Source organism: Cetorhinus maximus, unplaced genomic scaffold (assembly GCF_964194155.1).
Source record: "Cetorhinus maximus unplaced genomic scaffold, sCetMax3.hap1.1 HAP1_SCAFFOLD_696, whole genome shotgun sequence".
NCBI classification, from domain to species: Eukaryota; Metazoa; Chordata; class Chondrichthyes; order Lamniformes; family Cetorhinidae; genus Cetorhinus; species Cetorhinus maximus.
This window is the reverse complement of record NW_027596638.1, coordinates 112,046-184,134: the sequence shown is the minus strand read 5'-3', so window position 1 is coordinate 184,134 and position 72,089 is coordinate 112,046. Positions and strand designations below refer to the sequence as shown.

The window sequence follows — 72,089 nt, the reverse complement described above, 5'->3', positions numbered from 1 at the left end:
AATATTCCTGATATTAATCACCCCACCACTGGTGGCCGCTCTTTCAGTTGCCAAGACCACAAGGGTTTTAAATTCCTCCTTAAACCTCTCCGTCTCCCTATCTCAGTTTCCTCCTTTAAGGTGCTCCTTAAAACCTACCTCTGAACAAACTTTTGGTCACCTGAACTCATGTCTGCTCATGAGGCTGTGTCAAATTTTGCTGTGTAACATTTCTGTGAAATGTCTTGGAATATTTTATGACATTAATTTGTATTTATATCTCACTTTTGTCATTGACTTGGACATATATCACCATTCCTTCATCATCACTGGTGAATAACCTGTAACTCCTTACCTAAGAGCACTGTGGGAGCACCTTCACCACACGGACTGCAGCGATTCAAGAAGGTCAAACATCATCATCTCCACAGGTTACTGGGGATTGGTAATATCTGCTGGAATGTATGAAGAGAGAAACAATGTTTACATTTCAGGTTGTGCAAAATAAATTACATGGAATTACGATGATGCAGAATTTGATGGTTAATATAAGTTCTGAAACATGAGAGAAATGTACAATCGCACCGGAAAAACAATTCCTGACTGTAAGATGCTGCAGGAAGATAAAACTGGTAAGTCGGCAGCACAAGGTCGAGGGATGAACAATAGTGGAAACCTCATTTAGACACGGTTGCAGAAGTAACAGTAAAATACTAAACACAGCTCAAACACACCCAGAGACAGAGGAAGTTAGACGACAGCAAAGAGGTGATCAGGGAGGGCAGAGGTGAAACAGGGCAGTGGAAGGACATGGATTAGATCCACCAGTCCAAGAGCCATGGAAACCCTTACAGACAACACAGCATAGCATTAAAAGCTCTAAATTCTAGATGAATGGTTGACTAAGCCGACAAGTGAAACAATTTCGGTTTTCAATTTTAAAATCTCCTGCTGGAGCCTGCAGGTGGAAATATATCAGAAGCACTGGAGTCAGAAAAAAATCTCCCAGTTGAGGAAATACTCAGGGAGCGGGGTGATGTCACTGAGCAATTGTCGGTGTGTGATGTCATAGACACGAACACAGAACATCTGGGTCTGTGCAAACCAGTGATCATTACACATTATGAAGGATGTGAGGGTCCTGGAGAGGGTGCAGAGGAGATTTACTAGGATGGTTCCAGGGATGAGGAATTTTAGTTGCAAGGTTAGGTTGGAGAAACTGGGGTTGTTCTCCTTGGAGCAAACGAGATTGAGGGGAGATTTATAGAGAGGTACAAGTTTATGACAGGTTTACATGAGGTAGATAAAGTGAGTTGAGATGAGTGCTTCAATCCAGTCCCACAGTAGGAGCACCTGAACGGCCTCTCACCAGTGTGAATTCGCTGGTGTGCGGTTAGTTCAGACAATCGAATGAACCCAGTCCCGCAGTGAGAGCATCTGAATGGTCTCTCATCAGTGTGAACACGTTGATGGGACATCAGTTCCCCAGAGCTTTTATAGCACTTCTCACAGTCTGGACATTTAAAAGGTCTCTCCCCAGTATGAACTCTCTCATGTCTCAGCACGAGACAATTGAGTGAATCCCCTCCCACACACATAGCAGGTGAACAGTCTCTCACCGCTGAATTCGCTGATGTACAGTGAGTTGAAACGATCCCCTGAACCCAGTCCCATAGTGAGAGCACCTGAACGGTCTCTCATCTGTGTGAACACATTGATGGTACATCAGGTCCCCAGAACCTCTGTAGTATTTTCGACAGTCTGGACATTTGAAAAGTCTCTCCCCAGTGTGAATTCGCTGGTGTGTCAGCAGGTCGGATAGCCGAGTGAATCCCTTTCCACATTCGAAGCAGGTGAACGGCCTCTCCCCAGTGCGAATGCGTCGATGAGCTTCCAGCTCAGACAGGTAACTAAACCTCTCCTCACGTTCCCCACATTTCCACCGTTTCTCCCCACTGTAAACGGTGCTTTTTCCTTCCATGTTCAAAATCTGATGACATTCAGGTTACGATAAATTGAGCGACTCCATCAGATCCTGATGTGATATTTGCTTTGAGTTTCCCAACTGCAAATCCTCCCCCACTAATACTCTGCGAAGTTGATTTAAAACAGAAAAAAAGGGAGTGAGAGAGAACCCACAAAAACACAAAGGCAAGCTCTGAAATTGAGATGAATGAATCTGGTAATTTGTGGAGCTGACACTAGCAAAAGTGACCATGAAAGCTGCTGGAACCCAACTGGTTCACTAATGTCCTTCAGGGAAGGAAACCTGCCACCGAGACAAAGGGGAGGCAGAGAGCGAAAGAGAGGGATTTTATATATCTACAGCTCGACTAGAACTTTGACAGAATCTCCCAAATCCTCAACCTCCACTAACTAAAAGGATGAGGGGAGCAGGTGTATGTGAACACCATCACCTCCAAGCTTCCCTCCATGGACTGCAGCGGTTCAAGAAGGTGGCTCACTCCCACTTTCTCAAGGGCGATTAGGGATGGGCAATAAATGCTGGCCCAGCCTGCAACTTCCATAAATGAATTTTAAAAAGTCCAAGTCACACACCGTGCAGATTTGTCTGACATCCAGCACTGGATGAGCAGAAATCTCCTCCATTTAAATATTCCTTCCCTGCCACTGGGTCAAAATCCTGGAACTCCCTTCCTAACAGCACTGTGGGTGTACCTACACCACATGGACTGCAGTGGTTCAAGAAGGCAGCTCACCACCACCTTCTCAAGGGCAATTAGGGATGGGCAATAAATGCTGGCTGAGCCACCAACGCTCACATTATTACCTTCAGTGCATACTACAAATTCCACTCCCTAACCACTGACTCTCTCCCTCTCCTTGGCAACTGCTTGAGGCTGAATCACACTGTTCACAATCGCGAGATGAGCTTACAGCCACATACCCGCATCAACACCAAGACCGCCTATTTCTGCCTCAGTAACATCACCCGACTCCGCCCTAGTCTCAGTTTATCTGCTGTTGAAAGCGTCATCCATTCATTTGTTACCTGTAGTCTAAATTATCCTAATGCATACCCAACCGGCCTCCAACATTCAACTCCATCCTCCCACCCCCAGAATCTTGAGGTCATCCAAAACTCTGCTATCCATGTGCTTACTCACACTCAGTCTTGTTCACACATCACCCCTGTGCTCACTGACCGACAAAGGCTCTCATTTAAAAAGCACCAAAACTTTAAAATTCTCATGCTTTCCTCCATGGTTGTGATGATCCCGATCTCTGTATTCTCCTCCAGCCACAGCCCTCACCGCCCCCTCGCCAGGATCTCTACACTGATCTAATTCCAGCCACTTGAGCATTCCCGATTTTAATCGCTCCACCATCAGTGACTGTTCCTTCAGTTACCTAGGCCACAGCTTTACGCCCCACTCTTCTTCTTTAAAATACTCCTTAAAACCTACCTCTTTGACAAAGCTTTTGGTCTCCTGCCCTAACATGGCTCATGTGGCTCAGTGTCAAACGTTACTTTGTAATATTTCTGTGAAATGCCTTGGAAAATTTTATTATGCTAAAAGCATAATTATTGTCACTGCCTTGGACGTATATCGTTGATTTGCCTCATCAATTACACATTGTAACTCAAAGTGTGAAGCAGCATGATGGACAATTGTCCTCAGTTTGTCCTTGGGAACCTTTCAAAAAATGCCCACAACAAAGATGGCGGCCGCGCACGCGCCCTGCTGCGCATTGCCCACAATAAAGATGGCGGCCGTTACCTCGGGGCTGCAATCGGAACAAAACTGCCGTCCTGGCTCCGTGCAAAAGTGGGAACGCTAAGGTCTTTTTCGGGGTTTTGCGGATTACGCAACATGCTTACGAAACCTTTCCGCCTACCCACCGGATCCATCGCTGCCTCCGTCCCCCTACCTTTCCCCTTATCGATCCAGATCTGGCAAATAACCGTCTCTCCATCGCCATTACTCGCTATGCGCATGCTCCAATGTTTTTCACCACTGCGCCAGCGTACTGCTTTCCTGTGATGTGGACAGGGGATATTCCCCACCGCGGGGGATGATGGGTGAAGGCCTCGCCATTGAAAGTACAAATTATTGTATCGCGATTTGTTTTCCTGGTGTGGTACGGAGACTGGGGCCGGAGGATCAAATAATAAACTTAGGAAACAAATTATATCGTTATATTGAAACTATTGGAGAAAATTCTGAAGGAGAGAATCTTTCGCCACTTGGAGAGGCAAGGTTTGATCAGGGATAGTCAGCATAGCTTTGTCAGAGGGAGGTCATACCTAACAAATTTGATTGAATTTTTTGAAGAGGTGACCAGGTGTGCAGATGAGGGTAGTGCAGTTTATGTAGTTTATATGGATTTCAGCAAAGCCTTTGACAAGGTTTTGGCTTGAAGGAGGCAGAGGGTGCTTTATTGACTGGAAGCCAGTGTCCAGTGGCGTACCACAGGGATCTGTGCTTGGTCCCCTATTATTCGTCATTTATATAAATGACATAGATGACTATGTAGGGGATGGGATTAGTAAGTTTGCGGATGACACAAAGATTGGCCGGGTGGTTAACAGTGAGGTTGAATGTCTTGGGCTACAGGTAGAAATAGACGGGATGGTCAAATGGGCAGATAAGTGGCAGATGAAATTTAACCCTGAAAAGTGTGAGGTGATACACTTTGGAACACCACTAGTCACAGCTCTCCATTCAGAAAAGCACCCTTCCACTGCTACCCTTGAGTGTGTGCGCGCACACACTCACACACACCATTTGTGTTGAGCTGGTTTCAGTTGTGCCTGTTAACCAGTTGATAGATTTTTAATTAGATACCATTAGGATCCTGCAGCAGTCCATTCGACTGAGGACACAGTTCTAGATTCTGTCTGACACCATCAGTGGGTCAGGTGGAAGCTAAATAGAAAATCCTGCAGGAAAAATAATCCTTAACATTAAAAATCAATCTGAGCAATTGACTCAATACTACACCAGTGTGAATTAGTAAACTTTAACACAACAGGGTTTGTCACTAAGTAGTGTAAAGTACAGTGCACTAATGCTTACCTTTAGTCTTGCCCCTCTATCCCAATCTCTGGGAGATTGTTACTAGATTCACCCCATCCTTTCGACACAAATATTACCCACATAACACTGGAGTCATTAGAAATTGATGTGTGCTTCCCACATCCCATCAAAGAATAAAACAAAATATATTTTGCATGTGAAGATTTAATCATTTCAAGCATAAATTTAATCTCATTGACAGCTATCAGCAGCTATTAACCCTGTTATGTTTTTGATCATTAAAGGCTGGTAGGAGTGAAGTATATTTAAAAGGACAGTGTGTGGGAAGCACACATCAATAAAACTGGGAATTCTTGGACATACGCTGCAGGTTGTTCTTTTTCTGGGAATCAAACTGTTGTATTATTGTCCCAGCAGTTAACAGCCTCCTGTGAACTCATCCAGCTTCTAGTTTAATGCAGATTTTAACCCAATAAATTTCAGCATATTTCGATTCAGTGACTCGGGACTGACACACAAACACGTTAAACCTTTTTAGACTTATTAAGAACCATTTTCCGTCTGGAAACTTAAACCTGCTGTTTCACTTTCAGTCAGGAACAGATCACAATTTTATACCAACCTTTGATTTGGCAGCACGTTTCCAGCATTCACCATTGTTCTTCCTGACTCTAAAACCAGTTGTAAAAGTGCCTTCTGTTCTGTGTCTAGGAGCTCTGAACCATGGAAGAGAGCAGCTGAGGCACATTTCTTACACACCTCAGGATTCACCCACATGGGGATTGTGCCATCAGTGAAGAAAGATGAGAAAGACCAAAGTGTTGTTTGGGGGTCCCTCAGTGTGACCCTGATGGACTGTGTCCAGGCTGAAGTTCTGTTCCTACCGTAAGATCCTCCCCCAGATTGTCCTTTCTGACTCCAGCCAGGTGATGTTAAACACTCAGGTGAGGAAAAACAAAAATATACAAACAAAGCTGATTTATTTCACATTTATTCAGAATATTGAACCTCATCAACAGGTCAGGACAGTCAGAATGAACATGGTTCAGTCCTGGTATGATTAACAGCATCAACAGGAGTAGAATCCAAACTTTGCAATCGCTTGTGAACCCACTGGTGTGTTCGTAGGTGTGATGACTGAGTGAATGCCTTTCCGCAGGCATTACAGGTGAACGGCCTCTCCCCACTGTGAACTTGCTGGTGTTTCAGCAGATAGGATGAATGAGAAAATCTCTTCCCACACACAGAGCAGGTAAATGGCCTCTCTCCAGTGTGTACTTGCTGGTGATTCAATAGGTTGGATGACCGAGTGAATCCCTTCCCACACACGGAGCAAGTGAATGGTCTTTCCTCAGTGTGAACCTGTTGGTGTGTCAGAAGGTTAGATGAACGGGTGAATCCCTTCCTACAGTCAGAGCAGGTGAACGGTCTATGCCCCGTGTGAAGTTGTTGGTGTATCAGAAGGTTGGTTGAATTAATGAATCCCTTCCCACAGTCAGAGCAGGTGAACGGCCTCTCCCCAGTGTGAATTCGCTGGTGATTCAGTAGGGCAGACGGACTGCTGAATCCCTTCCCACAGTTGGTACAGGTGAACGGCCTCTCTCCAGTGTGAGTATATTGATGTGTTAGCAGATTCTTTTTGCTTTTAAAGCTCTTGTCACAGTCAGAACAATTAAAAAATTTATCAGAGCTAACAAGTTGATGTGTCAGAAGGTGGGATGACTGAATGAATCCCTTTCCACACACGGAGCAGGTGAACGGCCTCTCCCCAGTGTCAATACGTTGATGTATCAGCAGATCTTTTCTGCATTTAAAACTCTTCTCACAGTTAGAACATGTAAACGGTCTCTTATCAGTGTAAACAAGTTGGTGTGTCACAATGTGGGATGACCGAGTGAAGTCCTTCCCACACACAGGGCAGGTGAATGGCCTCTCCTCAGTGTGAACTCGCTGGTGTGTCCGAAGGTTGTACAAATGGGTGAATCCCTTCCCACAGATGGAGCAGGTGAACGGTCTCTCCCCAGTATGACTGCACCGATGAACTTCTAGTTGGGATGGGAAATTGAATCCCTTCCCACAGTCCATACATTTCCATGGTTTCTCCATGGTGTGGGGGTCCTTGTCTCTCTCCAGGTTGGACGATTAGTTGAAGCCTTGTCCACACACAACACATGTACAGTTTCTCCCCACTGTGAATGGTGTGATATTTTTGCAGACTGTGTAACTGCTTAGTTTTTTCCAAAGTCAGTTCACTGGAACACTCTCAATCGGGTGTGTGTGTGTGTTGAGGCTTTTCCAGTCACAGCGATGTTTGAAATCCTTTCCCAAAGACAGAATAGACAAATATTTCTCCTTCCACATTCAAAAGTTGATGATATTCAGGTCCTGATGAATTCAGTGCCTTTGACAGATCTTGATGTGATGTTCGCTTTGCGTTTTCTGTCTGCCAGTCATCCCCGTTTAATACCCTGTAAAACGAGTTTACAAAAGTCATCACTTCAAATCCAGGACAGAAATTCTGAACAGACAACTCTAGTTTCAATGGAACATCTTTTTTTCTCTTGTTCCCCCAAAGCTGTAAATCCCCGTCCCACACACTCTCCCTCCTCTCTGGGCTGAAATCCAAACCCATCTCACCATCTCTTTCCTCCACTCCCAATTTTCTCCCTCCCTCTCCTCTGCCTGGGTTCAGTTCTCCAGCTCCTGTGTCTCTGATTCAGGGTCTCAGGCGGGACCCCAGCTGCCGTCGGGCGGGACACAGGAGGGGGGACCCTCCCGTGTGGGTCTTACCCGGACCCTGAGTCCGTCCCCCCAGTTTCTGAGCCCCCGGGCGGCCCGCGGTCTCCCCGCAGTTTCTGAATCTCCCACTCCAGAGCCTCTTCCCCTGAACCCGGCTCTGTCACCGGGAAGAAGCCCCGGGGCTGGAAACACGGGACATGGAGGCTATGATCCGGGATTGCCGCCTACACCGGGTGTTTCTGAAGCCTCTTCCCCGACCCGCCGCCTCCAGTCAGTTTCTGTCTCCCTGTGGCTCCGACACCAGCCCGGCCGACCTGACCCAACACCCGCACTGCGCATGCTCCAGTCAGAGCGGCACTGCGCCTGCGGAACAATCGCCTGTTGTACAGATAGGGCACATTCTGCCTCTCGGTGAATGCTGGGTAACCACCACCGCCATCGACAACCTGTTTCATCGAATACAACATCATCTTTCGTGGTCCGATTACGATTTGAACCCTGGATATAAAATGGTTAAGTCAGTTGACACAGCATCCATAGTTCTATCCTGGATTTGATTAACAGCAGGAAAAAACCCTCAATGTCAAATGTGAACTCACTGGATTATTAGCAGGCGGTGTGAACAAGTGTGTCTTTTCTCGCAAACAGAACATTTAAACAGCTCCTCATCACCAACTGATTGTATATCAATTGCTTTGAACTTTTAAGGCTGAAGTGTTAACTAGTGGAAATACTGAATAGATCCCTCTGCGCATATAAAGTATCTGAATGGTCTCCCTCTGACGTGACTGTGTTCTTGTGTCAGTAAATGGGATGACCAAGTGAATCTCTGTCTACATACAGCTGGTGGACGGTGTATTTGTGGTGTGGTTGTACCCATGAGTTCCCAGCTCTGACATGCTTCGCAAACTCTTAATATAACGATTTCCATATTCTCACATTCCCCGGGTCAAAGAAAAGCAAAAATACTGTGGATGCTGAAAATATGCAATAAAATTAGAAAATGATGGAAATATTCTGATATTGAGCAACTTCCAGATCAGAATTGACTTGATATGATGTGTTGCAACCGTAGCATTTGGAAGTTGGTGGGCACCAAAGTGATCCACAGCAACCACAGCTGCAGTAAGTGCAGTTCATGGAACTTCAGTTCAGAGTTGTTGAGCTGGAGCCTGAACTTTGGACAATGGGGAGAAAGTTGTCTGGACAATTTGATTCAGCAAGCAGCCACTCGTCTTCAGTCACATAATATCAGATTTAGTCTATGGTCAGGAATGGGATGGTGTGACTACTGGTGATAAAGGTATGGGTATCAAGAAGGTAGCACTGGAGGCGCATTAGCCTTTGCACTTGTCCAATAAATTCAACGTTCTTGGAGCCATGAGGAAAGCTGCTTGATGTATGAGCAAAGTGACCATGGTACCGAGTTACAGGGGACCATTCAAGTTGGGGGTGGGGGGTGGCGGAGAGAACAAAATGTAGGAATAGTCGGGGACAGTAGCCAAGGGTGTGAGTCCTGAATGCTGTGCAGCCTGCACAGTAATGGATTTACGGACATCACCTCGGGCTGGAGAATAACGTGGAGAGGGAGGGAGAGGGCCCAGTTATCGTGGTTCATGTAGGTACCAGCTACATAGGTATTATCGTGTAAGAGGTTCTGCTCAGGGAGCATGAGCAGCTAGGGCCTAAATTAAAAAGCAAAAACAAAAGTAATAACCTCTAGATTACTATCTCATACATCAGTAAATTGGAATAGAGTAGACAAGATCAAAATGTTGAATGTGTGGTTCAACAACTGGTGTCACAAGGGTCATTTGGAAGAACTCCTTCAGAATTTTATAAAACGGGATTGCCTGGGCGGTTATGTTATTAGGCTAGCAATCCAGAGGCCTGGATGTGTGTTTGGATCCTAACCTGGCAGGAGGGAATTTAAATTCAGTTCATTAAATAAATCTGGAATTAAAAGCTAGTCTCAGTGACGGTGACCATGAAACTATCTGATTGTTTTAAAAGCACATCTGGGTCACTAATGTCCTTTAGGGAAGGAAATCTGCCAACCTTACCTGGTCTGGCCCACGTGTGACTCCAGGCCCCAACAATATGGTTGACTCCTAACTGCCCTCTGAAATGGCCTAGCAAGCCTCTCAGTTATACTCAAGGCAGCAACTCGCCACCACTTTCTCAAGGAGCAATTTAGGGGACGGCATTAAATCCTGACTTTGCCAGCGGTGCCCATGTCCCGTGAATGAGAATAAAAGCTTGGAAGCGATCACTCTCTTATCAGATATTTAACTAGGGAAGACTGCATTATACTACTGAAACTGGGGCAGGTCTTGGGGAATAGCAGAAATATATATATTCTGCTACTATCCGGCACTATATCAGTCTCAGGAGTATCGGAATAGTTTCACAATACAATCTCTAAATTTGCCTCTGACGCCAAATTGGCAGGGGGGTGCTGGGGGAAAGAGTCAGTACTGAGGAGGGCTGCAACAAATTACAAGAGGACAGCAACAAACTTGCAGGATGAGAAAATAATTGGCAAATAAAGTTCAGCACAGATAAATTCTAGGTAGTTTATTTCGGTCGGAAGAACAGAAAGGTCATGAATTACTTGGAAGATGGCAGTCTAGGTGGAGTAGAGGAACAAAGGGGTCTCGGTTACAAATATGTCAATCATTGAAAACCGTGCCACAGGTTAGCGAGGCCATAAAAATAAGCAAGCAAACACCAGGCTTTATCTCTAGAGGGCTAGAATTGAAAAGTAGGGAAGTTCTGCTGAACCAGCACCAAACCGAGATTAGACCAGACTTACGGTACTGTGTGCAGAACTGTTCACCATATTATAAAAAGGATACAGGGGCACTGGAGAGGGCGCAGGGAAGATTTACAAGGGTGATCCCAGAAATGCGTGGGTATATATATCAGGCAAGGGTTGGCAGGCTGGGTCTCTTTTGGAAAAAATGGAAGGCTGAGGGGTGACCTAGAAGAAGTCTTTAAAATGATGAAAGGTTTCGATAAGAGTGAATACAGAGAGAACGTTTCTTCTTTTGGGGAATAGCATAATCAGAGGCTGTCAATATAAGACAGTCACCAAGAAATCTAATGGGGAATTTAGGAGAAACTCCTTTACCCGGAGAGTGGGAGAGAGTGTGGAACTCGCTTCCACAGGGAATGGTTGAGGTGAATAGTGTAGATGTATTTAAGGAGGAAGCTGGATGAACACATGAGGGAGAAAGGAATAGAGGGCTTACAATGATAGATTGGGATGAGGAATATAGGAGGAGGTTCGAGTAGAGCATAAACAGCAACATGGGCTGGTTGGGCCGACTGGTCTGTTTCTGTGCTGTATGATCCTGTGCAGTTTCCGACCAGTGTCTCAGTTCCTTATGCTAACACCCTTCATGCCAAAAACCAACACATTTGTAAGAGTAGGCAGAGCTTTAAACAGTAGTGAATAAAAATGGGGCTCATGAAATAATTCAGAAGCCACATGCGAGCTTTCCTCATCACCGTCACATACACGGGTGGGCAGTTTAAACCCACAACACTACACCAGCACTCTACTCGCGGTCTCAAATTTCTAGAACACAGCCAGGACAGTTTTTCTAGAACAGTATATTTTCAAACTGGCTCGGGAACAGGCCAGGCGAGAGATAGAGAGGAGGGACAACCGGAGGGATTTGTTAATCATCCAACAGTCAATGACTGCCTTGCAAAGGGTGACCACAATACCACTGAATTTGAGCTCCGGTTTGGGAGGGAGAGTCAGTGGGTGTATTTTGGTTGAGAGAATGATGAAAGTCAATATAAGTTACAATGGTACGATTTTTAAACGGGGGTTTCCCTTCCTATTTACTTCCTAAATAATGAATTATTTCGTGAGCCCCGTTTTTATTCACTATTGTTTAAAGGTCTGCCTGCAATTACAAATCTGTTGGTTTTTCGCATGAGGGGTGTTAGCAGAAGGAACTAGGGCACTTGTCGGAAACCATTCAGGATATAGGGCACAGAAACAGGCCATTCGGCAGCACAGGGAGAGGCCATTCAGCTCCTCGGGCCTGCTCCCCTTCCCCCATTCAATAGGATGGCGGCTGATCTTCTGCCTCGACTCCACCTTCCCGCCCTATCCCTTCGCGCCCAAAATGCTATTAGTCTCAGACTTGAATAGACTTAGCGACGGAGCATCCACAGCTCTCGGTGAGGAGGGGGGGTGGGGGGGGGGGGGGGTTAGAATTCCAAAGATTCACAACCCTCCGAGTGAAGGAATTTCCCCTCCTCTCAGTCCAAAATCGACGACCCCTCACCCTGAGACTGTGATGCCCCCGCCGCCCCCCATTCTAGACTTTCCAGCCGCAGGAGGGAAACAGTCTGTCGGCACCGACCCCGTCAAACCCTCGAAGAATGTTCAAAGTTTCAATCAGATCACCTCTCGTTCTTCCAAACTCCAGCGGTAACAGGCTCCCCTACTTCAATCTCACCTTGTAGGTCGGCCCTCTCGTAGGGATTCACGGAATGAGTCAGGAGGCCATTCTGCGCTTCACCCCCATGCCAGCATCCCAGGGATCAGTCTCGTGAACCCTCACTGCATCCCCACCAAAGGCAAGTCTCCTTAGCTAAGGAGACTGAAACTTGTGCACATGTGCTCCAGGCGTGGACTCGCCAAGGCCTTGTATAATGGGGGCAAAACTTCCTTACTCTTAAAACAGCACCTCCCTCGCAAGGGGAGAGCCGACATGCCATTCGCCGCCCTTTATTGCTTGCTGCCGCCAGCGGGGCAGCTTGCAGCGTTTCGGGTGTGGGGCACCCAAATCCTCCCACGCGTCAACATTGGCCAGGGCTCCGCAAGGTGGCTGAAGGGTGCAACGCCAAAGCAATTCGCTCCGGGGCGTCGCCCTGGCTCCGTTTGAGCGAGGGGCACTCGGGCGAATCCCAAGTGAAATTGGCGCCGTTCTCCCTTTTGCCCACATGCAATGATGATGGTGTGATGATGATAATGATGGTGTGTGTGTGCACGTAATTCCTGCCATTTCGTCTTACCTGGACCTTTGGTGCTCTGAGACCCTTTACTGCCTTATTTCAACTCTTCAGCCTGCCACTGGTCACTTGCCTACCTCCAACCTGATACGCTTCACTGACTTACTCTACGACTATGTCGCAACCTCTCCTATCTCTTAAAGCCTATCTTCCCTCTTAAGAGGGAAACTTTTCATTTAAGTCCAACAGTTCTGACATGCAGTCAGAGCCACATTAGTTGGCCAATGTTTGGGCGACCTTTGACCCTGCCTAAACTGGCATCCCAATGAGGTCCTGGCTGCCTTTTATTTCACTTTTTAAAACAAAGGGGAGCCTCTCCTGTTTAGAGTAACCTTATTTCAAAAACAGTGTTCCCTCTTATAATGTTTTATTTCTACTTTATTCCATGACCAGCCCCTCCACCTCACATCCTCAAATGGTGTCGCTTCCCCCTCCATCCAACGGCTTAAATATCGGGGCGGCCGCAGGGAGGGGGCAGGGACAGCCATCGCCACGCCCCCGCGACCAATCACAGCGGGCGCTTCTGCATCGCCCATCGCGCGGCGGCGGCCCGCCGTCCAATCAGCTCCCCACCACCTCCAGACCCCGCGCGGGTGGCGGGCGGCGGGCGGCGGGCGGCTCGAGCTTTCCCGCCAACGGTCGGAATTCAAAATGAGGACCACGTGGTTGGGGTGGTTATTCGGCCCCTCCAGCCATTACAAGCCCCTTTCCCCAAAAATGCGTCGCAAAAAGGCATTAACATGTTGAAGGATATGGGGACCTATCTTCTCAAAAGACATGAAGATGAAGACATTAAGATGACTGAAAAAGAGAACATCTTAAAAGGCATTCGCAAAAGGAGAGCACATCTTCTTAAAAGGCCATGAGATGACTAAAAAGGACATATTTTCTCAAACGGCATTAAGATGATTGATAAATAGAACACATCTTCCCAAATGACTGGAAAAGAGGACAAATGTTCTAAAATGCATTAAGATACAGAACATGTCTTCTCAGAAGGCATTAAGATGACTGAAAAAGAGAACATAACTTCTTAAATGCATTAAGATAACCAAAATGAGGACATAAACAAACATATGAACTAGGAGAAGGAGTAGGCCAAAAGACCCTTCGAGTCTGCTCCGCCATTCAATAAAATCATGGCTGATCTGATTGCAACCTCCTCCTACCCCTGATAACCTGTCACCCCCTTGTCAATCAAGAATCTATGTAGCTCTGCCTTAAAAAGATTAAAAGACCTTGCTTCCACCGCCTTTCAAGTAAGAGAGTTTCATGACCCACCACCCTCCGAGAGAAAAATTTTCTCCTCATCTCTGTCTTAAATGAGTGACCCCTTATTTTTAAATAGTGACCCCTAGTCTAGATTCTCCCACAAGAGAAAACAGCCTCTCCACATCCACTCACCCCTCAGGATCATAAATGTTTCGATCAAGTCACCTATTACTCTTCTAAACTCCAGCGGATACAAACCTAACCTATCCAATGTTTCCTCATAAGACACCCACCCATTCCTGGTATTAGTCTAGTAAACCTTCACTGAGCTGCTTCCAACGCACTTACAACCTTCCCTAAATAAGGTGACCAATACTGTACACAGTTCTCCAGGTGTGGTCTCACCAGTGCCTTGTACAACTGAAGCATAACCTCCCTACTTTTGTATTCAATTCACCTCGCATAAACTATTACATTCTATTAGCTTTCCTAATTACTGCATACTAACCTTTTGTGATTCATGCACTAGGACACCCAGATCATCCAGAATCTTAGATCTCTTCAATCTCTCACCATTTAGATAATATGCTTCTTTTTTATTCTTCCTGCCAAAATGGACAATTTCACATTTGCCCACATTGTACTCCATTTGCCTGGTCTTTGTCCACTCACTTAACCTATCTATGTCTACCTCTTTATGTCCTCTTCACAGCTTACTTTCCTACCTATCTTTGTGTCGGCAGCAAATATAGCCACCAAACCATCTGCCCCTTCATCCAAGTCATTTACATAAATTGTAAATAGTTGAGGTCCCAGCATTGATCCTTGCGGTACACCACTCGTCACATCCTGCCAACCAGAGAAAGATCCATTTATGGCTACCCTCTGTTTCCTGTTAGCCAGCCAATCTTCTATCCATGTCAATACATCCCTACACCCACGAGCTTTTATTTTCCACAATAGCGTTTGTGTGGCACTTCATCAAATGCCATCTGAAAATCTAAGTACAGTACATCTACTGGTTCCCCTTTATCCATAGCACATGTGGCTCCTTCAAAGAACGCCAATAAATTGGTTAAACATGATTCCCCTTTCAAAACACCATGTTGACTCTGCCTGATTGCTTTGAGTTTTTCTAAATGCCTTGCTATAACATCTTTAATAATAGCTTCTAACATTTTCCCTATGACAGATGTTAAGCTAACGAGCCTGTAGTTTCCTGCTTCCTGTCTCCCTCCCTTTTTGAATAAAGGAATCACATTTGCTATATGCCTATCTAATGGAACCTTCCCAAAATCTGGAGAATTTTGAAAAGCTTCTTAAAAGGCATTAAGATGATCAAATATCTCCTCAAATGCATGGAGGCGGCATATTATAAGGCATTAAGATGACTGAAAAAGAGAGCATTTCTCAAAAGGCATTAAGATAATTGAACAAAGGAAAATATCTTCTTTAAAAGGCATTAAGATACGGAAAAAGGGAAAATATCTTCTTAAGAAGCATTAAGAGGATTGAAAAAGAGGACATATTTCCTTAAAAGGCATTAAGATGGCTAAAAAAGAACATAACCTCATCTAATTGCTGAAAAATTGGGAGGAAATATCGAAGGCAAGTTAATCAACGGTCAACGCCAGAATGGTTGATCAAGGCCAAATAATTACCTCCATGTCCAAACAAGAGTTGTCAACACAGGCCATCAAGAGTCACTAAACTTTCTTGAAGTGCAACCACCCACTAAAAACTTAAATGTAGCCCAAAGAGTTTCAGGGGAGATGACGGTGTAGTGGTACTGTCACTGGGCTAGTAATCCAGCGGTCCAGGCTAATGCTCAGGGGACACGAGTTCCGATCAAGAAGATTTAGCAGAAGCAACATATATTCAGAAACAGGAACCTGTCCTCTGTAGGCAAAAGGAACATGTCCAGGCATTGCGCCTTTTTTTGAATTAAACAAAAGCCTGGGGGCGAAACAGTTCCCTTGGTGCATTGTCCAAAGTAACACCTTGACCAATCTGCTAAGTGCAAGACAAAAATATTCGCAGCATGTCTCCTCAGCAATAAACAACTCATCTATTCTAAACAATTTGGTAGATATGATGCCTTTATAAAGCACCTTTCATGACATGCCAAAGTACTTTACAAGTCATTGAAGTACTTTTGAAGTGTAAGCACTGTGGCATTGTGGGGTTACCAACGCGATTGCTTGCTTTTTTGAATGTCATTGAACAAGAGATAAATGCTCATGGCACAGTAAGGAGAATTCCCCTGCACTTCTTCGGAATAGTACCCTTGCGATCCTTTACATCCACCCGAGAGGGCAGATGGGGGGCCCTCAGTTGAAAGCCTCATGCGACAGTTCAACATTCCCTCAGTACTGCATCAGGAGTGTCAGCTCTGCTTGTTGGCTCGAGTCACTGGACTGGGCCTTGAATCCACAACCTCTGACCCTGCGGCCAGGCTGCTAGCCAACAAGCCATGCTGGGTATACAGTCAGGCTTTGTATTCAAAAATCAGGGTGATTTGATTGAAGTGTATAGAAGATCCCGAACGGCCTTGACAAGGTGAATGTCGAAAGGATGTTTCCTCTTATGGGTGAGTCCAGAACTAGGGGGCACTGTTTTAAAATTAGAGGTCGCCCTTTTAGGACAGAGATGAGGAGAATTTTTTCTCTCTCAGAGGGTAGTGCGACTTTCGAATTCTCTTCCTCAGAAGATGGTGGAGCCGGAGTAATTGAATATTTTTAAGGAGGAGGTGGACAGATTCTTGTGAGGCAAGGGAATCAAAGGTTGCCGGGGTTAGATGGGGATGTGGAAATCGAAACACAAGAGGATCAGTCATGATCTTATTGAATGGCGGAGCAGGCTCGAGGGGCTGAACGGTCAACTCCTGTTCCTATTTCTTATGTTCTAATGTTCCAATCATGTCAATATTTCCTATGGGGGAAAATGTTAACATCTCCACTGTTAGAGGTGAATAAGATTAGGGCAGGTTTAGATAAAGTAGACAAAGTAAAGCTGTTCCCATTAGCGAGGTACAGGAGACACAGATTTGAGGTTTTGCACAGGGGATGCGAGGGAGATGTGAGGAAGAACTTTTTTACATAGCGAGTGGTAATGAACTCGCTGCCCACGAGGGTGGTGGAAGCAGAGATGATGAATGATTTCAAAAGGAAATTGGGTGTAAACCTGATGGAAATAAACTTGCAGGGGTACGGGGATAGAGTGGAGGGAATGGGACTGACTGGATTGCTCTACAGAGGACCAGCATGGACCCAATGGGCCAAATGGCCTCCCTTCTAAGTGGTAATGGCTCATTGACCATCATCTGTGGCCTTATACCCTACTATTGAACAAAATGTTAAAGTCTCTTTTCCTACATATATCCAAAAACTTTCTACACAAATTTCCATTTGCTTTTTCAACTCATTAAAACTTCTAGCATACAAATTGAGGCTTTAAAAACATTACGCATTTCACATGATTAAATTTATCCATAGGGTTTTTATTTGAAAGGGCCGACTTTTCTACACGACAGCAGCACAGAAACAGACCATTCGGCCCATCTGCTGCATGCCAGTATTTCTGATCCACATGAGCCTTCTCCCACCCCCTTACCACATCCTTCTGTTCCTTTCTCTCTAATGTCGCTCCAACTTCCCTTTAAACATATCTATGCTATCCACCTCAACCCCTCCCTGTGGTAGCGATTTCCACATTCTCACCACTCGCTGGGAAATGAAGTTTCTCCCGAATTCCCCATCGGAGTTTCCATTCAAAAGGTCTCAACCTCTTCCAGCACTTTGAGTTTAAGACTCAATATCCATACACTTACAGCTGTATTTTCACTGTCTAAATATATATCAAAGGCTCCTTGGTAGCTGGAATATAATGGCACTGAGATAGACGAGTCACTGAATGTTCTGGTTCAACCCTTATCAGACTCGAAAGAGTTTCAACCCTTATCAGTGTGTGCATTACTTTTCAAAACTATTTAAATGAAATGCTGGAGGGGAACATTTTAATAAGTTTATTTGGATAAAATTCCTGTTTAATATTTTGAAAGGTGATTATTTGTGCAGTGATTTAACATCTCCTACTTGGGCAGCCCTTCAGGGTCGAGAATGACTTACTTCCACTCCAGTCCAGTGGGTTCTATGGTGGCTGAGAAGCCCAGCGTACGATCTCAGACTGTTCCACATGCAGCGGCAGCTGGAGATTGAAGGGTGGGGCAGATGGCTCCTCTGCGGGTTTGCGCGCTCTTTCGGACGCCTGGGCTTCACCTTCACAAAAGAAACTCCTCCATCCATTTTGGTCGGTCACAAGCCAGGGACTCCCATGAGTCGGTGTTACTTGGGGCGGGGGATGCGGGGGAGGGGGGCGGTGAGGAGAAGCGTCACTGAAGCGTCTCCTGCCTCCACTGAGTTCTGAGTACAGCAGTTGCTTCCAGAGTCTGGTATCAGGCATATGAAAGAACTGTCCTGCGCACCAGAGTGGGTTTGGAGTGATTTGCGCCTCACCACTGGGCATATTGGCTTGGGAAGAGGAAGCTGGTGTTGGATGGCTTTTCTAGTTTAAAAAATAAACGGCAGGAATGATTACACATAATTATGCTTTTGAGGGATTCTGCATAGAGGTGGTTGGACATTGGAGACTCATTTTTCAGATTTTTTCCCCCCCAAACACACCATACTTTGGGAAGTCAAGATGCCAAATGTGCTGATGCTGTAGCATATTAAATCATTCTGCTAGCATAGACGCGACCCAGAGGGACTCATCAACTTGGTAATGATATTCTTTGTTCGCCAATATGCAAAAATTTGAGGTTTAGTCGTCAGAATCCTCCGGGCCCACTTCAAACTCGCAGGCTTCCCTTCTAAAACGGAACACAATTTATTGGCTGCGATCTCACCTTAAATCTGGCCCTGCCAAAGGGGCTTCCCCGAAGGAAATGTTGCCAATTTCGCTTTCTTTGGAACAGAGGAGACCAAGGAATAGAATGTAAGTGGTGTACAAAGTTAGGCATTTTATCTATAATGGAGAGGGCCATGATGCAGAGTGGATATGAAGTACCCATTTCCTCAAGGAGCTCTGTATTTGAGAGGACTGCCTAATTGTGTTGATACGTGCGCGTGCAGGAGATTAATTGGAGTCAGGTTGTCTTTAGGTTTTGAAAGATGTAAAGGATAGGGGTGTTAAGCTTGAGGTACAAGTAACTAGGTTAGATCTAAAATTTGCATTTTTAGAGAAGTTGAGAGTTTGTTTGAATATCAAAGGGGAGTCAGAGGTACCAAAAAACATCTTTACATTTCGCAGGGAGTTCCATAGGTAGAGTAGTGGGGTGACGATATTTTATTGACCCAAAAAGCAAAGACAAGACAGAAACAGAAAAAGATTTTATATGTGGAAGGATTTGAGTTTCAAAGGTGTGAGAACAGTGGAACTGGGATGGAAGGGGAAAGAGTTTAGGATTAGAGATAGCTGGAGCTCTGGGCCCGGAGAGCTTGCCATTTGAACCGGCCATTAGTAAGTCCTGGGCTGCAACAAGCAGTTTTATTCTGAAGTGGATTCCAACGTAGAGTGGAAGAGGTTAGAGGTCATGTGCTATGCCTTTATTAAAGCTACAACACTTCACCTTGTGTAATATTACTGGATTTTATAGTTAACCATCTATAAAGGGACTGTTGCCCGGGAGGTGTTGCCTGGGAGGTGTTTACATGTAGGATTGACCAAGTAGAATTTTCCTTTTTTTGGGGCATGTTTTTTAAAAACTAACATTAATGGTGTAACTAATCGTGTGTGTTTACGTTTCCTTTTATTGTTGCTAATAAAACTTTTGGGATTTTAAGAAATAAAAGTAAAAGCATTACTGGACTTCTTACTAAGATCGGTACATCGCCTTGTTTTCAGAATACAAAACAAAGGGTATCGTCCATAAGACAAGTTTCCCTGAGATTTGGTTTGCTCAGCAATTAACACCGGCTGTGGTTATAACAATGGAAGATGGCCACACTCCCAAGGACCTTCCATGTAGCAAGGTACATGGACCCAAATTACTAGTGGACAACAAAAGCAATGGTTCAGGGATAATTGTAGCCATGACACGAAGGCCCTAACCATCGACAATTGCACCTGGAAGTCAATTCTTTTAGGTTGGCATGCTATGCCACAAATGGCCAGTGGCAACAATCCCCAATGTCACTTGGCAGCTTCATGGTGCAATGCCTGAGACAGAACCTGTCACTTGGCCTTCAAAGATAAAGGTACACCAAGTGAAGACACCCCTCTGAATGGATCATTTGCTACCTGCCCACCATTGCCCACAGATTGACCTCACCAAGGGGAATGTTGGTGTCCTTCAACAACCAGGAGACAAATATAATGTCATTGGCAGAAGGATTAGATGGGCATAGAAACGGAACTATCCATATAAATATTGTGGCTACGAGAGGTCAGAGGCCAGGAACCATGTGACAAGTAACTCATATCCTGACTCCAAAGCTTGTCCACCATCTGCAAAGCACAAGTCAGGAGTGTGATGGAATACTCCACTTGTCTGGATGAGTGCAGCTCCCACAACACTCAAGAAGCTCGACACCATCCAGGACAAAGCAGCCCCGCTTGATTGGCACCCCATCCACAAACATTCACTCCCTCCACCACTGACAGTAGCAGCAATATGTACCATCTACAAGACGCACTGCAGGAATTCACCAAATCCCCTTCAAAGCACCTTCCAAACCCACAACCACCACCACCTAGAAGGACAAGGGCAGCAGACACATGGGAATACTACCACCTGGAAGTGCCCATCATTGTCACTCACCATCCCGAGTTGGAAATATATCAGCCATTCCTTCACTGTCATTGGGTAAAACTCCTGGAACTCCCTCCCTAACAGCGTTGTGAGTGTATCTGTACCACATGTACTGCAGCTGTTTGAGGCAGCTCACCACCACCCTCAAGGGCGACTAGGGATGGGTAATAAATGCTGGCCCAGCCCGCATAGCCCACATCCCATGAATGAATTTTTAGAAATTCATGTGATGGGGTACAGGCAGCAACCTTATACACATTTATTGGATGTGGACATCGCTGGCCTTGTCAGCATTTATCGCCCATCCCTAACTGACCTTGTTCAGACATTAAGAGTCAACCACGTTGCTGTGCATCTGGAGTCACATGTAGGCCAGATAAGGACATCTGAAGGTCAGTGAACCGGATGGGATTTTACAACAAGAAAAATGGTCAGACATGGGGTCTATTTTATTTTATAAATTGACTTCAAATTTCACCATTTGGATTTGAACTTAGGGCCCCAGAGCATTATCCTGGGTCTCTGGAATACCAGCCTGGTGACAATACCACTACGGCACCACTTCTCCAAAAAGTGCACTTGGAAATCTGCGTGTCATGCTGTAACCCACAAGGCTAGGGACCAATCCCAGTTGGCACAGACATGGGCCAAATAGCTTCACTATGCTGCAAATCAAAACAAAAATTGCTTTTAAAGTTATCCAGGGTTTGGGAATGTGTGTATACCTAATCCAGTTTTACAGAAACAGAACTACACAGTTAGCATAGAGAAACAAATTCCAAGGTAGCTGACTCCAAGATAAATTGCATAAGTTATTCATTTTAATAAATCAATTCCTCACGGGTGACAGACAGCTCCAATACAAAAGTCTTTGATGACCCACATACAAACATGCATTTATGAAAACAGTATTTACAGGAAATTTTTGAACAGAACTGGAAAATGAAAAAGTGGATGACAAACAGGTTACATGCAGCAGTTAACAAAATGTTGAAGTTTTTAAAAAAAAATTTTTTTAAGTCAACTGCAGTTAAACCCTTCACTAAAGCTACTTTGAAAAGTCAGATAACAGTCACTGTGCACATTAATAATTTTATTTAAATTCTGAAGTATCTCAAATAACCGTAGTGAGTTCAGTTATCAATTGGAAATAGACTGAAACGTTAAGTTGTGCGAATTTTGACACTCCCATTGGCATTCCTTTCGTGAAATAAAATGAGACTCACTCAGCAGTAATCTGTACAAGAAACAGCTTTGTTTACATTTTCAGCAAAAAAAGTGAGTTTACTTGCATTGCTCAGAAATCACATCTTTCATTTCTTTTGCACACACTTGGCATTTCCTTTGAATCCTGGCCTTTCACCCACCAATTCCCCCTGCAGTGACAATTGTCTAAAATCTCCTCCTGTTGGGAGGAGAGGAAAACAAAGCTATGCCGTCAATAGTCAGCCATTCTGCCAAAATATTGGGCTCAATTAGTGTTGATGTGCTTGAAACAAAGGTTAAATTTTTTTTTAAAATTGAAGTGTTGCTCGACAACCACACTGGACTCAGGTTGAAGTCAAAAATATCACGCCCATCACCTTTAAAAGTGGAGAGTCAGCAATTCAATCTACACTCGGGCTTCCAAAGACGGTCATTGGCTGTTTAATGATGGTGTTTACTATTACAACATCTACAAGAGCTATTGCTACTTTTAACATGGGAAGGATAGAAGAAATGATCCCCAATATTGCATCAACACTTGGATGCACAATACAGGTTAAACTTACAAAAGAAAACACATCTGGGTTATGTTGCTCATTCAGACAAAGAGGGTCAGTCAATATGTTGCATTGACATCAGCTGGAGTTGCAGTAATGTGCTTAGGCGAAACCTCACACCCAGCTAGCGTGGTAGCTACCAGCTGCAGTGAAATACGAGTCTTGTAATGCCTAGCCTTCAATTTTGGCCCATGCCCATGTGGACTGCCAATTAGAATTTCATCTGCAAGCCAATCTCGTTTAGTTAGTTGTGGAAGGTCTTGGGATGAAATGGCTATGTTTTGTACTTGAAGAGAATGCATTGTGCATTAACAATCTTGGACTGGCAGAGCATGGAATGCCTCTGCAACAAGGTTACATTGCAGACTATGGAGGAAAATAGGGAATTAAGCCACTTCACCCACCAGAGGATACCAATGTTGGCCTTTGATACTGAAGTTGAGCTTTCCTCTCCCTTCATGTGTACCAAACACCATTAGATTGTTGGGCCTCAAACAGTGTTATTCACCCTTCAGTACATCCTCCATTTTCCTCTGAACACGGCAGGCATCGTCCGTAAACTTCTGCAGCATGGTATCCAACAAGCGGATGGTGGAAGCCCCAGACAGCTTACCTCCAGGCAGGGTCTCGAGGAAGGGAATCCACTTCACGTAGCTGTGGGGGACCGACACGTTTATCTTCGTCCACTTCAGCAGCTCCTCCGAGACGCCCTTCTCCGTCAGCATCTTCGCCATCGTGGTGTGGATCTCATCCGAGAGGACAAAGGTCGGCTGGCGAATCAGCTTGGCCCTTTTGCTCAAGGCCGGGTAGTCCAGCCCCAACAGGACGCGGTAAAGCCGGATCTCGTTGTACAGAAAGTGGACATTGGCCTGGTAAGGTAGCTGCTCGACCGGGATGGGGTCGATGAGGCAGCTGTAGACCGCCGACACCGGAATGAACTCCCTCAGAGAGTCCTTCAGCTCCATCTTGTTGGCCAGGTAGTGCAGGGAGAGCAGCAGGGCATGTTTCTGGAGTGGAGGAGAGGAATTTCTCTGCAGAGCCTGGACGCATTCCAGAAAGTCGAACCTATCAACCTGGTGGCAGGAGACACAGAAGAAGTGAGCAATCGCGTATTCAATGTTCAGGTTTGCAAAGTGGTCGGCGGTGAAAACATTCAGGACGTCATCAACGAACTCCTTGTCCCTGTAGCCAGGAGGGCCCAAGTCAATCTTGGTGCGGATGAGGTAGAACTGCTTGCCAAGCCGCCTGAGCTCGCTGGCAAGGGTTGCGACCTCCCACGTGAACCACGTCGATGACAGGATGAAGAAGCCGACGTACTTGTCGACGTCCACCGTCTTCAGGTAGTTGCCCGACGAGAGGCCGGGTCCCGGAACGCTAGGCAGCTCCCAGAACACGGAGCTGGGGTTTCCCGGCCGGCAGTAAGGCGCCGGCTTTGTCACCTGTTGGGCGGGGCCGGTGGGTGCCGCGCCATCTTCGCCATCCTTGAAACCCATGACTGAATTAATGAAAGCAGACTTCCCCACTCTCGGGGTCCCGGTGACCGCCACATGAACCGTCACGCTTTCCAATCTGCTCCTCTCAGCTTTCACCAAAGATGCCACTTCGGATATCCCGCCACGGCTCATGGCATCTGAAAATCTTCCTATTATCCATGCAATTTCAAAATCCATGCTCGTAAGCTGAGAGAAAAATGAAACATAGTTAGAATCTAATCTACAGCGTAGAACAAAGAATGAACACACCGATGAGCTCCAAGAGTCCTCCTTCCGTTTCTAAGAACCACAAACAACACGTGGGAGGAGAGAGGGAGTGGAGGTGCCACATAATGGATGGCACTAGTAATCCGGAGACACAGGGCAATGCTTCAAATCACAGGGCCCGGGTTCAAATCCTGTCATGGCAAATGGTGGAATTAGAATGCCATAAAAATCTGGAACTAAAAATCTAGTGACGGCCACGAACCCAAGTGGTTCACTAATGCCCTTCCGGGAAGGAAATCTGCCGTTGTCCTTACCTGGTCTGGCCTACATGCGGTTAATTCTGACACCCACGCCCCATGAATGAATTAAAAAATTTAACTCAAGGCCAACTGAGGGAAGTCACCTTTTTCTCAGGCCTTGAGGAAACAGACAGGTCACTTTGTATAGATGGATGCCTGATTTTAATCTATTGCGTGCTAGTCTGCTAAACACAACAAGATTTGTCACACAAGGAGGCCATTCGATCTGTCAACTGAGCAATTCAGCTAGTGCCATTCCCCTGTAGTCCTGCATATTCTGCAAAGATCAAATCCAAGGAAATTGTACAAAGACCAATTACACTTCTAAGGCCAAGGCTTGGCCAACAGAGACGACCAGTCTGATAGTTCAAAGGACCCCAAAACCTCTTGGAAATGATTAATGATTGAAACATTAACCAGCAAGAATCCAGACTAAGGAATATAAATAAATCCTTTGTCCGAACCAAAGTGGAGAAGTGGGAGTCATATCACACGATTTCCCCACCATCCTAGCTGGGAGAACCAGTTACCCTGCCTTGTGGAGCTGCGAAGCAGATTGCGATCTTCCATAGAGCAAGTGGCAGCAGAGCCAGGATTCTGTCCAAGTTTAAATGGCCCTAGCCCCCATCTGCACTGTTTCTACCAGAACTTACTGCACCAGCGCCTACAGGACTAATTCATCTCATCATAGAAGTTCTGCGCACTGGAAAAGTGAATTATCCAGGATTAGTCTTCAAGCTGCTGACTCTGAAAGGAAAACATCATTGGACCTTTGATTCTGGATTCCAGTGAAATAATTTTTATTTTCTGTGGTCTTTGCCCTGTCCTTGTTCCTTTATCCCTCTTTTGTATGAACGTAAAAGTGGGTGGCAGGTGTGGTACGTGTTTTCTTTGTATGTGTAAAATAAACTACTCCTCCGATTCTACCCTCGAGTTTGCTGTGGAGTGGTTAATAAAAATTGGATCACATCAAAACTGAGGCTTGGGGAAAAAAATGCCACTACTTTTGAAATCATTCATCCCCCCTACTTCCACCACCCCTCGCGGGCATCACGCGCGCAGTGTTAAAAAATAAAAATGTTCTTCACACTTCTCCTCCACCCTCTCCCCGCCCCACACCCCGTCTCTTAACTAAAATCTGTGTTCCTAGTCCATGGTATCATCAGCTTTTCCTCGTACAGGTAAAACGTGGAGAAGCTGGGATTGTTCTTAGAATGGAGAAGCTTAAGCGGACAATGAGGTTCTCAAAAAAAATCACAAACCGTTCAATGGCAGCAGAGTTTGATTTTAAACGGGGGCTGCTGAAAAAACCGTAGCAACACGAGAAAGTTTTTTTTTAAAAAAACCGTTGTGAAATGATGGCAGCAGCAGATTCTAAAATGAATATTCCTATTTGTGGAACTTTAAGGCTACAGGGAACACCGCAAGAGCGGAACTAATCAGATAAGAGTCAGTACATGCAGGGTGGGAAGAATGGCCTCCCCGTGCGGTACAAATGCAGAAACTGTTTAGCCTGCAGATGGTCAACCGTGATGGTCTAGCATTCAGCTGGATGGCAGTGTAAATAAATGCAGGATTAATTACATCTAATGGAGGCAAGTCCCATATGGAAGAAGTCAACCAAACCCATTTCTACTCGGATGTAGAGAGGACAATCTCAAGGCACAGGGCCCTCTATGACCAGTTGTCTATGTTAGTGTGCGGGTAAATCATTTCTTCAAAAGATCTCAAGCAGGCTACCAGGGTCACTGACCAGGGGAAGTCAATTCTGACAGCGTAGAATAAACAAAACACTCAAATTCAACCTTTTGATTTGCACATCAATCCAAGAAATACTATGATTGAATGCCAAAAGTATCTTTACAGTGCAAGAGGACAACACTTGGCCCGTTGTGTCTGCACTGGCTCTCTGAAAGAGCATTCTGCGTAGCCCCACTCCTCTGCCTTCTCCCTGTAACCTCGCACACTTTTCAGGGAGCAATCCAATTTCCCTTTGAATAGCTCGGTTGAACCTGCCTCCACCACCCCTTCAGGAAGTTCGTTCCAGACTCCAACCACCCTCTGGGTGAAAAAGTTTTCCTCAAATCACATTTACTGCTTTTCCCACAAAAATTTTGAATCTGTGCCCTCTCGTTCTTGATGTTCTCTTGAGTGGGAACAGTTTCTCACTATTTACCCTGTCCACAGCCCTCAGGATCTTGAATCTCTCTTATCTAGTCTCTTCTCAGCCTTATTTTCTCCAAGAGAGTCCCAGCTTATCCTTATAGCTACAGCTCTTCATCCCAGTTATCATTGAGAATCTAGAGAAAATATATCAATCAATATTTACTTTGGAACATAGGGAAACCTAATACAACCCCTCCTGCCCACGCCAGTGGTAATGCTCCAGTCAAGCCTCCTCCTAACTCAGTATACCTCTCTATTCCCATTTCCCTAATGTATTTAAAGGGGGAAGATGGATAAATACATCTACACTATTCACCTCAACCACTCCCTGTGGGAGTGAGTTCCACATTCTCCCGCACTCTCTGGGAGAAGAAGTTCCTCATGAATTCCCCACTGGATTTATTAGTGACAATCTTATATTGATGATCCCTAAATCTGGTCTCCCCCACAAGTGGAAACCTATTATAATCACATTCATATGTTTAAAGATCCCAGTCAGCATCTAAAAGCTAAGTACTAGGGAACATGATTGGGTGATTGTCAAAAACAAGCCGGAATATCCAATTTAGAACAAAGTCAGATTTTTCGTTGTAAAATAATGTAACATTACAACTCAGTCAGAACTCTAGACTAGAAACTCAAATTAATGAGCATCATTATTTGTCAGGAAAATCAATAGCATTTCAAATCAAATTAATTGTGCAAAGCTGCTCAATGGCCTGATTAAATCTATCACTGCAGTGCTTAGCACATTTAGATTTAACATATATCTCCACCAAGACAGCATCATTCAACTGAGAGATTACATCGTGCTAAAAAGGGACTGGAAATTAATTACAGACACCAAACATTCACTTTCCCTCTCCCAATAACCATTTCTATCTCAATTTCAAATCAGTTTTCCTGGTTTACGCTGGAGGCCAACAGCTCCAACGAACATTAGCCATATTAAAAGGAGGATCGGCTCTGCGCTACCAGTCACAATTACAGGACAAAAAAGGTAGCACTTTCAAATAAACCAACACAAATAGCCGTCTTCCTCTCGGACATGTTATTCCATGGATCATTCACTAAGAAACTTTAATGGTTTTGGACAAGTATGGCTGAGCTCACTGGAAACAATCAAAGCCTCCCTAATTTGTTTAGTGGAAGGACAGACAAGGAGCTGCTCAGCAATTCAAATTTCCAAAAACGCAAAGGGAACGTTGCTTCAAGAGCTTTGGGTTCCTCCTTCACCACAGAAGTAACAAGCATGCGAAAAACAGTGCTATGACCAAGAGATGAGGAAAAAACCTATTGTTCCCCTCACTAGTTCACAAAAACTGTTACCAGCCATTTTAACTCTCTACCTTGTTCTCACTCCAACCTGTCCTCAGCCTGCTCCACTTTTATAGTGAAGCCCAAGGAACAGCACTTCATCTGTCAAATCAGACACTGCCTACAGCCTTTAAAGTTCAAAAATTTCAGACTAATCTCTGCCCCCATTTTGTTTCCTTTGCCAGTTTCACTTTTACTTTTTTTTTTAAGCACTCAGACAACAGCTGCTCTTAAAAATTCTGCCATTCACACCTATAGACACATTTTGTTTCTTTACTTATCCCAAAACTAATTGCCTTGACACCACACCATAAAACCGCTCATCCTTCAATCACTTACATTTCAATTTTGAAAACAATCATCTCCACTTGCTGAAAATCTATTCCATTTCTATCTTTACTCAGTTCTGATAAAAGAACTTGCTTTTCTCGTTTCTCACCAAAGATAGTGCCCAGCCAGCTGATTGCTCCCAACATTTCCTGTTTGTCTTCAACTGAAGGTTCATCATTCACTAACCACCCAATCATACAACTCTGCCAAATGCTCCCACAGCTTTTATATAATGCTAATTGATCTCTTCTGACTACTTAACTGAAGCACCTATGTCAATGTGTAAAAGGTGCAGCCCAGTTTCCATTGACTCATTGTCGCCTCTCAAAATATTTATTATGTAACATCTCCACCATCTCATTGAGCCAATTATTGGTTAATGGAAGCAAAGTGGCATCCAAAGTGACTAACTTGACTCAGAAACCAGCTGTGAAATGTTGCATCCACTTAGACATGATAATGGTCAAGTAAAATGGCCACCCCCTTGGGACACGACAGTTAAATAGTGGTCAGGGTGCAAGGGGTAGTAATCTCGCCCCCGAATCAAAAAGTTGTAGATTTGTAGTCCCATTCCAAAGACATGAGCACAACATCAAGTCTCACACTCCTCAGTGGCAGTATTGAGGGTGGGCTGCCCTGTCAGAGGGCCAGTACTGAGAGAGTGCTGCTCTGTCAGAGGGTCAGTACTGAGGATGATCTGCACTGTCAGAGAGTCAGCACTGAGGATGATATGCACTGTCAGAGGTTCAGTACTGAGGAGCGCTGCACTGTCAGAGGGGCAGAAATGAGGAGCGCTGCATTGTTGGAGGGTCAGTACTGAGAGAGTGCTGCAGTTTTGGAGTGGAGGTCAGTACAGAGGGAGTGCTGCCTCTTAGAGGGTCAGCAATGAAGGCAAGAATTACTGACGGTGTGTTGCACTGTTAGGGGTGGGGAGGGTGAGTACTGAGGGAGCGCCGCCCTGTCGGAGGGTCGGGACTGAGGCAGCGCCGCCCTGTCGGAGGGCCGGGACTGAGGCAGCGCCGCCCTGTCGGAGGGTCGGGACTGAGGGAGCGCCGCCCTGTCGGAGGGTCGGGACTGAGGGAGCGCCGCCCTGTCGGAGGGTCGGGACTGAGGGAGGGTCGGGACTGAGGGAGCGCCGCCCTGTCGGAGGGTCGGGACTGAGGGAGCGCCGCCCTGTCGGAGGGTCGGGACTGAGGGAGCGCCGCCCTGTCGGAGGGTCGGGACTGAGGGAGCGCCGCCCTGTCGGAGGGTCGGGACTGAGGGAGCGCCGCCCTGTCGGAGGGTCGGGACTGAGGGAGCGCCGCCCTGTCGGAGGGTCGGGACTGAGGGAGCGCCGCCCTGTCGGAGGGTCGGGACTGAGGGAGCGCCGCCCTGTCGGAGGGTCGGGACTGAGGGAGCGCCGCCCTGTCGGAGGGTCGGGACTGAGGGAGCGCCGCCCTGTCGGAGGGTCGGGACTGAGGGAGCGCCGCCCTGTCGGAGGGTCGGGACTGAGGGAGCGCCGCCCTGTCGGAGGGTCGGGACTGAGGGAGCGCCGCCCTGTCGGAGGGTCGGGACTGAGGGAGCGCCGCCCTGTCGGAGGGTCGGGACTGAGGGAGCGCCGCCCTGTCGGAGGGTCGGGACTGAGGGAGCGCCGCCCTGTCGGAGGGTCGGGACTGAGGGAGCGCCGCCCTGTCGGAGGGTCGGGACTGAGGGAGCGCCGCCCTGTCGGAGGGTCGGGACTGAGGGAGCGCCGCCCTGTCGGAGGGTCGGGACTGAGGGAGCGCCGCCCTGTCGGAGGGTCGGGACTGAGGGAGCGCCGCCCTGTCGGAGGGTCGGGACTGAGGGAGCGCCGCCCTGTCGGAGGGTCGGGACTGAGGGAGCGCCGCCCTGTCGGAGGGATGACATTCGGATGACACATTAAACTGAGGCCCAGTCTTCTCCAATTGGCATTTAACAGCTAATTCTCTTCGACTGAATTGCTTGTTAACTTTGATGTGCTCCATGCAACCCACCTTCCTGTGGAACTAAGAAATTTTTGGGATGGATCAATGATTACTGGCCATCTTCTAGTTGTCTCTATCAATGTATGACATTTAATACCCCCATGCTCTAAACATGCTTACACAGGGCTAGGAATTGGTATGGTTAAAATTTAAAACTTTTTTTTAAAACTTAAAGATAGTTTGTCCTGTTGTAAAATTGTTTGTTCATTCTTTCATTTATTGCCCATTCCTATTCGCGCCTTGAGAAGGTGGCGGTGAGCTGTCTTCTGGTGTCAGCTGTGGCTCAGTTCATAGCACCCTCGCCTTTGAATCAGAGGGTTGTGGGTTCATGTCCCACTCCCGGAAAAACCCAGAACTGTGATTGTACTCGAAAGGGTTGCAATCTGTGACTGTTGATAACTCGAAAGAGTTTGAACAGCTGCAGTCCCTGTGGCGTAGGTACACCCACAGTGCTGTTAGGGAGGGAGTTCCAGCGATAGTGAAGGAACGGCGATATACTTCCAAGTCAGGATAGTTTGTGACGTGGAGGAGAACTTCCAGGTGGTGGTGTTCCCATTTATCTGCTGCCCTTGTCCTTCGTGGCGGTGCAGGTTGCAGGTTTGGGACGTACTGTCAAAGGATCCATGGTGAGCTGCTGCAGTGCATCTTGTAGATGGGGCACACTGCTGCCACTGTGCGTCGGTGGTGGAGGGAGTGAATGTTTGTGGATGTGGTGCCAATCAAGCGGGCTGCTTTGTCCTGGATTGTGTCGAGCTTCTTGTGTGTTGTGGGAGCTACACTCATACAGGCAAGTGAAGAGTATTTCATCGCACTCCTGACTTGTGCCTTGTAGATGGCTTTGGGAAGTCAGGAGGTGGGTTACTCACCTCAGAATTCCCAGTCTGTAGCTCTTGTAGCTATAGTATTTTATATGGCTCGTCCGGTTCAGTGTCTGGCCAATGGTAACCTCCCAGGTGTTGATAGTGGGAGTTTCAGTGATGGTAATTTCATTGAACATCAAGTGGAGATGGTTAGATTCTCTCTTGTTGGCAATTGTCATTGCCTGGCACTTAACAATTCACGAATGTTACTTAAAGAAATGGTTCAAATTGTTCATCCCCCGAGATGCTCCTGAGTTTAGTGTGACACTGTACAATTCAGCTGAGTGCACTGCTAAGGTTTTATTGAATGGCGAAGTTTAATCAGTCAGACAATAGATTATCAGGCAAGAAGGGGCCAGCATGGAGCAGAAGGAGAATATTCAGCCCCTCGGGCCTGCTCCGCCATTCAATAAGATCGTAGCTGATCTTCTACCTTACTCCACTTCCTCACCCGACATATCCCCATATCCCTTAATATCCAAAAACGTATCAATCTCAGTCTTGAATATACTCAACGACTGAGCATCCACAATTTTTTAGGGCAGGGAATTCCAATGGTTCACAATGCTCTGAGCGAAGAAGTTTCTCCTCATCTCAGTACAAAATTGCCAACCCTTTATCCTGAGGCTGCGCCGGCCCGCCCACCCGCCACCCCGCCACCCCCCCCGCCCCCGCCCCCGCCCCCGCCCCCGTTCTGCCTCTCCAGCCAGGGTGGAAATCCAGACTTGGAAATTTATCGCCGTTCCTTCACTGTCGCTGGGTCACAATCCTGGAACTCCCTCCCTAACAGCACCGTGGGTGTACCGACACCACATGGACTGCAGGGGTTCAAGAAGCCAGCTCAACACCACCTTCTGAAGGGGCGATTAGGGATGGACAATAAATGCTGGCCCAGCCAACGAAGCTCACATCCTATGAACGGTTTTTTTTAAAAAGTGATCTTTTATTGTCTCAAATTCTAACTTGATGGTGGACAGATTGGCATACAGTATTTTTTTCAGGCACCATCTCGTTTCTGGGTCAGCTTTGCTGAATCATCTAGCACAGTGTGCATGACTAGAGATCGATAAAGATTTTAGCTTTCCATCACAATCTGTAAAGTGAGACAAGGACAGAGGTCACATCTCTGCCCAAACGGGAATCAGGATAATTGCGTATATTTCTCAGTATATTCACTGCTTCGAGGCATTATCTCTGTCCAAGAGTGGATTAAGGAGAAGAAAAGGCTTGCGTTGCCATTAAGTTACAGCACAGAAGATGGCTATTTGGCCCATTGTGACTGCTGGCTCTCTGAAAGAACAGTCATGCAAGTTCTGGTACAATCACATTGCTTTTATATTCTGTGCCTCCATTTATAAACTCAAGGAACCCATTTGCTTTTATTACCACCTTATCAACTCTGTTGAGTTGAACAGTAGCCTTGTGGTCATGTTACTGGACTAATAATCTCGAAACGTGAGTTCAAATCCCACCATGGCCGGAAGGAATTTAAATTAGGTTCATTAAATGAATCTGGAATTAAAAGTGAGTAACAGTGATCATGATACCATAATTATTGTTGTAAAAGACCATCTGGTTCACTAATGTCCTATAGGTAAGGAAATCTGTCATCCTGACCCGGTCTGGCCTGCATGTGATTCCAGAACCACAGCAATGTGGTTGACTCCTAGCTGCCCTTTGCAATGGCCCAGCAAGCCACTCAGTGGAATTCAAGAAGGCAAATCCCCATCATCTTCTCAAGGGGAAATGAGGGAGGGGCAATAAATGCCAGCCATGAATGAACAAAATAAGGGACCTGCCACCTTTAGGTTTGGCCAAATGCCTCTCTGCTCATCTCCACATGACCCATACGTTACATTTCCTGGTGGCACAATGATCAAGGGTTGCGTTTAATTCTGAGGATACTAGCTTGGGTGCCAGTAAGTGGGAACTTCAGTAAGGAACGCAACAACTAAACGCAGAGTAGGTGGCGATGGAAGGTGTTTAGGTGTAGAGAGATTGTATTTAAACTACATAACATTGTGGTGTGAGCACTCATCCTTTTATTGTCGTGTTCAGAAGGTGCCAGTGTGTAGTACACTCATGTTCCTCCATCTTTGGCAGGAAGGGATCATTCTGGCTTCCTGTTATGGTGTGGTGAAGACAGCAGAGACAAGGTGTTTATAGTCTGGGATCCTTAAAAGCCCGTGTCTTTCGTGTGCAGACGTCAGTTGCAAGTTTCATGGACTGGTTCGCTTGGCTCTCAGTCCCTGTTCCAGAGTCAGTCCCTGTTCCAGCTTTAGCAATGCAAGATCTTCATGATGGCTTTGCGGAACTCCACGTTGAAGGTCGTGTAGATGATGGGGTTGATGACGTAACCCAGCCAGGCGCAGGCGCTGTAGAGCCCTGGCGGGATGTAGCACGTCTGGCAGTGGACGTTCAGGATGTGAATAATGAAAAACGGCAGCGAGCAGATGATGAAGATGCCTGCCAATCCGACAGAGAGAGAGAGAGGAAAAGAGTGTGGGCCATTTGTCATCGCAACACAGTGACTCGCAAAAGGGTTCCTACTCCACTCAGCTCCTCAACCATATGGCAACAGGGCATCCATTAATTACTTATAGTTGCTAGTTCTTTGCTAAAATTCACATTACATCTCTGGCACACAAGCTTACAAATTTGGTATCATCGGTATAGAATCCAATCCTAGAACATAGCGATTTCATACAACTTAGCCTATTATTCTAGATCATTGTAACACTATAGGACTCTGACTAATCTACTGGGAGTATGGTAACACTATACGCAGCCAATTAGTCTAGATCATTACATTTCCGTGCAGCTTGGCCTATTGCTCTAGAGCTTTGCGGTCTAGTGGAATGCAGCCTATTGTTCTAGATCACAGCAAAACCCATGAACTTGGACTGTTGATCTAAGTCATTGTGCTACAATGCAACTTAACCTATGGTTCTAGATCATTGTGCCACAACGAAACTTTGACTATTTTGCTAGATCATTTCCAGACTATGGAAGTTAGTCCACAGTTATAGAGCATGTAATTTCTCCTACAGCCCTAGATCATTTCAGGATCCATGGATCTATCCTGTTCTTATAAATCATTGAGACACAATGGAATCTCGTCTATTGTTCTAGATGGTTGTAACTACATAGAACTCGGTCTGCTGTTCTAGATCATTGTAAGAACCGATAGACTTTGCCTATTCTAAATCATGTTGACATGATGGCACCTAAAACATTGTTCGAGACCACCGAGGCTGTGGATCTTGGACTATTGTTCTAAATCATTGTGTCTCGGTGGAACATAGTCTATTGTTCTGGTTTGTTCTAGAATCACCTAAGACAACCGCCAACCGTGTTGCTTTCTTCTCCTTCTGGTGGGACAGTTTGCTTTCACTGCTGATTTGGCCACTGGCACCTGTTTCTCGTCCGACACCCTCTGCACTTCAAAAGCGCTCCGCCTGAAGAACCTTGCTTGGCCATCGCACTCGGGGTCCCCGGATGCCTCGATGGAGGAAGGGGCCTTCCATTCACCAGCCATCAGGCAGGATCTGGAAGTGGTCCAGAGCTGGAAAGCCAGCAAAGTTCCTGTTGGCCTTGACCTCTCGGGAGGCCCCACAAAGCGGGCTCCCTCAGATTCTTCAGAGCAAGGGATTGCTTCTCGTACCAGTGTCTAGGATGCCAAAAAGAAGAGAAAATGGGTGTTACCAACAGCCAACAGCACAGACCAGAGCACACACAAATCACAGGAGAGGACAAGGAAGGGAATGACAAAAGGCCGTTGGTTCCAAGTCACCATTTTGTACATGGAGTGTGGGCAGTTAACTTGTTCACAGTATCATACTGCACAGAAGCCCATTAAGCCCATCGAGCCTCTGCTGGCTCTTTGAAAGAGCTTTCTAATTAGTCCCACACTTCCGCCCGCTCTTTGCCCAACAGCCTGACAAATCTTTCCCCTTCAACTATTTATCCAATTCCCCTTTTGAAAGTTCCTACTGAATCTGCTTCCACCGCCCTTTCAGGCAGCGCCTTCCAGATCACAGCAAATCACTGTGTAAAAATTAAAAAAAAATCTCCTCATCTCCTCCTCTTTCTTTTATTGATTCTCTTCAATCTGTGTCCCTCTGGTTACCGACCCTCCTGACACAGGAAACTGTTTCTCTTTATTTACTCTATCCGAACCCCTCATGATTTTGCCTACCTCGATTAAATCTCTCTCTTAACCTTCTCTGTACTAAGGAGAACAATCCCAACTTCTCCAATCTCTCCATGGAAGGGAAAGGAATTAGGGTTCTGTGCGATGGAAGTGGATCGATCTACTGACATTCTGCGCAATAGGAGTGAAGGACAAGGGGCTTGTTCCATTGGGATTGTGTACAATGGGATTGAGTGGGAAGAGGTTTGGGTCCATTGAGATTTCGTGCGATGGCAGTGAATGGGAAGAGAGTTGATCAATGACCTTTGGAATGATTGATGACCCTAGTGACAAGTGGGAATTTCGGCCACTCAAATTGAACTGGGAATTTGTCAATCAGCTCCGAGGATTCTGATGTCTCCAGATGAGGCCTTACCAATTTCTTTTTACTCACGCTGGTGCTCCCGTTTGATTGGACCATTAAAGTGCAAAGTTTGACATCTTCCGGGTGTGTGCACTTATTCTGAAACTAAATAAAACAAAAAATGGAATTATCGACCCTGGCAACAGTGTAGGCACGAACATGGATATAAATACTTCATATCGGCCATAAAGAAAACCCATTGTTTACAATTTGAATTGAGAGATTGTCCATTAAATAGGGCAAAAATCCTTTCAAAATTACTGACTTAAGTATTGCATTTTAAAAAAAAATTATTCGTTCATGGGATGTTGGCTTCACCAGCTGAGCCAGCATTTCTTGCCCATCCCTAATTGCCCCTTGAGAAGGTAGGGCTGACCTGCCTTCTTGAACCGCTGCAGTCCATGCGGTGTAGGTGCACCCACATTGCTGTTAGGGAGGGTGTTCCAGGATTTTGACCCAGTGACAGTGAAGGAATGGCCGATATATTTCCAAGTCAGGATGGTGCTTGACTAGAAGGGGAAATTCCAGGTGGTGGTGTTTCCATCTATTTGCTACACTTGTCCTTCTAGATGGTCATGGTCGTGGGTTTGGGAGGTACGGTCTAAGGAAGCTTGGTGAGTTGCTGCAGTGCATCTTCTAGATGGTACACTCTGCTGCCACTGTGCGTCGGAGGTGGAGGGAGTGAATGTTTCAGCTGAAATATGATTGTGTGAAACGTACAGTAATATTGCACAAGGAAATTTCACTCTAAAAAGCATGTTTTTTAAATAATAAAGCAAGATACTGTCCCCTTCAAACACTCCCAGGACAGGTGCAGCACGGGGTTAGATGCAAAGTAAATCTCCCTCTACACTGTCCCCATCAAAATCTCCCAGGGCAGGTACAACATGGGGTTAGATGTACATTTCCCTCTATGCCTGCCAATCTGCAGCCTCTTATAAATGACCAACATCCTATACTTGTGGTGACATCACTTCCCCAGTCATCCTGTATCCTCCATTAAATGGCAGGTTGAAAGCAACTCTGCATCATGGCAGCATGTCTGATACAAAATGGATCGAAGCCACTCTAACCCATGTCGACTTGAACCCGTGCAGCCTCTACACAAAGCGAACTTGGGCAGGATTTAATCACGGAGTTTAGAGGTTAAAGGTCAGTCACTTACACCACGCCCACTACGCACATTCCCTCATTTTAATACTTGAGCTTGTTATTTACTCTTCCGACCTTTATGGGTGGTTGGGTTTCATGCTCCATGGCAACGCTGATCCTCTTAGCTGCCACGCGCTTCCTCCTCCGTCTCAGCATGGCATAGATCTGGACGTAAACTAACAGCGTCACGATGAAGGGAATGTAGAAGGAGACAATAGAGGAATATAAGATGAAAGAAGTGTTCATGATGGCACAGATGGTCTCGTCCCTTTTATCTGGAAGAGGACAGAGCACATTCCTGGTCTCCATAATTGCAAAAACTGTCATTGAGTCACTGGGGAAGATGTAACTAAAGGTTCACAAAGATGGCACTCGAATTACGAGCTTATAACTACCAGGCAAGACTGAACAGGCTGGGGCTCTTTCCTCTAGAAAAGAAGGCTGATGGGTGACCTGATAGAAGCCTTTAAAACTATAAAAGAGTTTTGACAGGGTGAACATAGAGAAGCTGTTTCCACTTTTGGGGTGGGGTGGGGTGGGGGAGGGTAGGGCTGGTGGGAGACCAGAACTAGACGGCCATCAATATAAGATAATCACTAGTGTTGTATGTGCCTGCATGCCACTGTAATGTAAAGGTGCACGGCAGAGTAAGGGTTAGAGAGGGACTGGAGAATAGCACCACCCACGGTATGATGTATAAGGTCACATGGTAACAGACTGAGAGAACAGTCTAGATAGAACGCTTTGGAACCAGCCTGTATGGAGGTAGCAGCGCCATGCATGACAGTAACCTGAGATCTGTAAATAGATAAAGAGTTCATGTTTAAATCTACAAGTCTCAAGGTCGCATTGTTGAGACACCACCGCGCACCATAATACAACATGGTTGGCAGTGGTGGGATACCAGCACTATCAGCATAGTGCAACAACTAGTAAATCCAATGGGGAATTCAGGAGAAACTTCTTCATCCAGAGAGTGGGGAGAATGTGGAACTCATTCCCACAGGGAGTGGTTGAGGTGAATATTATCGATGTATTTAATGGGGAAGCTGGATAAACACATGAGGGAGAAAGGAATAGAAGGAAATGGTGATGGGGGAGATAAAGAGGTGGTGGGAGTGGGCTCGTGTGGAGTATAAATTCTCCTCCTCCCCCCCTCTGCTTCTTTTCCCGATTCTCTTCCATCTGTGGTCCTCTGGTTACCGGCCCTCCTGCCACTGGAAACACTTTCTCCTTATTTACTCTGTCAAAACCTCTCATGATTTTGCATGCCTCAATTAAATCTCCCCACGAACCTTCTCTGCTCTAAGGAGAACAATCCCAGCTGATCCGGTCTCTCCATATAACTGAAGTCCCCAATCCTTGGGATTGCTGTGAGAATTCTCATGCCCCTCCCTTACCATAAAAGGAGACAATAGAGGAATAAAAGATGAAAGAAGGGTTCTTGATGGGCACAGTTTACCAGGGTGTTTTTTTAGCTCGAAGAGCAGCGGGCATGAGATGGCGAAGGACAGCATCCAGACCATGGTTATCATCAACGTGACTCTCTGCTTGGAGCTGCAACGGGTATTGTATAGCATTGGCATGGCAACCGCTGTATACCTGCAAGGGGTGGACAAGAAACAGGTTAGAGCTGTTGATGAACCGGATGGTCTTTAAAAAGCTCCAAAATAGGTGGTGAGTGAAGCAGGGAAGTAAGTTCAAAAGGCCAAATGGCCTACTCCTGTAGCCATGGCAACCAAGGGAGGTTGAGGATGAGGATCCATTGATCAAATCGGAAAAAGATACACATTATTCCCAAGATCTAGCAAACAACAAGACAAATAGGAGCAGGAGGAGGCCATTCGGCCTCTCGAGCCTGCCCCACCCATTCATTAAGATCATGGATGATGTTCTACTTCAACTCCACTTTCCCACCTTCAGTGCCCAAAAATCTATCAATCTGAGTCTTGAGTATACCCAATGATGGAACATCCATTGCTCTCTGGGGTAGATAATTCCAAAGATTCCCAACCCTCTGAGTGAAGAAATTTCTCCTCATCTCAGTCCAAAATGGCTGATCTCTTATCCTAAGACTGTGACCCCCACCATTGTTCCAGACTCCCCAGCCAGGGGAGGGGGTGGGGGTGCGGGGCGGAGGGGGGGGGGGTGCGGGGGGAGTTGGGGGGGGGGGTGGTTAACAGCCTCCCAGAATCGACCCTGTTAAACCCCCGAAGAATTTTATATATTTCAATTAGATCACCTCTCATTCTTCTAAACTCCAGAGAATATGGGGCCATTCTACTCAATCTCCCCTCATAGGACATCCCTCTCATCCCAGGAATCAGTTTAGTTAGAGTTATGGATGGGGTTAGGGAGTTAAGGATAGGGTTAGGGAGCTAGGGTTAGGAGTAGGGAGTTAAGGATGGGGTTAGGGTTAGGGGTAGTGAGCTAGGGGTGGGGTTTGGGGAGTTAGGGATGAGGTAGGAAGTTGGGGATGGGGTTATGGCTGGAGTTGGGAGTTAGGGATGGGGTTGAAGAGTTAGGGATGGGGTTAGGGAGTTAAGATTAGGGATAGGGAGTTAGGGATGGGGTTAGGGAGTTAGGGTTGGGTTTAAGATTAGGGGTAGGGTTAGGGATCCAGAATTGTGCACAATATTCGGGTGTAGTCTCACCAAAGATCTATATAATTATTTTAAGACTTCTTTACTTTTATATGCCAATCCGTTTGCAATAAAAGAGAACATGCCATTTACCTTTCGATTTCCTTGCTGTACCTATATGCTGTAATTTCTGTAATTCGTGTAGAAGGACACCCAGGTCCCTCTGCATCCCAATATTTCCCAGTTTCCCATCATTTCCAACCAGGATCACAAGCGGGACAGCCTCTCTCATGGGAGGGTCCCATTCTCTATCGAGCTTCAGGGAGGAGGGGGGGAACCTTGTCAATGCACATCTGGAGAACCTGGAGCCATGAAAGGACCTCTCGCTGGCCGTTGGGTCTCGCTGGCCCCACTCATCCCAAAACTAGGGGGCCCAGGGAAAGTAATAGAGGAAGGAGGGAGGGTGGTGTGTAAAGGCCTGAGGAGGTAGGTGGGGTGGGGGGTGCGGCAGTGAAGAGTGGGAGGAAGAGTCTAGCTACCCTTGTGCAGCCCAGAGGGCACTCCACTAACAATGGCAAACGTGTGTCATGTACCCCACTGGAACCCTGATGTGTATGAATTCAGATGGACACATTGCAAATTATGAATTAGGAGCAGGAGTCGGCCACTCGGCCACTTGAGCCTGTTCTGCCATTCAATAAGATCATGGCTGACCTGATTGTCACCTCAACCCCACATTCCTGCCTACCCCCGATAACCTTTCAACCTCTTGTTAACCAAGAATCTATCTAGCTCTGCCTTAGAAATATTCAAAGACTCTGCATCTACCGCCTTTTGAGGAAGAGAGTTCCACAGACTCACGACCCTCTGAGAGAAAAAAATTCTCCCCATCTCTGCCTTAAATGAGCGACCCCTTATTTTTAAAACAGTGACCCCTCGTTCTAGATTCTCCCACAAGAGGAAACATCCTCTCCACATCCACCCTGTCAAGACCCCTCAGGATCTTAAATGTTTCAATCAAGTCACCTCTTACTCATCCAAATTCCAGTGGATACGAGCCTAACCTGTCCAACCTTTCCTCATAAGACAACCCACATATTCTTGATATTAGCCTGGTAAACATCCTCTGAACTGCTTCTAACGCATTGACATCTTTCCTTAAATAAGGTGACCAATACTGTACACAGTACTCCAGATACGGTCTCACCAGTGCCCCACAGAACTGAAGCATAACCTCCCTACAAACAACCCCCCTCGCAATAAACGATAACATTCTATTAGCCTTCCTAATTACTTGATGTAAAAGCTATTAGCCTTTTGTGATTCATGCACTAGGACACCAAGATCCCTCTTCATCTCAGAGCTCTGCAATCTCTCACCATTTAGATAATATGCCTCTTTTTTATTCTTCCTGTCACAGCCCCGCCACCCGGTGCCAAAAGGGCTGGAGAAGCAAGTTGCCCGCTACCATTTTAAGTCTGTTGCTGTGCAGTTTCCGCTAGGTGGAGTGAAATTAAACCCCTTTTCCCGATCTTCTCAGGACTTGAAAGCACCGAAGGAGGCTATTCTTCATCTATTCTGCATTTCCTACACTACCAAAATCCGAGAGGTTATAGCTCTCAGGAAAGATTGAACAGGCTGGGGCTCTTTTCTCTAGAAATGAGAAGGCTGAGGGGTGACCTGATTAAGACGATGAAAGGGGTTTTTCGATAGGATAGAGAAAGTCTTTCTATTTGTGTGGAGTGAGACCAGAACTAAGGGCTATCAATATACGATTGTCACTAAAAGATGGGATAGTGGCATAGCATTAATGTCTGGACTACTAATCCAGAGGCCTAGCTAATGCTCTGGGGGCCATGGGTTCAATTCCCACCACAGTGGAAGTTGGAATTTAAATTCAATGAATAAATCTGGAATTGAAAGCTAGTCTCAGTAATGGTGACCATCAATTGTCATAAAAACCCTGTTTGTTTCACTGATATACTTTCGGGAAGAAAGTGTGATAGAGTTGATTTTCTAGGCAGCTTTGCTTGGTGGAAACGTTGAACTTTATTTACAAGACGGCAGCAGCAGTTACATGTGTGCATCTAACTCTATAATTAAAGATGAATTCTCTCCTCGAGGGTCCCCGTGCTGCTAACTCATTGGTCCGTACAGATCATGTGATCTTACAACACAGGGGTATTCTTAAAGCTACAGTCCTACGTTTATCAGAACTATAATTACTGTAGCCACCACCCACCCCCCCCACCACAACCTTAAACTTTTCTATCTTTTGTATTTATCTCATGCCATCACAATATTTACACAGGCCATTAAATTACAAATTCAGTTTTTAAGATGGTTTCCTGATCTGTGTGGAACATCGAAGCTCCACGACTTCCGATTCTTTTGCAGGAACCATATTCTCTGGAACCGCATTGACATCAGTTACCTCATTAGGCACAGGCAGTTCAGTGTCTTCCACTCTGACAGAGACATCGGGCATGTCTGTCCTTGGTTGAGCAACTTCAACAGGAACCATAGGTTCAGCAATGGTTACAGGTGGAACATCATTTTCTTGGGATATCTCTCTTCCTCAATGATCCACATGCTTACGGGTGATCCGGCCCTCCACTTCCATACGGTACGACAATGGTCCGGCCACAGAGCTTACTTTACCAGCTAACCACTTCAGTCCTTACATACACTGTTTCTCCAACAGTAAATTGTTGCTGATGACTATGCAAATCAGGAGTCGCTTTTTGGTTCCCTTGACGTTTCTCCATCTTATCCTCCAAATTTGGATTGTGTCTGTAGTGAAGTAGGAAACGAGCAAGTTTAGTTTCCGATGATCACCTGTTAACTTTTTCATTCTCGCCTTTTATTGTCTTTTCAGGACCTTCATCCTTTTTGTCTTCTGCTTTCTACCACAGAGTATAGTCTTGGCCTTCATCTTGACTTCACTGTCGGCCAGACTTCTCTCAGGTGATTTCTCAACTTGTCTTAATTCAGTATTTGAGTTACCCATGACTTCATTATCTACTCGCATCTTGGAATGTTCTACGACCTTTCCTTTCAAGGTCTCTTTCGCTTCATTCAGCTGATTCTTCAGCTCTTCTGTCTCCTTCGTGCATCTGTTGACTTCCTCCCGGAACCTTGAACATTGCTGCGTCTTCTGTGCCAATTCGTTCTTCAGTTTGCTCAGAGTGATGTTAAATTCTTTCTGCTTCTCTTCGTAATTTTGACCTGTAGGATCCTTGTAGTGTGTGAGGATATTTCAACAGGGTTTTTCTTTTCTTTGCGAAACTCACTCGCTTCAACTTGAACTCTGTAATTCAGCAGAGTCGCCTTGAGTTTCTTCTGCTGTTCTTCCATGTTGTTGTTTAAGACAGTCTTCATTTATTCAGGTTGCTGAATAGCTACACATTCCATTTGCATCCAGGTGCGGTCCTTGGACTCTCCAGGCTCTTTCTGAAGGACCTTACCTTGTTCCTTTTCCAACTCAGGAACTCTTCCTGCTTCCTTTTGAAATCTTATTGGCCAATCAAGGTTAGTTTATCTCAACCAATTTCGACGTAGAAGGCTTGGTCCTGTACCTTCTAATACCATCATTGGTAGTTGTGCTGTTTGGTGTCTCTAATAAGCAGGTACTCTGGTGATACCTTATACCTGGATTTCTTCGACTGTGTACGTTTTCAACTTGGTAGACGTTTGTTCCAAATTTAATTGTTGAGCACCTTTATTTAAATATTTGAAATTGTGTTCTCCTACTACAGTGGTAGAAGCACCAGTGCCCACTTCCATTATTAAGAGTTTCCCATTCACCTGTAAAGTGACAGTGACTGGCTCTGTCTTCCCAACTCTCATGTTGAATAAGGATTAAATGTCAGAATTGGTTGTTTCTGGCTCTTCCACACTATATACTTCATTGGGCTTTGTTTGTTGCCCGGAAGCCTGTTTTAATGTTGTGTTGCAATGTTTCAATATGTGTCCTCTTTTGCGACAAAAATAACACTTCACCTTTTTAAATTGCCAATCGTTAGGAGTGTGATTGTTTCCACGTCGATAAAACTTAGTTTTCGAATTTGCTAATAAACTGGTTCCTCAATTTTCGGTTAGCGGGGGCTGTTTCCCGCTTCACGGCGGAGTCCTGGATTTTCGCGCCACTTTCAGTTGACCGTTCCCGCCCAACTAGGAAAATGGCGCCATTTTGTGCACCTTGAATCGCTTGTGAATCCCTTCCAGCGCTTTCCATCGCACGTACTATTTCTAATGCTTTCTTAACATCAAGATCCACTTCAGTCAGCAATCTTCGCTGAATAGCATCCTCTTGCACGCCAGAGACCAAAATAATCTCTGAGCATTTCATTCAGGCTTTCACCAAAATCACAATATTCTATGAGTTGTTTTAATTTCGCCACATAGGTAGCAATGGTCTCTCTTGGGGCTGTATTCAATGAATTGAACCTGAACGTCTGCATTGTGACTGAGGGTTTGTGTTGAGAATGTTCCTTATTGTTACTAATTTGCTGAGAGTCTTCAAGTCAGGGGCACTGGGGGCCGTCAAGCTTCGAATTAAACTGTAGGTTTTGCGCCCACAAATACTCAGGAGAATCGCTCTCCTCTTTTCCTCCCCTGTGGTTAAAGGTACAGTCCTATGTTTATCAGAACTATAATTACTACAGAAAACCCTTTTATAGACCCACAGAGATGTGGTTGACTCTAACCCTAACACTGACGGGTCATTCAGTTGAACGGTGATATTGACCTTGCCAGCGGATGCCCACATTCCTAAAAATAAATCCAATGGTAAATTCAGGAGATACTTCTTTACCCAAAGATTGGGGAGAATGTGGAACTCGCATCCAGGGAATGGTTGAGGTGAATAGCATCAATGAACTTAAGGGGGAAGCAAGATAAACACACGAGGGAGAAAGAAATAGAAGGATATGGTGAACGGGGTGAGGTGAAGAGGGGGTGGGAGGGGGCTTGTGTGGAGGAGAAACACCGGCACAGAGCAGATGGGCCGAATGGCCTGTTTCCGCACTGGCGAACGCCACTGAAAGCCCTCCGGTTACCTGTCGATGCTGATGGCACACAGGCTGAGGATGCTGGCTGTGCACAGCATCACGTCCAGTGTCACAAAGATGTCACAATGAACCCAGCTGAAACGCCACTCACCAACCACCTTTAACCAGAGCAAAGTACAAACAGCATCAGCAACAGTTCACAGCCAGGGTAGCATCCCTTCAAGCAAACCCTTCCACAAGATCACAGAACATCTCCAGCCATCCGGACGTCTGTTCACTGACTGGAGCTCTATATCCAGCCTTAAATCCAGATAAAAGATCTGCATTCCTACAATGCCTTGCCCTTTGGTTCTGACCTGAAACGTTAACTCTTTTCCTCTCCGCAGATGCTGTCAGACCTGCTGAATTTTTCCAGGTATTTTTATTTTTGTTTTGGATTTCCAGCATCCGCAGTTTTTTGCTTTTACATTAATTCTGTTTCTCTCTCCACAGGTGCTGGTTGTTTCCAGCATTTTCTGTTCTTATTTCGGATTTCCAGCGCCCTCAGTATTTTGTTCTTCTACTGCCTTTGGGCACAAGACACCTAAGAGCAGTGCTTCTAAAATACTTCCGTTAGTCGACCACTTTTGCAGGCGGCGTGGGAGGGGCGGAGGGGGTGGGGGGCTGCAGGGAACAGAGCCCAAGGGCCACCAACCGATCCTACCCCACCCACTTTCAATTGTCTTCCCCAAATAAGCTCATCAGAATTAACGGGAAGAATGGCTCCAAGGAATATGTTTATGGAAACTGAAGCTCATCCAAACTCAATTTTAGAATTCTCATCCCTGTTTTCAAATCTTTCCTTGTGCCCCATCCCTCTCTCTGTAACCTCCTCCAGTCCCTACAACCCTCTCTATCTCTGTAACCTCCTCTAGTCCCTACAATCATCCCCATCTCTGTAACCTCCTCCAGTCCCTACAACCCTCCCTATCTCTGTAACCTCCTCTAGTCCCTACAACCAACCCCATCTCTGTAACCCCCCCTACAGTCCCTATAACCCTCCCTATCTCTGTAACCTTCTCCAGTCCCTACAATCATCCCCATCTCTGTAACTCACTCCTGTCCCTACAATCCTCCCTACCTCTGGAACCTCCTCCAGCCCCTATCTCTCTCTTTCTTTATATCTCTCTCTCTCTCTTTCTTTCTATCTCTCTCTCTCTCTGGCTTTAAGACGTTCCATAAAACCTCACTCTGTGACTGAGCTTTTGGTCACCGGTCCTTCATATCTCCTGATGTGGCTCGAGGTCAAATATTGTTTGATAATCACTCCTCTGAGGCACCTTGGAGACACTTCATTAAATTGAAGGTGCTGTAGAATCATAAGTTGTTGTTGAAATTATAAACTTTCTGCTGCTGTTTTGCTGTTGACAGATTTGCACTCACTGACATTCTCATTAAATAATACATAAATTATTAACTCATGCCAGAGAAAAAGCCTAGACATTTTCATATTCTATACATGAATATGCCAAGAGAACGTGTTGATTTTAATCATTTGAATATGTGTTCTAACATCATCTTAACAATCTTCTGTTGAGAAACTAACACTTATTCTGCACCTACATTAATCAAACTTGGAGAACATTAGCTTAACACTTGGGTCGTTTTATGCATTTGTCACTGATGTGGTGTCTTTGAAAAACGGACCACAGGAGACTCAGGTACAGGTTACGATCGTTTATTCGAGCAATTGCAAGGAGGGCACCATCTCAATTCAGCTTGAGACAGTATTCTGCTAAGCTACAAGTGTTCACCATATTTATACATTATTTGTCACATACAAGAACATCCTCCAGATTCCGATCTTGTCAACATATAGGTTTACATTAATCAGACAAGTCTCTGGTACAAAGGTACATGCATCATCTGACTCTATTTTCACCCAGGCAGAGACCTGCCTTCCTATCTAAACTGGGACCATCTGTCCTTCCCTTATCTGTTGAAGAGCACACTTAATATATGTTCTTGCCATCCTCTGACTCCAATCTAACTCCCAGGACCTTGCTGGTGATTGCAAACTTGCTGGTGTACAAAGTTTGAGAGTGCAAAAGGTTCATTTGGTTTAACTGTTTAATTGTTGATTTACTGATTTGCGCTGGCCTGCCTATAGATTCTAATTTAAGTAATTCATTCCCTTATAATGAATTCTCCCTTCCCATAAATTCGCATTTACTTTCTTCCCCCTAAAAGTCACTGAGGTCCATAGAGATATTACATCTCCATTGAAAAGAATATAAAAGGCGAAAATAGTAATTCGGGTAATTTCAAGAAGAAGAATGTTCCAAGAGATTAAACGCTTGTGGACAATCTAGATAGTACAAAGTATAAATGAGTTTGACAAGCACTGCAGCAAATAATATTTACAGTAATTCTCATTTCCTATAAAACTAATTTTGCTCCAGATTTAATTGTGTGAGAATAGTGCGATTAGATATCCAGCGGAGACATTATACAAAATTAATTATCTAGCAGTTGGATGATAATGAATGAATATTTTATTATCTGTGCACTGTAGTTTCATTGTTTCATAGTTTCATCACAATAGTTTCATTGCGCCGGCTGATCTTATGTTTGCTTTTTCTTTATTTGAAGTGGTAATGAAAGCGATTGAGAGATGGGATTGCGAGATTCGCTCTTTGGAGGATCACAACACTCAGAAGCGTGCCCGACGGCTGTAATACTAACCCCCATCCATGACGATCGTTCAGCGGCCGAGGGTTGGCCACGACAATGTGGGAACGGCTTTTGCTAAGGCGGATAAGCTTTCGGTGCAAGTGAGCGTCACCAGCAGGGGGCGAGGTGAGGAAGAGCGACTTTTAATCACACAGCGAGTTGTTGTGATCTGGAAGGCGCTGCCTGAAAGGGCGGTGGAAGCAGATTCAATAGGAACTTTCAAAAGGGAGGAATCGGATAAATACTGGAAGGGGAGAAATTTTCAGGGCGACGGGGGAAAGAACAGCGGGGGCTTGGGGAGAGTGGGGCCTAATTGGATTGATCTTTCAAAAAACTGCAGCAGACTCAATTTTCTTTTTATCTTTTTCATGGGATGTGGGAGTCGCTGGCAAGGCCAGCATTTGTTGCCCATCCCTAATTGCCCCTGAACTGAGTGGCTTGCTCGGCCATTTCAGAGGGCAATTAAAAGTCAACCACATTGCTGTGGGCCTGGAGTGACATGTAGGCCAGACCGGGTAAGGACGGCAGATTTCCTTCCCTAAAGGGCATTAATGAACCAGATGGGTTTTTACGACAATTGATGATAGTTTCATGGTCACCATGACTGAGACTGGCTTTCAGTTCCTGATTTATTAATTGAATTTAAATTCTACCAGCTGCCTTGTAGGGATTTGAATCCATGTCCCCAGAGTGTTAGACTGGGCCTTCAGATTACTAGTCCAGTCACATTGCTATTACGCCACTGTCTCTCCATTTGATGGGCCAAATGGTCTCTTTCTGTGCTGGACCATTCCAATGATGACCCAATCGAATGGTGAAAGAGGCTCGATGGACTGAATGGCCTGCTCCTGTCCCTATTGTGCACAGTTTTGGTCTCCTTACCTAAGATCTTGCCAGAGAGGAAGTGCAATGAAGGTTCACTAGGCTGATTCCTAGGGTGGCAGGATTGTCATATGAGGAGAGATTGGGCTGACTAGGCCTGCATTCACTGGAGTTTAGAAGAATGAGAGGGGATCTCACTGAAACGTATAAAATTCTGACAGGGCTGGACAGCCTGCATACAGGGATGATGTTTCCTCTGGCTGGTGGGGCGGTCTAGAACAAGGGGTCATAGTCTCAGGAAATGGGGTAGGCCATTTAGGGCTGAGATGAGGAGAAACTTCTTCACTCAGAAGGTGGTGAACCTGTGGAATTCTGTACCACAGAGAAGTCACTGAGTATATTTAAGAAGGAAATAGATGGATTTCTAGACTCCAAAGGCATCAAGGGGTATGGGGAGAGCATGGGAGTGTGGTGTTGAGATAGAGGGTCAGCAATGACCATATTGAATGGCGGAACAGACTCCAAGGGCCGAATGACCTACTCCTGCTCCTATTTTCTGTAGCCAGGATTTTATGGCCCCACCGCGGCGTGTCTCTCCCCCAGCGGACGCGGCGAGCCATTTAAATCTCCATTTAGTTCGGCGGGACCATAATATTCCGCCGGGCAGGAGGGGCCATAAAATCCTGGCCTACGTTTCTATATGGTCAAGTTCAGTCTTGTGTTGTTCACCAATCGCCTGGTATCTAAATGGATGACCAGAAGAGAGACCTTGTTCTGGCCGTGACTGATGCGCAAGTGACTGTCTCCAGGAAGGGAAGTGGGAAAAGGACTTAGGACCTCTTTGGCGGGAGGTGGGGTCGCTGAGGCGTGATGTCGGTAGCTGCGAGGCCCAACGCCCTTCGGGGCCCTCCCGCCTTTCGATAAGCGGGACCGAACTAACGGTTTAACCTCCAGATAGACAACCCAGGGCATCACCAGCGTGGCCACCAGTAGGTCTGCCACAGCCAGGCTGACGATGAGGTAGTTGGTGGTGGTCTACAGTGCCCTCTCCCTGGACACTGCCATGCACATCAACACATTGCCAAACACCACCACGAAGATCAGGAGGCTGAGCAATGCCGCGTAGAAATTGTAGTGATGCCTCCATTGCTCACCGGCCGAGTTGCTCCAGGGCCCCAGCTCCCTCATCTGCGAGTCATTCAGGGCGGCTGTGTTTGGAGCAGCTACTGGCAGCGACCTCTGAACTCCAACCTCCTCAGTAACCTGCAGAGGAAAGAAGGCAAAGATTTAACCCCAACCAAGTGGGAAAATGGTGCAACAATACCGGCGATCCAGGCACCAAGGGTAAAAAGGAAGCAATTGCGGCAACAACAACTTATATTTATCTAGCGCTTTTAGCATGGCAAAGCGTCCCAAGGTGTTTCATAGGAGCATTATTACATTTGACACCGAGCCACATAAGGAGATATTGCGGCCAATAATTCGGTCAAAGAAGTCAGTTTATAAGGGGTATCTTAAAGGAGGAGAGAGAGAGAGAGAGAGAGTCAGAGAGGTTTAGCGAAGGAATTCCACAGCTTAGGGCACCTGGCAGCTAAAGGCACGGCAGCCAATGGTGGAGCAATGGGAATCGGAGGATGCTCAAGAGGGCAGGATTGAGGAACGCAGGGAGGATTAAATCAGATGATCTGGTCATTAACCGCCTTGAAGTTGGCGGGATCTAGCGGTGTTCAATTTGGCACCCGCCTTTGATACTTCCGTCATTTGTTCAAAAAGGCTTTGGGACATGGGCAGGTCCAAAATGCGAACAATAGTTCTCTAAAATGTTCACATAAACACCCCTTAAACGGTGCCTCTTAATCCAATCTAGTTGGCTTTGACCAACAGTAAAGATTATGGTCGGCGAAGGTGTCATCTCCGGATGTTCAACTGTAATTTAATCTGATTCCATTAAAGCTGCCTTATCAAAACATTTATTAAATCAATAAAACCTCTTGTATGTCAAGCATTGTGCACAGACCATTTATAAGCATTAATCAGTTCACATGAGGGATGTGTGTTCACGATACCTTGAGAAGATAATTATATGAAATCTATCAGCAGCCATGATATGAACTACACAATTGTGGTCCCCAAACTATTGCTAACTCATTCATTGTATGTCGACTGGTCTACACACAAAATTAAATTACTCAATAGATAATGATCTGCAGTGGTATGATTATACTCAGGGACAAAAACCCACCAGTCTGCTATGCCCCCTCCCCTCTCTCTCTCTAGATTCTTTCCCTACATAAATCCGCCTCGTCCTCTCTACTTACCTCTTTGAAGACTGCCCAATCCTCTCCTCTCTTCCTGCTAAGTGGACCTCCAATCCCAATGTAAACCACATGGGCCAATCTCACCGGATATCAACCAGCCAATCCTGTCCCTCAGGCCAACCCTCGGGTACCCTCCTCTCTCTTCTCAGGTTAAAAGCAGGTGAGAGAGGAAATGCGTGAGGAAGGAACGATGGAGAATGGAAGGGAAGGAAGGATGGAGGAATGGAAGGAATAAATTGGGGAAATTAGTTGTATGGGAGGAAGGAAGGAAGGGAGGGTGGGAGGAAAAAATATGAGGGAAGGAAATAATAAACCACTGGATTCCATCCGACCCTTTCTCCCTTGTATAACTCACTGGATTCCACCCTGACTCTCTCTCTCCTTTGTAAAAACAACTGGATTTCATCCTGACCCTTTCTCCTCTGGAAAAACCACTGGGTTCCACCCTGACCCTCTCTCCTCTGTAAAAAATCACTGGATCCCATCCTGACCTTCTCTCCTCTCTATAACCCACTGGATTCCACCCTGACCCTCTCTCCTCTCTAATAACACACTGGATTTCATCCTGACACTCTCTCGTCTGTATAAACAGGGAGAGGGAGAGAAGATCTGGGAGACCAGGGGAACGGGAGAGATGGAGAGAGACTGGGAGAAATGGGAGATTGGGAGAGAAAGAAACAGAGTTGGGATTCAAACCTTCAATTTTCTAAAGGCGGGTGTGGAAGAGACCGAAGGGAGAGAGCGGGTGGAAGGGGGGTGGGGTGAAGAGAGAGGTTGCGGTAGGGAGGAAGAACAGATTAGAGGAAAAGGAGGGAGAGAGAGAGCGCGAGAAAGGGAGATGATGAATGGGGATGGAAGAAAGGGAAAGGGAGAGAGACAGAGCGGGAGACGGGGGTAGTGGGAGAGGGAGAGAAGGAGAGGGGGACCAGGGGAAATGAGAGAGCGGGAGAGACGGAGAGGGAGACCGGGGGAGTGGGAGATTAGGAGAGAGAGAGACCTTGGGGAATGAGAGAGCAGGAGAGAAGGAGAGAGAGACTTTTTAAAAAATTCATTCATGGGATTTGGGCTTCGCTGGCTGGACCAGCATTTATTGCCCATCCCTAATTGCCCTTGAGAAGGTGGTGGTGAGCTGCCTTCTTGAACCGCTGCAGTCCACGTGGTGTAGGTACACCCAAAGTGCTGTTAGGGAGGGGGTTCCAGAAATTTGACCCAGTGACAGTGAAGGAACGGCCGATATATTTCCAAGTCAGGATGGTGAGTGACTTGGAGGGGAACTTCCAAGTGTTGGTGTTCCCATCTATCTGCTGCCCTTGTCCTTCTAGATGCTAGTGGTCGTGGGTTTGGAAGGTGCTGTCAAAGGAGTCTTGGTGAATTCCTGCTGTGTATCTTGTAGATGGTACACACTGCTGCTACTGTGCGTCAGTAGTGGAGGGAGTGAATGTTTGTGGATGTGGTGCCAATCAAGAGGGGATGCTTTGTCCTGGATGGTGTCCAGCTCCTTGAGTGTTGAGGGAGCTGCACTCATCCAGACAAGCGGGGATTATTCCATCACACTCCTGACTTGTGCCTTGTAGGTGGTAGACATGCTTTGGGGAGTCAGGAGATGAGTAACTCGTCGCAGGATTCCTAGCCTTTGACCTGCTCTTGTAGCCACAGTATTTAAATGGCTCCTCCAGCTGTTGGTAAGGAGGACTTAGGGTCGACGGGGCTGAGATTGCTGTTGTCGGTTCCGGTGCCTATGTCAATGCCAGATGGCCCATCCTGTTTCGTTCCTTTTTCGAGACTTTGTAGCGGTTTTGATACAACTGAGTGCCAGCTCGGCCATTTCAGAGGGCATTTAGGAGTCAACCACATTGCCGTGGGTCTGGGGTCACATGTAGGCCATACCAGGTAAGGATGACCTTCCTAAAGGGGCATTAGTGAACCAGATGGGTTTTTACAACAATCGACAATGGTTTCATGGTTATCGTAAGACTTTTAATTCCAGATTTTTACTGAATTCAAATTCCACCATCTGAACCCACAACCGTTCGAACCCAGGCCCCCAGAGCATTACCCTGGGTCTCTGGACTACTAGCCCAGCGACAATACCACTACGGCATCGCCTCCCCTAACTGGGAAGTGGGAGAGCGGAAGAGAAGGAGAGAGAGAGACTGGAGAGAACGGGAGAGCAGGAGAGAAGGAGAGAGAAACCTGAGACAATGGCAGAGCAGGAGAGAAGGAGAGAGAGACCTGGGAGAATGGAAGGGTGGGAGAGAGACTGCGGGGAGTGGGAGAGGTGAAGAGAAGGAGAGAGAAACCGGAGAGAATGGGAGAGTGGTAGAGAGAGACCAGAGAGAACGGGAGAGCAGGAGAGAGAGATTGGAGAGAATGGGAGAGCGGGAGAGGAGAGAGAGACCATGGGGAGTGGGAGAGTGGGATAGAAGGAGAGACTGGGATGTGGGAGAGTGGGAGGGAAGGAGAGAGCGGGGAGAACGGGAGAGCGAGAGAGAGAAACCAGGGAAAATGGGAGAGCGGGAGAGAAGGAGACACCGGGGGTATGGGAGAGAAGGAGAGAGAGAACAGGGAGAGTGGGACAGCGGGAGAGAAGGAGAGGGAGACTGGTGGAGTGGGACAGTAGGAGGGAAGGAGAGGGAGACTAGGAGGGAAGGAGACAGAGACTAGGAGGAGTGGGAGAGAAGGCGACAGAGACTGGGGAGAGTGGGAGAGCGGGAGAGAAGGAGACAGAGACTGGGAGGAGTGGGAGAGCAGGCGAGGAGAGGAAGATCAGGGGGGGTGGGAGAGCAGGAAGGATGGGGAGGGAGACCAGGGAGTGGGAGAGTGGGAGAGAACAAGAGAGAGAGACCGGTGAGAATGGGAGAGCGAGTGGGAAGGAGAGGGAAACCAGGAGGAGTGGGAGAGTGGGAGGGAAGGAGAGGGAGACCGGGGGAAGTGGGAGAGCGGGAGAGAAGGAGAGGGAGAGTGGGGAGAATTGGAGAGTCGGAGGGAAGGAGAGAGAGCCCGGGGAGAGTGGGAGAGCGGGAGAGGAGGAGAGGGAAAACGGAAGAGGGAGAGGAAGGCGGACATGACAGAGAACCAGAATAAAACAGTGACAAAAACAAGCAAATGTGCTAGTTAGTGACTGTGGAGGGTGCATAATCCAGTGTGTGGGCAGAAAGAAATGAATCATAAAATCTTACAACACAGGAAGAGGCCATTCAGCCCATTGTGCTTGTGATGGCTCTCTGAAAGATCTATCCAATTAGTCCCACTTCCCCCACGTTGCTCTTTCCCCCATAGCCCTGAAAACATTTCCCCTTCAAGTATTTATTCAATTCCCCTTTTGAAAGTTCCTGTTGAATCTGCTTCCACCACCCTTTCAGGCAGCGCCTCCCAGATCACAGCAGATTACTCGCTGTGTAAAAAAAAAATCCCCCTCATCTCCCCCTCTGGTTCTTTTCCCGATTCTCTTCAATCTGTGTCCCTCTATTCACCGACCCTCCTGCCACTGGAAACAGTTACTCCTTGTTTACTCCAGCGAAAACCCTGATGGTCGTAGGGAAGGTGTCACGATATCAATGCCCAATCATTTACAGCTCAAATAGCTGACTGTGAAGTTGCCAGGCTTTACCAGGTGTGGCAGGAGGGCACCAGCAGCCTTTTCCTGGCTCCGTACTGATTTCCCTGGAGCTGTGCCGAACCCATAAGACCATCAGACCACAAGACATAGGAGCAGAAATTAGGCCATTCGGCCCATCTAATCTGCTCCGCCATTCAATCATGGCTGATAAGTTTCTCAACCCCATTCTCCCGCCTTCGCCCCGTAACCTTTGATCCCCTTACCAATCAAGAACCTCTCTATCTCGGTCTTAAATACACTCAATGACCTGGCCTCCACAGCCTTCTGTGGCAATGAATTCCATAGATTCACCAATCTCTGGCTAAAGAAGTTTCTCCTCATCTCTGTTCTAAAAGGTCTTCTCTTTACTCTGAGGCTGTGCCCTCGGGTCCTAGTCTCTCTTACTTATGGAAACATCTTCCCCACGTTCACTCTATCCAGGCCTTTCAGTATTCTGTAAGTTTCAATTAAATCCCCCCTCATCCTTCTAAACTCCATCGAGTATAAACCCAGAGTCCTCAAACGTTCCTCATATGTTAAGCTTTTCATTCCTTGGATCGTTCTCGTGAACATCCTCTGGACCCTCTCCAGGGCCAGAACATCCTACCTGAGGTTCGGGGCCCGAAATTGCTCACAATATTCTAAATGTGGTCTGACCAGAGCCTTATAAAGCCTCAGCAGCACATCCCTGCTTTTATATTCTAGTCCTCTCGAAATAAATGCCAACATTGCATTTGCCTTCCTAACTACCTGCAAGTTAACCTTAAGAGAATCTTGGACTAGGACTCCCAAGTCCCTTTGCACTCCAGATTGCTGAATTCGCTCCCCATTTAGAAAATAGTCTATGCCTCTATTCTTCCTACCAAAGTGCATGACCTCACATTTCCCCACGTTGTATTCCATCTGCCACTTATTCGCCCATTCTCCTAACCTGTCCAAATCCTTCTGCAGCCTCCCAGCCTCCTCAATACTACCTGTGCCTCCACCTATCTTTGTATCATCTGCAAACTTAGCCAGAATGCCCTCAGTTCCTTCATCTCGATCATTAATGTATAAAGTGAAAAGTTGTGGTCCAAATACTGACCCCTGCAGAACTCCACTAATCACCAGCCGCCATTCTGAGAAGGACCCCCTTATCCCCACTCTCTGCCTCCTGCCAGACAGCCAATCTTCTATCCATGCTAGTACCTTGCCTCTAACACTATGGGCTCTTATCTTACTGAGCAGCCTCCTGTGCGGCACCTTGTCAAAGGCCTTCTGGAAGTCCAAGTAGATAACATCAATTGGCTCTCCTTTGTTTAACCTACTCGTTACCTCCTTAAAGAATTCTAACAGATTTGTCAGGCATGACCTCCCCTTGATGGAACCATGCTGACTTTGCCCTATTTTACCATGCACTTCCAAGTATTCTGAAATCTCATCCTTAATAATGGACTCTAAAATCTTACCAGCGACCGAGGTTGTTGAACCCTCTGCCTGAGAAACAAACTTCCTGTGCTCCGGAGCTGTCCCCCATTCCCCGCGAGGGAGGCAGTGCGGCACCTTCGAGAGGGAGTGGGTTACCACAGGGCGGTACAAATATGTGTTGACAGGACTGAACCCAACCTGTTTGGATATAGAAAGAAAACTTGGCAGAAACTTTGCTCCCATTCACCAAATTTGTGCAGCACTGAAGGAGACCATCGAGCCTATTGAGTCCGTGCCAGCACTTCTGACGAGCGATCGGGTTAGTCTCACTACCACCACCCCCACCCTAACTCTTTCCCTTAAATGCTATTCACCTCGACCACTCCCAATGGGAGCGAGTTCCACATTCTCCCCAATCTCTGGGTAAATTCTCCTGAATTCTCCATTGGATTTATTAATGACTATCTGATATTGATAACACTAACCACCCCTACCCCCACCGCCCAGTTTTGGTCTCCTCCACATCTTCTCTACGTCTACCCGCTCGAAACCCTTTCAACATTTTAAGGACCTCGATCAGGTCAACCTCTCAGCCTTCTCTTTTCTGGAGAAAAGAGCCCCAGCCTGTTCAGTCTTTCCTGACGGTTATAACCTCTCAGATCTGGAATCGTCCTTGTAAATCTTTTTTTGTTTTGCATCTTCTCCGGTGCCTCTATATCCTTTTTTATAATACGGAGGCCAGAACCGTGCACAGTGCTCCCATCGCTCGAGATAGGGTAGAACAAAACTTCTGTTTTTCAACGTTCACACTCTAGAAATGAAACCAATTGCTTATTGCTCTTTTAAATGTCTCTATCATCCTTCATCACCAACTTTTCGCCACTGGCGTTCCATTCCTGTTTGCTCCCCTTGATAATTTGGTGTTGAAAATTTGGTAGCACACTCACTTCTGCTCCGTACAGAGACTCCTTGCGAGTCTCCTTCCGCTCTTCCTTCCCTGCAGCAACCACATAGCGGAGAGTCTCACTCCGGCAGAGAGAGATGTTCTTGATCATTCAGGGCTGCACTGGTGCTGCCTGTACCGAACTATCAGCACAGCCTGTCTCTCCCTTACATACACATACACACACACACCATCAGAAACCTGCTCTCCTCAACATCATCCCTCTCCCTGACAGCTTGATGTTCTCTCACAATAAGCCAGACACCCAATCGGATTACAACTCAACATGCCAGAAATTAATTCCCCCAACTATATTCATTCTGACAGTTGGAGTTTGTTTCTGCTGATGTTAATAATTGAACTGAAGTTTAGTATTCTGGTTATATAGCAAATAAATCAGCATTGTTTTAAACATATTGTCGTAGATTTTTGTCTTTCCCACCTGAGTGTTTAACATCACTTGGCTGGAGCTCAGAAAGGACAATCTGGGGGAGGATCATATGGCAGGAACAGAACTTCAGCCTGGACACAGTCCAGGAGCATGGTGACCATCCACATCTTGTCCCTGTTGGATAAAATCAAACACAGCGTTTATTCTCCATCTGGTTATCTGACATTTTCATTATATACAGTTCACACGGATCTTCATGATAACACAAATATTGCATTTCCATCCTTCATTTCCATTTCGCTAATATAAGATTTGTTTCCCACAAGTCTATCTAGAACATCATATGGACCTTCCCAATTAGCAACCCGACCCGACCCCTTTTCACAAGGTTTTTAACATGACTTCATCTCCCATTGAACAGTTAATGTAACGGGTAGGGTTGTACTCCCAGGAGGTGTTGAGATGGGCAGCACCATCTTCTCCACTGCCTGTAGTCCCACTGAGGGAGGATGCTGAGGTTTGTTGGAGGTTCTGGAGAAACAGATCCTGAATCTGTCGAGTAGCAATGGGGAGTAGGATCGCAGGGCGATGCACAATCTGCATTTTGTGACCTGTCATGAGCTGAATTGGGCTGCAATTGGAGCAGTGCACAGGATGGGAGTGAATGGTCATTAACACACCAGGCAAGGCAGTTGACCTTGACCAGATCATCAGCTCCCTTCATGACAGCTTTTCTCAGTACTGTTTTTATAGAAAAGTAAAGCCCTCGACTATCCCGCTAAGTGCTCGGTGGTAGGTGATGTGGAAATGTTGTTCCACAACCACAAGATGACGGAACTGCTGCATTAATTCAGCTGTGAAATGAGAACCAATATCACTCTCTATCCTTTTCAGAAAGTCCCATCTGATAAAGATCTGTTCCCACAAGATTTTAGCTGTAGTGGCTGCATCATTTTTTACAGGCAGGGAAAGATTCAATCCACCAGGTAAGCATAACTACAACTACCTGGATATACCGGTCCCTTCCTGTTACTGTGGGTAGTGGGCCTGTATAATCAATCTGCAATGTTTCCCACGGAACGTCATTCAGATGAGACATGTCCGTTCACGAGTCCGGGTTAATTTGGTCACAGGTTCAGGTAGTGATGGACATCCTGGTGCATCCTGTGTTGTCAATAGTAATTATGCAACATATCGAGGATTGGAAAAAGAGAAACATGTCCCAAATTTGATCCATCAACAAAAATAATTCTTTTCTGAGGCATCAAAGTGTGACCCAAGTCAAATTAGAGCCACCCTTGTTGGATGAATGAGTCCTTGCTGAGAAAGGATGAGGGAAAGTCTTTGCTATGGTGTACGGCCTCTTTGGCCACAGTCACATCAGGGTCATGGTCCTGACAAGTTTTTAAATCACGTTTAACTGGAGTCTGTCGTACCAGTGCCAGTGTTCTGGGTGGATCCCATGGAATTCCCTCTGGAGTAACTTTCCTGGTGAGTCAGTCTGCCTGGGTATTACCATCACCCTCTTCACTAACTCTTGCTGCTGATGTACATTCACATTACAAATAGCAAATTGTTCCCGTCACTTACCAGCAATATACCAAATAATTCGGCATTTGGAGTGGTGGGTGAGTGGTTTCCTTTCTGTTGTGGAGAAGTTGTGTTTTTTTTTGCTAGAGAGGAAGGTTTTCCCTGAGGGAGTTACAACCAATGGATAGTTTCTGAATAGTTGGAGTTTCCATCAGTGGCAGTTTGAAGGGCTGTGATCACAATAAGCTCAGATTTCTGGGTTAAATATTATGTTGAGTATTTAATAAGGATATTACAGCTGTCATGAGGGACATAAGATGCAGCAACAGTCTGATACAGTCCTTATTCATAAAGTTGAGATCCATCCACATGAACACCAGTGAAATTGGACAGTGGTGTGGCCCGAATATGTCCAATGGACACGGCCTCTTTCACTGGACAAGTATGTGGGGTTCTTTCAAACTGCAACATCCCAGCTAATTGGCATTTGTGAGGTTACAGCATATTAATATCCTTGATTCGTAACTCCATAATTCATCTACTCTATCACATCAGGGATATTCCCTTCACTTGGCCCTTTGTTAATAATGTCACTGTGGTATGTGGGGTGTGCAGAATTATCGAATTAAACTCGACCAAGTACTCTGTACTTAACTAACCAGTGAACCCTTAAATAAAAGCAATATACTGCGGATAGTGGAGATCTGAAATAAAAATCGGAAGGTGTTGGAAAAACTCAGCAGGTCTAACAGCATCTGTGGAGAGAGAAGCAGATTTAATGTTTCGACTGCAATGTGACTCTTCTTCAGAACTGAAGAGATGGAGAAATAGGATGGGTTTTCTGGCATTGAAAAGTGGGGAGGGTCAGGTACAACAAAAGAGAAGGTCAGGAGGACGGGAGAGATTAAACAAAGATGTGATTGAACAAAAGGCAAAGGGAGTGGTCATGTTTGTAGTATAAAATAAAAAGCACGGTAAGTTTTAAAGTCAGAATACAGGAAAAATGGCTGTCCATTTCAGTTTCGAAGAAGGGGAGTAGACGGCAGAGCGGTAATTGCTAAACTAGTAATCCAGAGACCCAGGGCAATGCGCTGGATAATCCCACCACAGTGCGAATAAAAATCTGGAATTAAAAGTCGAATGATGACTACCCATCTGGTTCACAAATGTCATTTAGTGAAATGGTAACTACATGTGACAGCAATGTGGTTAACTCTAAATGCCCTCTGAGCTAGGGCAACTAGGGATAGGACACCTACATCCCATGATTGAATAAAATAAAGAATCATATTGGAATCAAAACACTAACACTGTTCCTCTCTCCAGAGGAGTTGCCAGACCTGCTGAGTTTTTGTGGCACTTGCGGTTTTATTTCAGCTCAGAACACTGGTCAATCAATATTCCCAGATTCCGGGAGATCCTTTCCCATTCACCTCCTGCATTACTACAGCAGATATGCATCATTTTGACAGTACCAGCCGGGCTGTGGAATTACTTGGATAGATCGTCCAAAAAGGTCAGCACAGGGATGATGGGCTGAATAGTGTCCATCTGTGCTGTATCATTATATCAAAGAGTGAATATTCAGTAACATAAGATAGAGAGAGAAAGAGAGGAACCAGTGACTGTGGGATTGAACCCAGCCAGGGTCAGCACCTGCATGGGAGGAGAGAGAGGGGAACCATTGGAAAAAGCTTTAAAAACTCAGTGTATTCCGAATGGAGCAGAGATTTAAATCACGTTGGGAGATGGAACCTAGCAGCACACAAATTCACAAACATTTACGTGTCTTGTTTTAAAATTAATTTATCCCAATTGGTTAAATGAAAGATTTTCTATTTTTTATTTCGAGTGTCAATGGCGCTGCTGTTACCCAACATTCCGTGCGGATGTGAATGTGCTCTAGTCACCGTACAGGAGCCCAGTGCGCAGGCGCCGTGCTGATCAGTTGGGAGCATGCGCAATGTCACTTTGATCGGAGCCCAGTGAGTGCGGGAGAGGCTTTTGGAAATGGGTGAGGGAGGAATTTAGCCGGGAGGTGAGGGGAGGGAAAGGAGGCTTCATAAACACCCGATGTAGGCCGCAAGCCCAGAATCAGACTGTGCAGGAATGGGAATGGCGTTTGCAGCTCCGGGAAACAGACCCTGGTTAAAAACAAAAAAACGGCGGATGCTGGAAATGCAAAACCAAAACAGAAACACCTGCAAAAACTCAGCAGGTCCGGCAGCATCGGCGGAGAAGAGTAGGTTCTGTTGAAGGGTCATGAGGACTCGAAACGTCAACTTTGTTCTTCTCCGCCGATGCTGCCAGACCTGCTGAGTTTTTCCAGGTGTTTCTATTTCTGTTAACAGACCCTGGTTAACGGCCGCCATCTTCCGAAGGGGCAATTTGCTGCAGGGCGCATGCGCGGTCTTCCCAAGCGCCAGAATAAGAACATCAGGAGACCATTCAGCCCATCGAGCCTGTTCTGCCATTCAATAAGGTCATAGCTGGTCTGCTTGTGGCCGTAACTCTACTCTCCTGTCTGCGCCCCCTCCCTCCCCCCCACCCCCCCACCCCCCCCCCCACCACCCCCAACATAACGCTTGTGTCCCTTGTAGATCAAAAATCTGCTTAACTCAACCTTGAATATATTCAATGACCCAGACTCCACTGCTCTCTGGAGAAATGAATTCCACAGACTCATGACCCTCTGAGATAAGAAATTTCCCCTCCTCTGTGTAAAATGAGAGACACCCTTATTTGTAAACTGTGCCCCCTACCCTTGTTCTAGATTCCCCCATGAGAGGAAACACCCTCTCAGCATCTGTCAAGAGCCCTCAGAATCTAACATGTTTCAATAAGATCACATCTCATTCTTATAAATTCCCATGAGTATAGTCCCAACCTGCTCAACCTTTCCTCATAAGACAACCCCCCTCACTCCAGGAATTGGCCTAGTAAACCTTCTCTGACCTGCTTCCAATGGAAATTGTCACTGCTTAAGTAATCCTAGGCCAGGAGGAGGGAATGTTGTGAATTTCTATCCTGGACAAACAGTGATGAATTTTGGAAACTCCTTTTACAGAGGGTTAGAAGGGGACGATCAACACACAGGAAACTCAAACCAAGATAAACGTTTGTCTCTTCTGAATTTCAAACCTGGACTGACACATATGACTTTTGTAATATCCTTTTACAGGTGCTTTCACTGCTTGTAATATCTTTCCAGCTGCAGGCTCTGGCAGAAGATTTTAAATTTGAAAACAGTGAAATTGTTTCAGAGGTGAGTATTATTGAACATTCATCTACAATTTAGAGCTTTTAGTGCTGTGCTCTGGTTTCCATAGCTTTGGGACTGGTGTGGCTTCTTTACTGTGGATCTGAATCTATGTCCATCCATTGCTCTTTTTCACCTCTGCCTCCCTGTTCACCTCTCTTCCATTGTTTAACTTCCTCTCCCTCGAACAATGGGTGTATTTTAAACATGTTTGGTATTTCCCTGTTATTTCTGCCAGCTGTGTCTAAATGAGGTGTCCCCTGCTGCCCGTCTCCCGTCTTTCCACTGCTGATTTACCAGCTTTACCTTCCCGTGGTCAGGAATTGTTTTTCCTGCACTAGAGATCATTCTCTTCTGCTTCTGAGCTTATATTGACCATAAAATTCTGCTGAATTTTTATTCCCTGTAATTGATTCTGCACATCCTGAAATGTTAACTCTCTTTTTCTACAGTTACTGTCTGACCTGGAGCATTTCCAGCATTTGCTCTTTTTCTTTCAGATTTACAGCACAGTATTTTGTATTTGTTTTATTGCAGCTGTTGCTCACAGAACTGAGTCTAGAAACAGAGATGGACCATTTAACAACTGATTTGTAATGGGCTGCGTGTTGGTTGCAGAAGTTGGTCCCTGGCCTCCGGTGTAGGTCCTTTTTCATTGAATCTGAGGATCATTGAGTGATTGCAATTCAGAAGGTGCCATTTCGCCGTCATGCTCGTGCTGGCTCTCCAGAACAGCAAATCAGCTTGTCCCACTCCCCTGCCCTTTCCTCATAGCCCAGCAATTTATCCAATTCCCTTTTGGAAGCCTTTGTTGCATCAGTTTGAGCTGGAGTGGAGATGGAGGAGAAGCTGCTGGGATTAACCCTGAGGACTTTGGAACCCAGTCGGGCCCAGCAATTTCCAATGTGAAATTGTCAAGGGAGGTAGATTCTAGGGGAGATCAGGTTGCTAAACGGACACTGTCCAGACAATGTAAAAGAATATTGTTTAAAGAACAATTATTTTTGTAGGTGTTTTTAATCTATTTTACATATCCATATTTACATACAAGTTTTTAAAATTTATTCTTGGGATTTGGGTGTCATTAACAAGACCTGCAGCATATATTGGCAATCCCCAGTTACCTGTGGAGAAGATGATGTTTGACCTTCTTGAACAGCTACAGTCCATGTGGTGAAGGTGCTCCCACAATGCTGTTAGTTAAGGAATTACACGATTTTCACCCAGTGATGATGTCGGAACAGTGATATATGTCCAAGTCAATGACACTTAATTTGTTTTTATATAACACCTTAATGTAATAAAACGTTCCAAAGCATTTCTGAGGAATGTTACAAAACAACATTTGACAACAAGCCACATAAGGAAATATTAGGGCAGGTGACCAAAAACTTGGGCAAAGACGTAGCTTTTAAGGAGTATCTTGAAGAGGAAAGTGAGGTAGAGAGGCAGAGAGCTTCAGGGATGAAATTCCACATTCCAATTTAACATCCTGCAGCAAGAGCTGGTCGAAGGAGTTGACAATTTTCGAGTGCAGGCAAGTCAATGAAGCCGGTAGATGGGGGGGATTGGAGGCGGTGGAGTGGGCAGTGAGATGTTATAAAGGTCCACTGGAGGCTTCGACACCCGAGTAAATTGCAGTGGCCCCGCGGTCGCAGCGAACGGTCCTGGGGGCAGCTGCGGGCCGCGGTTCTCAGTAAAATGGCGGAGTCAACTGCCGCCATCTTGAGCGGGGTCAATGTGCAGCAGTACGCATGCGCAGACATCCCTGTCCCTGTCAGCAGGAGGAGAGAATATTGTGCATTTCTATAAAAACAAAAAACTGCGGATGCTGAAAATCCAATACAAAAACAGAAACACCTGGAAAAACTCAGCTGGTCCGGCAGCATCAATGGAGAGAAAGGCGGAGTTAACGTTTCGAGTCCGTATGGCTTCTTCAGAACTCGAGAGTCATATGGACTCGAAACGTTAACTCTGTCTTTCTCTCCACAGTTGCTGTCAGACCTGCTGAGTTTTTTTCCAGCAATTTTTGTTTTTGTTTCAGATTTCCAGCATCCGCAGTATTTTGCTTTTATCTAGGTCTTTAAAATCCTCATTAGGATGGTCAGGTCGATGCGGACAGAATGTTTCCACTTGTTGGTCTGTCCAATGCTGGAGGTCTTGTGTACACAATAGTTACAAATAAATCCAACAGGAAAACTGGAGATATTTCTTTCCTCAGGCAGTAATTAAAATGTGGAACTCGCTACTACAGTAAGTGGCTGAGAAAAATACCTGAGACTCTTTCAAAAAGAAATTAAATGAGAACATGAGAGAAAAGGGATTAGAAAGATCAGCTGAAAGGCTGAGATTAGGTTGGCAGAATGGGAGGAGATTTGTGTGGAGTAGAAACTCCAGTACAGACTAGATAAACCGAATGGCCTGTTTGTGTAATGTACACAGTGTAATTCTTTGTAAACTTATTTTACAGGGTAATAGAAGAGGAGGATCTGCAGACAGGAATATCAAATCAAACCTCACGTCTGACAGAGTCAGCTGGGTCATTGGGATCTGAAGATTTGTACATCTGAAGGGATTTAATCGACCGCCTCAGCTGGAAACTGGTGAGAGGCTGTTCACCTGCTCCTCCTGTGTGAAGGGATTGATACAGCTGGTAAACATGCTGACACGACAGCGAGCTCAAAATAGTGAGAGGCTGTTCACCTGCTCTGCGTGTGGGAAGAAATTCATGTGCTCATCCAACCTGCTGGCACACCAACTCGATCACTTTGATGAGAAGCCTCTTCAATGCTCTCACTCTGGGAAAAGTTTTGAAACCTCTGAGGAACTGGTCCAGCAGCAGCGAGTTCACACTGATGAGAGACCGTTCAGCTGCTCCCACTGCGGGAAGAGGTTCAGGCTGTCCTCCTGCCTCGCGGAGCACCAGCTCCTTCACACACACGAGAGGCCGTTCAGCTGCTCTCTCTGTGGGGAGTCGTTCAGTGAGTCAGGGCATCTCACTCAGCACCAGCGAGTTCACACCAAGGACAGGCCATTCTGCTGCTCCCAGTGTGGGAAGGCATTCACTCAGTTTTCAAGCTACACTAAGCACCAACTGGTTCACTCCGATGAGAGACCTTTTAAATGCTCCGAATGTGAGAAAACCTTTAAAAGAAGCATTGATCTGCTGAGGCACGAGTGCATTCACACTGGGGAGAGGCCGTTCCCCTGCTCTGTGTGTGGAAAAAGATTCATTCATTCTTTCCACCTTCTGACACATAAGCGTGGTCACACTGGGGAGAGACCATTCATCTGCTCCGTGTGTGGGAAGGGTTTCATTCGGTCATCCAGCCTTCTTATGCACCAACGGATTCACACCGGGGAGAGACCATTCACCTGCTCCATATGTGGCAAGGGATTCACTCGTTCAAACCAAGTTCTGATACACAAGCGAGTTCATACTGGAGAGAGACCGTTCACCTGCTCCGTGTGTGGGAAGAGATTCACTCAGTCAGCCAACTTGCGGACACATCAGTGGGTTCACACTGGGGAGAGGCCATTCATCTGCTCCGTATGTGGCAAGAGTTTCTCTCGTTTGTCCTACCTTGAGGTACATGAGCGATTTCACACCGGTGTGAGGCCGTTCACCTGCTCCACGTGTGGGAAGAGATTCGCTCATTCTTCCCATCTGGTGAGACACCAGCGCAGTCACACTGGAAAGAGGCCGTTCACCTGCACAGTGTGTGGGAAGGGATTCACTTGTTCATCTTATCTGGTGAGACATCAGCGCATTCACACTAGGGAGAAGCTGTTCACCTGCTCCTTGTGTGGGAAGGGATTCACTGGTTCAACCCACCTGCTGAGACACCACCGCATTCATATGGGGTTGAGGCCGTTCTCCTGTTCTGTGTGTGAGAAGGGATTCACTAATTCATCCAACCTGCTGAGACACCAACGAATTCACACTGGGGAGAGGCCGTTCACCTGCTCCATGTGTGAGAAGAGATTTACTCGGTCATCCGACCTGCTGAGACATAAGCGAGTTCATATGTTACCAGAAAAGTTGGATTCAGTTGTTGATGCTGAGAATCACATCCAGAACTGAACCTTTTCTCCTTTCTAACTCTAGATTATTTCAGTTTTCATACCTTCAGTTACTCTCATGGACAAGTCCCAGCTCCCCGTACCTCCCAGAGTGTCTCAACTTTTTACGATTTACATCAATGACTGAGATGAGGGGAGTGAAGACATGGTGGCTAAATTTGCAGAGGACACAAAGATAGATAGGAAAGTATGTTGTGAAGAGGGCATGAGGAGGTTGCAGATGGATATAGGTAGGTTGAGTGAGTGGACAAAGATCTGGCAAATGGAGTTTAATGTGGGAAAATGTGAAGTTCACTTTGGCAGGGAGAATGAAAAAGCAGAGTATTACTTAAATGGAGAACGGCTGCATAATTCTGAGGTGCAGAGGGATTTAGGTATTCTAGTACATGAGTCACAAAAAGTTATTAAGCAGGACCAGCAAGTAATTAAGAAGGCTAATGGAATGCAATCCTTTATTATGAGAGGGATTGAACATAAATGTAAGGATTTCACGCTTGAGTTATACAGGACATTGGTGAGATCGCACCTCGAATACTGTATACAGTTTTAGTCTCCTTATTTAAGGAAGGATAGAAATACATTGGAGGCGGTTCAAAGGAGGTTTACTAGATTGATACCTGGAATGAGTGGGTTGTCTTATGAGGAAAGGTTGGACAGACTGGTCTTGTTTCCACTGGAGTTTAGAAGAGTGACGGGTGATTTGATTGAAGTTTACAAGATCCTGAACGGCCTTGACAAGGTGGATGTCGAAAGGATGTTTCCTCTTGTGGGTGAGTCTAGGGGGCACTGTTTTAAAATCAGGGTCGCCCTTTTAGGACAGAAATGAAAATTTTTTCTCTCTCAGAGCATTGTGCAACTTTGGAACTCTGCATCAGAAGGCGGTGGAGGCGGGGTCACTGAATATTTTTAAGGCACAGGTAAATAGATTCTTGTTAGGTAAGGGAATCAAAGGTTATCAGGATTGAAACATAAGATCAGCCATGATCTTATTGAATGGTGGAGCAGGCTCAAGGGGCCGAATGGTCTACTCCAGTTCCTATTTCTTAAGTTATTATGTCTCTCCTAGCCTTGGCATCCAGGGAAGGATAACACACCCAGGATCATTATTGGTAAAATTTTGCTGAACATTTCTGAAAAAAGAGACATGCTGTTGAAGTTTTTCATCCTGCACTCATCAGGACAGATTTGTAAGAATACCAATTGTAAATGGAACAATGATTTATACTACATGAGAGGAGGGGCTGATTGGTTGGCAAGAGGACTCTGATTGGTAGAGGTGTTACCATGGAAAATGCACCAGGCAGTAGTTAACTGCCAAGCTTTTGTTTAAATTCAAACCAGGTAGGTCGACTCTGATTGGTCATGGGAAATGAACCAGGGAATGACTGTCCCTAAGCTTTTGTTTTTTTGAGAAAGCGCAGTGTGTGGACATGCTCTTTCTGTTTGCAAAGGACGGGACCCTGTGTGTGAATACATGAGTTTCTAGCATGTGTAAGTGAGCTATACCGTGAGCATTACTGATAATTTTAAATTGTTTGTCAGTGTCATTCTTAGCACAATCAGATTTGTTTAGTAAGTGCTGTCCAATTGCAGAGTCGCTTATCATGTTGGACACTTAGTTCTGAGATTTGCAAGCATGGGCTGGTTTATTATGGTCAGCAATTTGCCTGTTGTGAACAGCCGAAGGGACGCGCTGTTTGACAAGAATGATACCAGAAATGTTTGTGTTGACATATGAGGAAAGGATTGACAGGCTGGGTCTCTTCTCTCTTGGATAAAGGAGACTGAGAGGTGACCTAATCGAGGCCTTTAAATTGATGAAACGTTTTGATAGAGAGGATACAGAGAGAATGCTTCCTCTTGTGGGGAAGAGAGACCATCAATATAAGATAGTCACCAAGAATCCAATAGGGAATTCAGAAGAAACTTCCTAACCCAGAGAGTGGTGAGAATGTGGAACTCACTATCACAGGGAGTGGGTGAAGTGTATAGTATGGATGTATTTAAGGGGAAACGAGATAAGCACAAGAGGGAGAAGGGAGTAGAGGGTTACAGTGATAGATTTAGATGAGGAAAGATGGGAGGAGGCTCGAGTGGATCATAAACACCAGCATGGACTGGTTAGGCTGAATGGCCTATTTCTGTGCCTTATATCCTCTGTAATCCTATGTAATCGAGCTCTGAATCCACTGTATTATTTCTGTTTGTGTCTGGAAGCAGCATGGCATTAACCTGAAGACTAAACTCAGACTCTCCCAGGCCATTGTCCTTACCACCCTGCTGTATGGAGCAGAATCCCGGGTCTGCTATCGGAGCCACGTCAAAGCTCTGGAACGCTTCCACCAAAGGCACCTGAGGTCCATCACGAGAATTCGATGGCAGGACAAAATCACAAAACAACGAGGTCTCCATCGTGCTGGGCTCAACAGCACAGAGACCACCCTCCAGAAAATTCCACTTGGATGGCCAGGCCATGTCCCCCACATGGATGATGACAGAATCCCCAAGCAGATCGTCAATGGGGAACTGTCTCAGGGTAAACAACATCAAGGTGGTCAGTATAAACAGTACAAGGACACCCTTAAAAAAGAGCCTTACAAACTTGTGCATTGCAGACCACCTCTCTGGGGAAAACATTGCAGCCGACCGGCCCATGTGGAGGCAAACACTGAAATTTGGTTCAGCATGTTTCAAGGACCATCTACTCCAGACTCACAACATCCGATGTGCCCAGAGGAAGACCAGTGGTGGAGCAGCTGCAGAAGTTCCCCCGGTACCAACAACGACAACATGAACTGCCAGTCCATGTCGATCCCACATCAGACTCTTCAGTCATGAGAGGAGCCACAGAAAACGATGCAATCATTGACAGCTTGGACATACTCGAACAACGAGGCGTCTACCCCAACATTACCCGTGTTCCCCGGATCAGGGAACTATACTCTGTCTGTATGATTGCAGTGCTGTTAATAAAGTCAGGAAAAGACAATCTATTGTTGTGAGTTTAATTATCACAAGAAATCACAAGATTCAACAGTTAGAGTCAACAAGATGAACAAGGAAACACATCACGGCCCAATATTCCAGCTCGATATTCCCAGGAGAACGTCTTATCTAACACCTCGAGTGGACAGAACAGAGAAAGATCCCATCTGTAAGAAACCCTCGAATCATTTGTAAATATCTTTCAAATGTTGACAGATTCCAACTGTCAGTTTCCATTACATTGAAGTCAATGGAAGGTGAGAGAGTGGTTATTCTAGAACTATAAAGAACACTAGTTAGACCACAGCTAGAGTACTGAGCACAGTTCAGGTCACCACATTACAGGAAGGATGTGATTGCACTGGAGAGGGTACAGAAGAGATTTATCTGGATGTTGCCCAGATTGGGGAACTTTAACTGTGAGGAAAGATCTGATAGACTGGGATTGTTTTCTGTGGAAGAGAGGTGGCTGAGCGGAGATTTAATTGAGATATATAAAATTATGAGGGGCCCAGATAGAGCGGACAGGACCTATTTCATTAACAGAAAGATCAATAACCAAGGGGCAAGGATTTAAACTAATTGATGGAGGATTAGAGAGGAGTTGAGTAATGTTTTCACCCAGAGGGTGGTTGGGGATCTGGAACTCACTGTCTGAAAGGGTGGTAGAGGCAGAAACTCTCATCACATTTAAGAAACACTCCAATATACAGCTGGAGGTGCTGTAACCTCCAGGGCTACAAGAGCTGGAAAGTGGGATTAGACTGGATAACTAATTTTCGGCCAGCACATGCATGATGGGCTCAATGGCCTCCTCTGTGCTGTAAATTTCTGTGATGACAAGTGGTCCTCGTGTTTTTATCCGAGACAGGCCTCAGCCCAGTCATTTGCTCCAAGTGTTGATGTGATGGTTGAAGCTAAGAGGTGTCAGATGTCGGGAGCAGCAGGAGCAGTAATTAAATGGAAATGTCAGAAAATACTGATGTAGTTTATCTGTATATACTTCCATTTTAATAACTTCTGCTTAATGTGACCCTCACCCAGTGCCAGGATATCAGATCAGAGCCACCACGGAAAATGAGTTTGACACTCCTGAGTCTCTGTAACTTCCTCCAGCTCCACAACCCTCTGTGTAAATACAAGGTGTTGTTGTTGGATTACACCCAGAGATAGACAATGTCAACCTGATTCTCCTCATCCACAAACACAACAACTTCTCCACAAAACACAAACAGGTTTGTAAATTGCGACCTCATTTTCCAGAAGCCGTGTTGAGGATCTCTAATGGTTCCTTCTCTTCCCCAGTGATCTGAAACAGCATCTCTTAGGATCCCTTCAAGCATCTTCCCTGTGATTGACATCACACTGATGGGCCTGTCGTTCCCTGGCTCTGATTTGTCTCCAATTCGGAAAGTGGGAACTAAGTGAGCCTCCTTCCAATCTCAGGGAACAATCCCCGACTCTATTGAGCTGTTGAAGATTCGGCCAAGGGGCTCAAAGAGCAGCCATCCCATCTCTTTAAGCAGCCTTGGGTGGGTATCATCTGGACCTGGAGCACCATCTAGTTTGAGATTTCCTATTTTATCCAGGATGACAATCACTTTCTACTTTAATATTGATGATGTTACTGTCAACAGCACATCCCACAGCTGGATTCTGAACATCATCCACAGGAGTGCAGACTGATGTGAAATAGTCATTTAACAGCTCTGTTATATCCTGGCAATCTGTTTCAATCTGTCCTGAGCTGACTTTCAAAACCATCTTTAACTATCTTCTCACTCCTGATGGAGCTGGAAAAGTTGTCACTATTATTCCTATATTGGTTCACCACCTTCCTTTCCAAAGATTGCTTCACTTCTCTAACAGCTGCTTGTGTCTCCCTCAATTGTGGGTGATATTTGTCCCTATTCTCCTGGACACTGAATCCATCTTGTTCTAAACTGGGTTCAATGTCAGACAGTTCAGGGAGTCGGGAATCATTCACCCCTAGACCTACACTGACAGGTAAAACCCCAGACAGATCCCTCAGTAAGGATCCCTTGGTTTTTCACCATGTATTAGTCAGGATACTGAAACCCAGCTTTCTGACAGTCCACTCATGGAGACCCCACTCCCTGAGCCTACAACCTTCAGCAGGGTCAGTGGTGGAGTTCCACAGCGGGAGTGATCCCAGAGTAACTGTTGGGATTGCACCACCATGGATATCCTGAGTTGTCTATTTATAGTTATCCTGGTGTCTAACACACGCACATCAATAAAACAGGGAATTCCTGGAAACACAGTGCAGATCCTTCTTTATCTGGAGATCAAATGTCTGGTATAATTGTCCCAGCAGTTAACAGGCTCCTGTGAACTCCACTATCTGCTCTTTCAATGCAGATTTTAACAAATGTCTTTCAAATAAGTTAACATTGTCCTGAAATGGTAGCTGTTGTATAATTACCACAGTCATTTTCAGGCTGGAAACTTAAACCTGCCATTTCTCTTTCAAGACAAGAACACATCACAATTTTACACCAATCTCTGATTTGACAGCACGTTTCCAGCATTCACTGTTGAAAAACAGAAATTGCTGCAAAATCTCAGCAGGTCTGGCAGCATCTGCAGAGAGAAAAACAGAGTTAACGTTTTAAGCCCAATATGGCTCTTCTTTGGTTCCAAAACATTAACTCTGTTTCTGTCTCCACAGATGCTGCCAGACCTGCTGAGATTTTCCAGCATTTTCTGTTTTTAGTTTAGACACCCCCAGTATTTTGCTTTATTTCACTGTTGTTCTTCCTGATTCTAAACACAATTGTAAAGGAGCCTTTTGTCCCATCTGAACCATGGAAAAAAGCAGCTGACACACATTTCTTCCACACTTCAGGATTAACCCACACAAAATCTCTTCAGTGTCAGTGAAGAGATGAGAAAGACAAAAGTGCCATTTGTCCCTCTCAGTGTGACCCTGAAGGACTGTGTCCAGGCTAAAGTTCTGTTCCTGCCGTATGACCCTCCCCCAGATTGTCCTTTCTGAGCTCCAGCCAGGTGATGTTAAACACTCAGGTGGGAAAGACAAAAATCTACAACAATATGTTCAGAACATAGCTGATTTATTTGACATTTATCCAAATGTTAAACTCCAGCCCAGTTAGAGGGATAATGAACATCATCAGAAGCAAACTGCTGCTCTCAGAATGAACATGGTCCAGTCCTGGATGTGATTAACAGTTGCAAGAACAGCAGAATCCAACCCCTGCAGTCACTTGTAAACTCACTGGTGTCAGTAGGTGAGACGACCGAGTGAATCTCTTCCCACGCATGGAGCAGGTGAACCGCCTGTCACCAGTGTGAATGTGTTTGTGTGTCAGCAGGTCCACTTTGCTTTTAAATCTCTGTTCACACAACTTAGAAAACTTAGTTTCTTATCAGTGTGAACAAGTTTATGTGTTTTAAGGTGGGATGACTGAGTGAATCTCTTCCCACACATGGAATAGGTGAACGGTGTCTCCCCAGTGCAAGTGCATTGCTGGACACTTGAGTTCACATGATCAACAGT

General features: G+C 45.9%; 2 protein-coding genes and 1 pseudogene across 2 annotated transcripts; 1 reads left to right on the top strand and 2 right to left on the bottom strand.

The window, feature by feature from the left end:
- Positions 1–23,044: 23,044 nt before the first annotated feature.
- Positions 23,045–24,214, bottom strand: LOC144674546 (interferon-inducible GTPase 5-like). Its single transcript, XM_078535846.1, has one exon. The coding sequence runs from the start codon at positions 24,212–24,214 to the stop codon at positions 23,045–23,047; it is 1,170 nt and encodes a 389-aa protein (XP_078391972.1).
- A 9,262-nt stretch (positions 24,215–33,476) lies between these two features.
- On the bottom strand, positions 33,477–56,412 carry LOC144674545 (D(2) dopamine receptor A-like; annotated as a pseudogene).
- Positions 56,413–64,079: 7,667 nt separating this feature from the next.
- LOC144674548 (uncharacterized) lies at positions 64,080–65,564 on the top strand. The gene has a single exon (XM_078535848.1). The coding sequence runs from the start codon at positions 64,140–64,142 to the stop codon at positions 65,562–65,564; it is 1,425 nt and encodes a 474-aa protein (XP_078391974.1). The 5' UTR covers positions 64,080–64,139.
- Positions 65,565–72,089: the final 6,525 nt, after the last annotated feature.

Coding starts and splice junctions, on each gene's coding strand:
- LOC144674546 (XM_078535846.1), bottom strand. CDS start 24,214: ATGGATTTTGAAATTGCATGGATAATAGGAAGATTTTCAGATGCCATG.
- LOC144674548 (XM_078535848.1), top strand. CDS start 64,140: ATGCTGACACGACAGCGAGCTCAAAATAGTGAGAGGCTGTTCACCTGC.